We start from the raw sequence: 72089 nt of genomic DNA, 5'->3' as shown, positions 1-72089 counted from the left end.
AAGTCTTTAAGAGCATTTAAATGAAGTGTAGAGAAGCTGCAAGGAGAGTGTTGTGTACTGTTTGTGTTGTTTAAAAAACACACTCAAGTAAAGAGCAAACACGTACTTTAATCGTGTTTGAACGTTGCTGTAACTTTTTTATGGCATTCTAAATATCTAAATTTCTGACTTCAGAAAGCTGTTATATTATAATTCATTATACACAACTAAATCTGTTAAGAACTTCCCATAGAACTTGCCTTAATGTGAAAAGATTTCTTCCTCCCATTAAAGTACTTTGAAGCAACACATACAAATCCAGCTGCAAACCATAAAGGTAACGTAGTGCTGTCGCTCCAAGAGAGTGCATGTTCTAGAGAGAATTAAAAACAAAAACAAAGCCTGTTTAGCAGGCGTCTTAATATTTCTTAACCAGTGCTGAGATGGGAAACACATGGCAAGAGAAGAAAAAAATGCAAAGAAGTTGTGAACAACAAAAACAACAACAACAGACATAGCCACACGGGTGTAATGTGTGAGAAATGGTTCAAGCTCCACGAATGCTTAGCACAATATGACCCTTAACCATACTTGATAACACATGCCCTTTGGTGCCTGATTCTCTCTCAAGTACAATATTTTCCTCATTGCTATAATATGACATTAGGGTTCAAATGTCTCATGTTCTTATATTAAGTTGTCACGGTGAATGACAGAAAGGTTCCACATTGTTGACTTTTCCTTAATCTGGTGGTTCTTGTCCCTGAAGTGTTCATCTTCACCCAGACAAAAACTTAGTAAACGTTTCGTTCTGGATTTAAAATCAAACTACAGCAATATCTGTTTCTGCAATGAAAAACCCTAAAACACAATGCCATCCCTACTGCCATTCTGTGCATGGTCGTAACATTATCACATGACTAGAACACTATCACATGGCTATAAATGCACAAACGTATATTGCTTACCAGAGATAAACAAACCAAAACAAATTTTATTATATAATTTTATATTGTTTGTTTTTGGCTTGGCATTTCGAACTGCAACACCACTTCAGGAAACACTGACTATTAATCAAACTCTCATACTGTAATTAAGATATTCGTGATTTGGAAGAGCATAAAGCAAGAAATAATGAAATGAGAAGCAGGTTTCTCAAGATAATGGAGAGAACACTGAAGTGTTGATCAGTGAGTATCAGCTTGCTAACCATATGGTTTACTAATGATCTTGCTCACTAAGCTATGTATAAACCCAGATTTACATGAAGCAAATCAAATGGCAAATTAGCAGCATTTTGCTAAAAAAAAAAAAAAAAGAAAAAAAAAAAAAAGAAAGAAAAAGAAAAAAAAAGAAAAAGAATAAGACAAACAAAAAAAAGGACATGTTCACTAAATGCAGTTAGCCAGAATGTTGTTTTTGTATCTTTAGCCTTTCAGGAACAAATATGAGACCAGGATCCTTTGGTAATATTCAGTAGTAGGAGAATGAGCTAAAACAGGTATAGCTTAGTGGTTCAATGCTATTTGTGGCTAAAAGAGGCCATGGCCAGTAGCTGTTTTATGAATACTGTGCCAAAAAACAAGACTAGCCATAAGTTTTGTTTAATGGTACAACCACTTATACCAATATAATATATGCTAATAGCAAGTAAGCTATCAGTTAGATAAATAATACCAGCTTGTCTTTCTGCTAGTTATGCTAGTCAGTCAGTGATTAGCAAATAAACCAGTAATGGTTTTTGTATGGTAAATAAATGACCACTTAATACACTAATAAAAGTTTTCAACTGAAACTATTCATACTAGCTGGGAGTAATTAAAATGGTTGTTTTTATTGTATTGTATTTCTTGATGTGTTCTTCACTTCCTTGTCATGATTACTGTAATTAACTTAGAGCACACTGGCTGCCACCAACTACATTTATAATTAACTCTTAAACTAGGTTGTAAATGTGGTCCTTTTATCACTTTAAAGTTCTTTCATTCCCATAACATAATGTAATACAATTAAATTTAACATGCTAGTGTGTTACTAAGCAGTAGATGGCAACATGTCTGGACGTTGTCTGAGCATCAACAAGGTTATATTAAAACTGGACATAGACCAAGTCCAGATCCAAGTCAGGTTCAATGACCTCAACACAAACACTCGTCTTTGTTTACACAGATGTGTGGAGGTGAACTGTGGCGAATAATGACATTTTACGATCTTAAGCCTGTAGAGAATTCAGCAAGTCTGTATGAACTCAACTCACTCTATGTGCCTCCAGATTTCGAGAATATTCTCTGAAAATCTCAGCACAAATTACATGTCAATGCTCGATTTCTCTCCAAGGCCTTGCTCCTAACACCTCCTCAGTCCTTAATGGTGCAGACCAGATGTGTGCTTCCAAGTAAGAGAGGTCAAGTGTGGGTGTGCGAGAGCATAAAAATGACTTACAAAGCCAATGATTTGAAGGCCTACACTTAGAAAGGAAATTAGACTGAAAAAGAGAAGAATGAATTAGATGTACAGTAAAACAGTCAGACTAAAAAATCTAATGTATGTTTCAAAGAAATTTAATTCTGAATGCTTATCTTCACCATACAGGAGCTCTGTGTGAAGATCACAAACATATGCCAACTGACCAGACAAAGAGTAATGTAGCACCTAAAAGGTAAGCTTTTTACCACGACACTGGTGTTCAGTCCACCATCATAATGGTAACTGACTTATCTTGCATTTTCAATCAGTAAAAAGAAATGAATTCATTTATCGCCACAAGTCTGATATAAAATCAGTCAGGACAGTTGGCTTTCAGTGTGAGATGTTTTTACACTGTTGTTTTTACTATTAACACAGTATTTTAGTGGTTTCAAGATAGAAACATCGTGAAGAGTGACAAGTCAAAGAAATTCATTGCTTAACATCAACACGGAAATGGCATTATTTGGACTCTAGCAAAAAAGTTACAAATAGCAATACAAACATAATACCAGCATGGACAATTGTTTTTTTCTTTATCTGTTGGCTTCATCTGTTATGGCAGGTTTCTGGAAGGTTCTCCCAAATACTTGCAACGATATGATCTGGTGGTACAGACACTATTAAATTAAAACAATTTATAATGCAACAGTGCTCATGTCATACATTAGAAACCTCTTTAGAATTTATCAGCTTCATTAAAAATGTTAATACTAGTAACAACTCTGTACTCTAATAGTAAATTCAGTTTAAATAACAAAGAGCAAAGGTCAGAGACTAGGTTGTATTCTGAAATCTTAAGGAGTCAACAAGTATGTAAGTGTTGTGAGTAATCTGTCCAATCACAACAGAAGAATATTTTCGGCTGAGGTCTCATATTGGGATTATGACTTACTACAAGATGTCCTGAGGCAGAGATTTAAGTTCTTTTGACCAGAGAGCAAAAACTGAATTTATTCCTTTTTGGGGTGCCCATGTTCAGCATTGAATTTCTTTGTCATGACACACTCCACAGTAGAGGAAAATTTGTAGTTTTTCATAAGTAAGTTTTTACCTAACCTGCTAGAGGCGATATATTCATAGCAAAGTTCCAAAATAACCCAATACAGAGTTTATGTCTTCAAAGTAAATGATAATAACAAACCCATTTCTGTTTTCTGAGATGCCACAATTTCTTGTTCATAAGCATCTAAAATTTGAAAGCCTTATCTTCAGCCACAAAATTCTGTGCAAGGTTATCATAACAAAGGGGAAAACATCTCAAAATCAAAGCCAACAGTGTAAAGACTGATTTTATAATCAAACCTGTTGCAATAAAATAACTCATTTGTTTTAACTTATTGAAAACAGGTGAAGTAAATGTTGTTGATCAGATGTTCACCGATAGCATAGCTGCCGGTCACATGACATTTTTCCCAAATGACATCAGTGTAATGAGCGCATGACTGCTTGTCAAACACAAGAATCTGTGGCTGCTTCATCACAACCTCTCATGTTGACTTCTTAAGACAACAATGAGATCTTTTATTTGTTGACCTGCACAAACGAGTTTCTGCTCACTGATTTTCATACAAACACAATGATTTATCTTTTTATAAACTGCAGAGATCTACAACTGTGTATTTGGGTTGTGGAGGAAAAAAAGTGATGTTGGTATAGGATGTGATGAAAACTGACCCTGGGTCAGCCTTTTCCTTTCTGATGTCTGATGCACATGACCCCAGCTTTCAATGCAGTGATTTTTTAGATAGCACAACCCTCCACAACAGTCTATGCATATTGCGAACTTTCTTTCTGTGGTGCAATACTCTTCAGTCTATTTCAGCAGAGAACAAAAAGAAAAAAGATCAGAGGTAGAGCAAACAAAGTAGTGCACAAAAATGACAGCTGGACCAACTGGAGGAAAAAAAATCAAGCCTTAACAATGAAAGAACTGTTGCCAGTGGAAAGAGACGCCGCCACAACAATCTAAACATCCAATCCACATCGTACAATCAAATGTAGCTAGGAAGCCAGGAGACATGACTAGTTCTCAGCTTCTATTTATTTCTTCCTTTCCTCTTAGTTTGAACTGTCTTCTGCCTGTAATTACTTTTATTTTCTCCTCACTTTGATTCACAGGTTGCTAACAAGCCTGCATTCTCATATCTAAATATGAGTACATCCATATAGACTGATATTAAATCTAACAAAGAATTCAAAGTCATCGGTATTTACAGTGCTCTAAAATCAATAACTGGACACTGAGTTTCTGCCACAACAACCCAGAAATTATTTTCTATAAGATGTGTTTTTCAAACCAAAATGTGTTCCTCTTACACAACAGCGAGTTGCCAACGATATCAGTTCAGTTTGATAAACATCATGTCACACTTTTTATCAGTTTACAATTACATTTGTGGAACATCCATGAGACAAGTTACTGTATCACTTACACTACAGCAGCTACAGTCCTTCTCTCACCAGGTCCTCATTTTATCTTTCTTCAAGATGACAATACAGTATGCAGCTTCATATGTCACAAAGAACCAGAAGGTTCAAGCTCCTCTGTGCTGAAGATTCTACGGTGCCGGAAACTTACCGACCAGTGCAAACCTCTGACGTCAAAGACTCAGAAAATTTCAAAGCAAGTTATCTGTTTATTAGTAGGATTACTTGGATTATGTGGAAGGTCTCGCATTTACATCCTGGTGCATGAACAGTTATGATGACCCTATCATTTATGTTACAGACAGAATTAATGTCAATATCAAAGCCATACTGTTATGTTAGTGATGCAATTGTGATACTATTATTGTGTTAACTAAATGTGGTAATACTTGTGTTTTATCATCACAGCCATTTCTGTAGCTTTGCAGCCCCAATGTAAAATATTGTTCCCTCTGAATCACAGTGCATAATGTCTCATTTCTTTCCTAAGCCTCCCTTCACATTTCACCTTAATAACAGAGTAAATCCTGTCAGATAGCGGTGCCTCAAGTGTACTGAAGAGTTCCTTTCCATGTTAGTCCACAATTCCACTTACTGAGTAAGGAATTCTGGTTGATTGCGGTCTGTTGATTCTGAATTGTCCTAATGAAGTAGTGAATGTTATAGTGGCAGTACTGTACTGTGCTTGGAAAGAAAGCACAAAAGGCCACCTCATCTCAGACAGGCCAAAAACTGACCTTTGGTTTCTGCTTACAAATATAGGGACCAGGCTCTGGCTTGTGTTCGAGCATGAAGGTGCTGTTCTATCTGGAATATAATAAAAGCTTCAACAGTTATCAGTATGAATTTCCTACAAAATTCATGTTCTGATGCCTGATTTTTTTAACAATCAATATAATCAACATTACTGATATTTAAGGACATATTATTCTGATCACACACACAATAAATATGAACAATATTTATAACACTTAACATTCTAAATTCAGAAACAGAGAAACAAACAGTGCACAGTACTTCATGCTCAACTGTCACTTGTGTGATAAATTTCTCAAGACATTTAAGCTAAAGAAAACACCTGAATACTGATACCTCAGCTCAACACTCCAACTTAGTGTCTTCTGTCCATTCCTTTTTTTATTTCTTCCTGGTCAACTGTTGTACATTTTTAAAATTCATTTGTATTTATCTTCTTTAAACTTAGCTTTTGAGATTTTAAAATGGAATGTTTTTAAAATAGAATGAAGCAGAATTAAAATTAAAAGTCCACTTCTGATGTGTTTCTATCCGGAGTATGATCTAGATGTCCTGTGCTCGGTGCTGATGTAAAAGATCTGCCATCCTCCACCTGTTGCACTGCGGAAGCCTAAATAATCAAAGATAAGACAATGTGGGGAAAGCACCTGCTGCCTGGAACTGTGTGCGTGTGTGTGTGTGTGTGTGTGTGTGTGTGTGTGTGTGTGTGTGTGTGTGTGTGTGTGTGTGTGTGTGTGTGTGTGTGTGGTTTGAAGAGCAATTTTACGTGTCATGTGACAGCCAGAAAATAATGGACTACGCTGTTCCATGTTGTGAGAAAATGACACTTAACACTCCAGCAGAGACTCAGGAGGTAAAGCAGCACCAGGCCACACTGAATTCAACTCGTTAGAGGAGAAAAGCCTGAGACTTTGGCCAGGCGTCAAACAGAAAGAGTGTTGTTGAGAATACACCGTCTCAAACTCACCAAGCATGGGGTCAGCTTCAGTTCAGGGTATGCAACTAATACACAAGATGTACCTAGTTCACCCTCTACCGGGTCATTAGATCCATGCTACAGAGAGATTTTCTTTTAGTAAGCTCCTATAAATTTAAGCATCAGATTCATTGTAGTCTCACAGTCCTGTGATCAGTTGTGTTCAGTTGTGTAAAGTGAGATAAAAATGTAAGTTGCTCTAAGGACATCTGCCAAATGCCATAAATGTAAATTTGATGTACATTGCACATACTTTGCTGTACTGTGTCTGCAAATTTGTTTCATCATCCTGAATTCACTGGGTTTTTTGAATGGGTTTTTTGGTTAAATGACTGAAAACAGGTCTTTAATGCAATATATTTGCGATGTATATAATATTTTATTCTACAATATAATACAGTGATACACCACACTACACCACACAATACACTGTCTTGTAGGTTGTACAGAACAACAACATTTTTTAATTCATTCATATTACTTGTGAGTTTATTTGTGAAGATTATCTTCATTTGTGAAGAATAATACATTTTGTTGCATACAGAACTGATTTTCTGCAATAAATACGAAAGCCAGTGAAAAAAATCCTATTGGCTTTTTGTCAAGTCAACGAGGATGATACTGTACTTACCTCTGGGTTGGCCTTCAAAAATACTTTTTCCCTGAATCACTCTTTACCTTGCTCTGTAAAATTGTGTCACTGTGTTAAAAGGTTTGCTGTCCTTCCCTTAAACCAAAGAACATCAGTGAATATACAAGACAAACAACTTTCAATATTTTAAAACTTAGTGTATCCAGCTGTGTAAGGTGATACAAACAATATACAACAATGGTGCAACTAAAACTTTCACCAATTATCTGATGCCTTCACATGAAACGTGAACTGTAAATGATACCCTTGCTGTCTCACTCTATGCACTTAATATTACATAACAAAAATATATAAATGTATTTTAAGACATCTGCAAAAGAAACAATATTTTAATTATTCCCCAAAAAACATTATGCCTGATGGTTTACCTGCCTCAGTCACCTCAGGTGAGGTTGCTTATTGGGGATGAATACAAACACATTTCATTATTTCTAATAGTAATCTTAAACTTTTGTTTAATATTAATGTTTGTATAATATTAAACTTTTTGTACTATATTTCTTATGTTCTGTAAAGCTGCTTTGAGACAATATTCATTGTTATACAAATAAAATTGAATTGAATTGAATTGAATATATAATTACAGTGTGGATTGTAGCTCGAAGCGCTGATGAGGTAATGGCAGGAAACGATTAGAGTAGTGTTATGGGGTTGGGATTATAGTAGTAGAGTACAGTTAGTGCTGCTGGGATTTTGAAATCCCTCAATGATGATACCACATCCACCCACCTGCAGTCCTGTGCTCAGCAACTGACAACCGATGAAAGATCAATTATAATCACCAGAATTATAAGTGGTGCTATGTTGAGCTGAGAAACATATTTAGCAACAGATGGATTCCAGATCAAGTGAAGCTCACATCTTTTACTGTTACACACAAAAATCTATGTTCAAACATCTTCAGAAAGCCTTTTCTCACAGTGGATCTGGGCTGGGCAACACACCCTAAAGAGGACACCAATCCATCACAGGACACCACACACACACACATACACACACATACACACACACTCACACAAACACTTTCACAAACATTCACATACCTAGGGGCAATGTGAGTATCCAGTCCAACTATCTGTACAATTTGTTGGGAAGACCCCTGAGCTTTGAGGCAGCAATAATTCCTGCTACTCTAATATGTTAACCACAAATGATACAGACATTTTCATATTGCTTTGTGTCATATGCGTACTCTAATAGTAGTATGGACAAAATGATCAAATTGTCATTTCATGATCTGGGTATAATTACAACAAAATCGAGCATCTTCGAGTTTTTCTAAACACTAGACATGCTTTCCCGTTCTACAAACTAACTCACAAATGAGCAGGAGAATAAACAGAGAAGGAATGCGGCAGAAAGGAAATAACACTGCACCGTAAAAACAGAGCAGCAGCAGAATGGTGGTGTCGTATATCTATTCTCCCTTTCTGACAGGCAAACTAGTCATGGGGCCACAGAGACACACACACAAACACACACACACACACACACACACACACACACAAACACACACACAATCAGCTCTGCCACTGTTACTTTGTTGGCTTCCACTGGACCCAGTGACATTTATGAACTAGTGTGCACTTTGGGGCCTTGAGCCTTGGGCCAGTCCCTCACTGAGACTGGAAGTGCTGGAATGCTTGGTAACCCAAGGAGTAATAATCAGTCCAGCATAAATTTTAAAGTTAATATCATGCTTCATTAAGCTATTTTAGAAATTATTCTGAGGTAATATTGGGATAGACCAATAAATTCCACCTGAGTGGCTATGAATCCCTGAAACAGATGTGGTTTTTAACTCTGCGAAAGCATTCACATGTCTATAAAAGGTGGAACAGAGCCAGTGCTCACAGGATGAGACTGATGTTCTTTAAAGAGACACAAAGATCCAAACAACTTTGGCCAACTTTGTTCAAAGAGACAAGCGACTGTCATCAGAGCAATTCACCAGGGCCTAGTTTTCCTCTATGACTTCCTTTATACTGAAATGAGGCATATAGTGAAAACCCTAAGAAAGTCCCAACCACATCAACTCAGTAAAACTCTAGACTCTAGAACTCTAGAAATCCGATATGTGAGTTCAGAAACACAAATATCATATGTATGTGATGGTAGATTGTATAGTATTCCATTAAAAACAAATCATCTATTAATGTCCAATCAAAATCTGTAGTTTTGTTGCAGCTGGTCTGGGAACTGTGTTATGCCTACTGACCCAAGTAGAACCAACCATGGCTGCAATACACACTGTTAGATGACATGTGTCTGGGCTTTATGTATTCTTACAGATGAAAAAACGTTCCTTTTTATCTCTCCCAATGGGTTCCTCTTCTATGAATCAAGGGGCCCTTAGCATTATTAAGTCAATTTTTCTTACCCCATTAAAATGAACCTATTTCTCATCCAGCCTCAGCGTCTGGCAGCTCTGCCTCTCTTCCACTACATAAGCAAAACTGCAAGCACTGAGTGCATGAAGTGTTCAACATTCCCCACTTTATTTTTGGATGAATAAATACATCATCCATACTTGATGTGCAATTCTTCACACTATCTATACTGTAACATTCAGCAGAATAGTGCACAAGTACACGAATGGATGCACCGATATACACATCACAAGTGAAAGTATAACCATTCCATCAGACTGTAAATACATTTCATAGAAGAATTCAAAGACCCTTAATGCTACCAAGACAGAGCATGCTTACTGATGTCTATCGGATACAAAGTGTTATCGTTCTGGTCTGAATAAAAGGTCAGTGAATCCTTCGTGCTGCTCACTAAACCCATGTGAAGTATTCCAGGATTTGACTTGGCACTGTTTGACTTGCTAATCCATTCTCTCTGGCAAAATCTTGGGTTAACTGTTTTGGCTGTGTAAGTACTGAAGCGATGGTCCTTCTTATTATTACAGAAGATTCAAAATGGCTGTAATTTTAGCTGTCTCCAGAAACAAGGTTTTACAGTATATAATGCTTCCTGACCTGACCAGAAATGCATAATAGAGATGATCAGAGAGTTAGCTAGCTGCTAATAACCAAATTGTTCAGGTTGGCTAAAAAAAAGACAACAAACTCCCAAAATACAACACTTAAAGATGAAAGTGTAGGAAGTGGTTCCAGTTTCTAACCACTATGTCACAGCTAAACCGCTAAATGCCAATAATTGCTAACTGCCAGCACAAGAAAGACACTAAAGGCGTAAACTGCAGCTTGAATTCTATTTGATAAGGCTTTGTGGCGTGGCTAATGCTAAAACAGAGCCAGAGTCAAATATTATGTGTCATAAACTGTATGAAAAGCATTTCAATTCAAAATTGAAGGTTTTACATCTTAATTCGGCTCGTTATATGAAGTAAATAAAGTTAAATAATTAGGATCAGAATTAGATCATTCGCATGTACTCTTCTAACTTTGACAATAGTTCCAGCTGCAAGGTTTATATTAATAAGGTGATTTTAATTCCTTAGTATCTATATACTGTATTAGATACTATTAACAAAATAAAGAAGACTTGTAAGGTGGATGATATAAAATGATTTTAAAAAATGTGCGAAATTGCTGATACAGTAAAAAAAAATTTGAGGAGACATTTTTAAAAGAAGTCTCAAGCTTCGGTGCTTTGTAAGAGCCGAAGTAAACCCCTAACTGTAGGTTTTCTGACACAGCACAGAATTCGTTTCGGTTTCTCTGAATCCTGACAAACTGCATTTTTGTTCTCATACTGACTTCAAGAAAGAAAGAAAAAAGAGACGAGTGGGAGAACAATTGTTTATAGCTACGCTAACATAACTGAGAACAGGAACTTTTTCTCAGATACCCTATAAGCTTAAACATAACTATAAACTAATAAAATATACAATATATCATTGTTTAATTAATATAATTTCTATGGATAAAATTGGAATAAAACACCTCATAGGAAAATAATCAACTGTAAGTTAATTCCACTCTCCACATCACGTTCCTTACACGGAGGAATTACAATTCTACTCCTCATTGAATTATTTTCTACTCACTTTTTTTAATGGCTTAGCAACAAAACCCAGCATGCAGTTTGGTCCCACCTCTTGGGCCAAGTCTTCAGAGATTTTGGCACAAAAACCCCTGAGCTTCAACAAACACCCATCCTCCGACTCCTTCTTACCAAACTCTCATCCTCGTTAAAGGTTATGTACACTTATCTACTTTCAATCCCTTAGAAAACTCATATGTATGGTATCTCATATGGCCTGCTATACACTGGAAATGTTGAATGTGTACATCAGTTCTGTGTGATTGAATTGAGTAACATCCAACGTGTTTTCCAACCTCTGAATAAAGAGCTCACACCTGAGCTGAGAATCAATCCCATGATGCCACACTGTATTACCACTGTGCTTTTCCACCATGCTTGCTTTAAGTGACTAAATTTAAATAAGTAATGACAACACATTTTCTTAATGATATTTTTATGTAATCTATACATAATATTTTTGCTTCAATCTGACTGGCCTTATATTCCTATTATTATTTCTACAGTATGTATAAGCCAAAGACTATCTACTGTATAAGCCTTGGTCTGTAATATGCTTCTTCTTAATCTAATAGTTGGCTTAGGATGGACAAGAGACATTAAATACAGTATAGAGATCTGAGTCATCTGTTATATCTGCACTATCAAATGCTCTATTGTCTTCATACTTTAAAGTGTTTTTCACTCTTAAACAGATACACATCTTTGCAAAGTAAAACACACCAGATACAGTACACACTAGATTAAACTGAGGATGAAGTCTAATGGAAAATGAAAGTAAAGCTGAGATCTTCTCACAGAAAGAGAAACATTTCCTTTGTCGTTTATCAACATAAACAGAATGATCAGATAGAGAAACAGGAGTAGTGTATAATCAGGTTTGTGGAAAGGCAATGCTTTATCAGAAGTTTGTAATTAATCAGGAATAACATGTCTGTAGTTCTTTTACTCCATAATGCCAAAGGGTCAACCCAGATCGACAGAAGGTCTTTGCCTCTGCAGAGGTTAACATCTGGACAAGATGCAGCATTGTCAAATAATATCCTCATCAAACATTTTACTAACCAAACTGAGATTAGATGTAATTGTGGTTTAATGTTTAGAAACATCATTATAGTGTCATTTTTGCACAAAACATTTAACATTTCTACTAAAATATGTTGAAGGATGCATATTGCCATCTATAACACTGTCAGAATTGTGTGTCATATATCACTAACCATCTCTGGCTCACCTATATTCAAATACCATGGCTTAGACAATGAGGCATTTAAACATGAAGACTGCATTTAACTGGAAAGAGCTTGAAATGCTGTATAAATATTGATAGGAACAAGTGAAATTTTAGCAGTTCAGGCAGAAGATTCTTGCTTACTGACGAAATGAAATTGGCAGCACTGCAAATAATATTCCCTAGAGACTATGGAACTCAGATTTTTCCAGGAAAAAGGGAAGGAAAACAAGATAGTTCAGAACTTACAAACCTAACAAGTCACCCAAAAATACATCTACAGAAACAATTCTTTGTATAAAGATAAAAGTTGTACCTTTTTGGTAGCCCGTGATTGGGACCTCCTGCTGGGTTTTGGTATCTCATGACTGGTTGGCAGTTTGGACACGGAGTTGTTCTCCCGCTTGCTGGGGGTCGATGGAGGGGAGGAGGAAGAGGCTGATGGATTAACTCGCACAGCCATGTCCTCTGTGCAGGTGAGGCGCAGACTGCGCAGGTACTCATCTGTCTCACGGTCCACCACCAGCAGCCTGGTTTCATACTCCGTTGCCTTGATCCTTTGAACCACCTGAGAAACAATAAACAAAATTGGATGGAGGTAATTGGATGGAGGTCAAAACTGACCTCCATCCAATAAGAAGCTTTGGATTTTCCCCACATTTTGTCACTGCCCAGTTTTAATAGGATGAAATGTGCACACAAATATATACAGTATGAAACTTAATAGTAGCCCTTGATGGACTGGTGTTGTCACCTTTTCCCTTCATGGATAAAGCAGTTACTGAATGAATAAACAAATGAAATTACTTCTACTTCAGATGTCAAAGTGGCTAAAACATGCACAAATACTACATTTTAGCATAATATTTAAATTGAATAAAAAAATTTTCAGCACCAAAAACCAGCCAGCATTTTGCAATAATTGCGCCTCACCTGCATTATTTCTAAAAGAGGCCTCTTAAAAAAGGAACCATCATCAAAGTCCTAGTACTGTAGCCTGCTTCTGAATGCCATTCAAACCCTCAAATTTCATTGTCATATTAAGCCGGTGATGAAGAACAGACACACATGCAGTGCTTTCAAGTGCCAGATTGAGACAACCGGACATCCAGAAACATTTTACTGAACCAGCCGTTAGCGTGATTAACGATGTTGATCTGAGCTAGACATCTTGTGCTTGGAACTAAACATAGTCATTTCGCAAATTTGAAAATTCAGTCCAATATTTTTTTTATAAAACCAGTTGCATGTAATTAGTTTGAAAATATATTTATATAAAAATTCTAATAATGTAACAAAATACAAACAAATAAATAAGTGGATTGTAACCCATACTGCTGAACTCTAAGGGCAGGCATGATGTGCTAGCCTAGTAGTTAAGGAGTTTGACTACTGCTTTGAAGGTCATGAGTTTGAATCCCAAGTCCACCAAGCTGCCGCCGCTGAGCAAGGCCCTTAACCCTTAGTTGGTATAAATAGAAATAAAAAGCATGTCACTCTGGATAAGGGTGTCTGCTAAACGCCATACATGTAAATGCTCGTTTTCAGACCCATTACAAGTCAATGCAGCTACACACAAACCCCCACACAAACAAAGATATGCTTATATATTGACACATTTTAGTAATGGGTGGCATATTGGTGTAGTGCGTTTGTTGCCCCCTTACTCCAACTACAGGGTCTGTGGTTCTTCTCGACCTCAGGTTACTGTCTGTGTGGAGTTTCGGCGCATTATCTCCACATGTCTATGCCTCCAGTTTCCTCTCTCCTCCCAAAACATACTGTCAGATGGATTGGCTATTCTAAATTGTACCTAGAATGTGTGTATGGTGGTGTTCTGAGATATGTGTATGGTGTTCTGAGTTCTGCCTGGTGTCCCATACAGGGTGGAATCCAGCCTTATGCCCAGTGTTCCTAGGATAGGCTTCAGAACCACCATGACCCTGACCAGGTGAACAGAGGAATACTGAAGAAAAATGAATGAATGAATGAATGAATGCCAGTTAAAGTTATTTCATGAAACTACAATTTCTGGCTAAGTTAAGTACATTTTTAATAGCCTTATAAAGAGATCATTTTGAATTAGTCCAAAAATGTGACCTTAGTGGGATTTTGAATTTCAAAACAGTGTGTAAGTAAGTAATTGTGCTGTTATACTGTAAATGAGCGCAGTGACTTTTTTAACGTCTCAAAACAATTACACCATCACTTCACAAGACCAAATTATTATTATTTTTTTTATTTAACTCTACTTTTAAAGTGGCAAATTGAGAACAGGACAGATATTTCTGGAAACTCCCGTTGTTCTGTCCCACCAGGTTTTGTTGTTGTTGTTGTTGTTGTTAGTTTGTTTTTCTCCCAAAACGGTCAAGTCAAATCATGCTTTAGAATCTGAAGTGCGAGTATAGATGGAGGTTTACGGTAATTACCAGGCGCTTGAAGGTCTGTTGTACTTAAATGTAAGACGCTGGAAAGTAAACGCTTCCTTTTTCTAACCTTTTTTTATTGATAGAATATATAAAATAAATAAATAATGTTTAGGCAAAGTGCTCGAATATCTATATGACATCTTATACAGCACATGTGGTGGGAGTTTTACTTTGTTACCCTGATAGAATTAGAAGCTTAATCGGTTATTTAGTGGATTACTTGGTATTTTAAGATGAGTTGGCTCGCGCGGTGTGTGTGTGTGTGTGTGTGTGTGTGTGTGCGCGCGCGCGCGCTGCTGCTTACCTGCTGATGCGTTTCTCTCTCGACATTTTCCCCGTTCACCTCCACCACTCGGTCCCCCGCGCGCAATCCTGATGCCTCGGCTGGAGATGCAGGCTCCACTTTGCGGATGTACTGCCCGCTTTTTCCCTTCTCTCCGTGCAAATGAAAGCCGTATCCATTCTCACTTTTGCTCATGCAGCAAAGCCTCGGTTTCAGCTCGTACGCCATGCTTTTCGCTTCAGCATCCAAAAAGTCCACGCGCAAATGTAGCCTGTTTTTATCCGTAGACTAATCCTGAAGAAAAAAGCCCAAACGCCTCGGGCTACAAAAGCACATTGTCTTGGATCGGATTTTGGTGCTAAGGCTTTACAGAGTGCATGACGCACAAAACGCGTCTAGTCCTTTTCATTAAAGATGCAATGTTCTGGATCCAAACAGTACTTTATTGCGCAAGAACGTGTGTGCACCGTCCATTTGGGTTGTTTTGCGTTTCTCTCCAGAACTGAAGCAAATGCAACGTCTGAAATGCCCGTGATTATCAGTTGTATGTCAGCTTTAGTGATAAGAAGCAGGAGGATCCCTGTGTAACATCCTAACAGCAAGAGCAACAGGCGATATGCCCTGTTAAGCCTCCCATCACTGCGCGCGCGCGCGTGTGTGTGTGAGTGCAGCCCACACACTACACCACTGCTTCAGTGAAAGTAAAGAACCCCAGTGAAAACACTGGACTGGAAAAATGCATGCTTACTGAATTTACATGTTTTTCCTTCTAAAAAAAAGAAAAGAAAAATAAGCTGTTTATTCGTGTTGGTCGGATTATTTAGAAAGCAACAGATGGTCCAGGGGCTTTTTATGTCCAGGCATCAACTTGGAGAGTCTCTTAAAAAGTGCAAATATTTATTCCACATTGACGTGAAAAAAAAAAGAAATAAAAAAAAAAATACAAATGAGATTCATATGACAGAAACTTCACAGGGTATTAAAGGTCTTAATGCGGGCAGTAAAGAATGAAGAGGGGACTATAGTGTAAACACAAGGCGATGCTGCCACCTACTGGTTAACATTGGCTAAAGGAGCCTATAATAATAATATATTACTTTTATCATGTAACATACGAAACATGTTAAGAAAACATATGGGTAATGTTTACATAATGTAAATGTAAATAATGTCCTTTCTACAACAGTTTATAAAGAGAACACCTGAGGAACTAATGGGCCAGTAAAAATTCTGAGTTCACCACAGACCTAACACTAATTTCTTCCTGTCAAAGTCTTTAAATGATTGCTGATAAAGACCAGAAAATTCAGCTGACTGACACAACATTGGTTCAAAGAAGGCATGATAGTCTTTGGGCGGATCAATCTACAACAATCCCATGAGTCACTGGTTGACCATGCAGATTAATCCCGGGCAGAGTGAACACTGGGCGACGAGACTCCAACCAGGGGTTGAACGTCTGGTTTGATGAAGTAGCTCTGTAAGAAGGGTCAATTAGTCTATGAACTCAGAATACTGGGAGCTCGGGAGTGGCATATATAGCTCAACAGAGAGAGAGAGAGAGAGAGAGAGAGAGAGAGAGAGAGAGAGAGAGAGAGAGAGAGAGAGAGAGAGAGAGAGAGGAGAAAATTGTTATCTATGATTGTAATCAGGTGATGGACAATTGTAAATCACAGTGCAGACAGACTAGCTATGACAGCATAACTAAAAGGGAGAGCCAGAAGGTGACACAGACATGAGGGCTTCCTGGAATGTAAAGCCTCCCACCACTCCATAGTCTGCAAACCTGAGTGACTTGCGAGGGTGGTAATTCGACAGCATCCGGACATCCAAGTTCACCAAACACTCTATGTCCATGAACCCTCTATATCTGCTCCATTATCTAAGAAAAGCTATAAATAAAAAGCCAGACCAAACAAATGTGTTTTTAGCCTGGACTTAAATACTGAGACTGCGTCTGAGACCCAAACATTAGTTGGAAGTCTGTTTCATAACTGTGGGGCTCTGTAAGAAAAAGCTCTGCCCTCTGCTGTAACCTTTTATACTTGAGGTACAACAAATAGTCTGCACCTTTTATTGAAGTAGGCATGACAGATCATAAAAATACAAAAGATCTCTCAGGTGCTTGGCGCGAGACCATTAAGTGCTTTATCAATGCCAAACTTGACTGGGAGCCAATGCAATGAGGATAAGTTCGGGGTGATATGTTCATATCTTCTGGTTCTAATTAGGACTCTAGCTGCTGCTGTGGACTAACTGGAGCTTGTTTATGCTTCTACTGGAACATCCAGCATTATATTAATCCAATGTAGAGGTAACATGAACTAGTGTAGCATGAACTAGTGTTTCTGAATCATGTAATGATATCATATTTCTTATTTTAGTTTCTGAGATGAAAGACGGCTACCCTTGTGGTATTATTTATGTGAGCTTCAAATGAGAGACCGGTATCAATAATCACACCAAGGTCTTTTACTGTTGCAAGGATTTAATGAACTAACAAATGTTGCACATTATAGATAGAGGCTGTAGGAAAAGGGCCTCTTTGGGAGACAGCTGCTGAGATCTTTCTGTGAGTCTGTGTTGTTGAGTGCCATGCAGACTGAACAAGATCATTAGAACTACTGACCCAGTCCTGGAGATGAACTTGACACAATGGAGATGATGGAAGAATGGATGGCGCTGGCATAGGTGTCTGTGCTCATAAAGAGCCCCTCATATAAAACTAGAGGAGTACAATGAGTGTCATGCTGTTCTCAGTTACATCATTACAAAATACTTGGAAATAGCTGTAGAGTCATAGCACATACTGTATGATATAATGATTAGGAACGTAAGAGAGAAAGCAACAGTTGCTTAGAAAGAGTCACAAGACAACCTGAAAGCAGAAGGAGCTACAAGTACATAGAGAACAATAAGCAATAAACTGCACCACAATCATCTCCATTCCTACATCCCACACAAAACTCCTCTTCTACAACAGAAATACAGAAATGCATGTATGAAAGCTTTAAGACAAATTAGAACACTTCTGGAACAATATACATTGGTTTTATATATATAAAACTCTAGGAGCTCTACTTCTTCTTCTTCTTGCTCCTATTATTATTATTATTATTATTATTATTATTATTAGTTGCTGTAGTAGTAGTACACTGCCTGCTCTCCTTGCTATTATAATAATTGCTGAAGTTGTTATTTTTGATTATATATTGTGATTTTGACTTTTAACTGCAAATCAGACATTGCTGTATACTGTATCTTATACTTCCTGTTTATCTATAAAGTTTTAACATGTACTTTCTTAACATGTGTCTTCGCATGATTACTGAATCACTACTAGCTAATTATATATAAACAATCTGATGGCTATCTGGTATTAACAGACTCAACAGCAGCAATGTATACACGTCCAATCAACAGCCATGTCCTCATATGTCATATTCAAACATTTTTCACCAGGTCAAATGTGTCTTATAATCTTTATGCATGGTTGGCAGAGATGTCTGTATTCGTGCCTTGTTATGGCACTATGTACATTTTAGGAACTTGTGGTTTTAGAGTTATACATTGTTTTTTGTGTTAGGTGTATTGTGGGACCCAGAGTGAGAAGAGTGTCTGGTAAGAAGCACAATACTGTACAACAAGCCTGAAATAAGGAGACTCTTACTGATGCTTCATGTGAGCTTTAATTCAAGCTTTTTCTGGACTTCTCCTTGCCTTCTCTTGGCCAGATGGAGGGTTTCATACATTTACAGCAGCATTTGGCAGACACCCTTATCCAGAGCAACATACAAAACAGCTTTCTATCATTGAATACATTAACTCTGGTTTACTAGACTACAGACATAAGATACCATGAGCCTAAAACACTGTTCGAAGTTTTTTTATATGTGAGGAAAAGGACAGGTTAGTGTCCACAGTTACCTCAAGGTTGAGAGCTGTGACTGAAGCAGAGATCAGATCCTTATGCAGGAATATTGCAAGATCATGACCTGGGGATTAATCACCTGGGATGATCGGCAGTTCAGTATTGCTAGGATTGAGCTTTTCAACTGATGAGCCGTCATCCATGATAATATGTCTGCCAGGCATGCTGAGATCTGAACAGAAGCTGTGGTATCTGAGGGTGGGAAAGAGAAAATAAGTTGTGGTAGTGGTAAGAGAACCTGTTTGAGAAAATAACTTCACCAAGAAAGTAAGTATACAGGGAGAAAAGATGAGGACCAAGTACTGAGCGCTGTGGGGCACCAGTGAAGTGTCTGCATGGAGCAGATGTCACTCCACTCCATATTACCTGATATGAGCGTCCGTCCCACGCTGACAAGAGAAGCTTGTGGTTGACCGTATCAAACGCTGCTGGAAGGTCAAGGAGGATGAGGACAAATGACAGCTTGGCTGATCTAGCAGCATGTAGTTTCTCAGAGACATCCAAAAGGTTTGTCTCTGTCGAATGTGCTGTTTTAAAGGCAAACTTGTTGGGGTCTTTAAGGTTGTTCTTTGAGAGATAGTCAGACAGTTGATTATAGACGATATTCTTTCTTGAATTTTTTCAAGAATTTTTGAAAGAAAAGAGAGAAGTGTTACCGGTCTGTAGTTACTGATGCCTGATGGCTTCAGAGCAGGTTTCTTCAGGATGGGAATAACCCTTGCTCCTCTTGAAGGTAGTGGGTACATGACCAGATGGATCCATTGATGATAGTGGTAATGAAGGGCAGAAGGTTTTGCGAGATGGTCTGCAGCATAGTAGAAGGGAGTGGATCCAATGGGCAGGTGGTAGGATTGCATACATGTTTCCACCATTTTACTACACCCCAGATGTTGCAGAACAGCTATTTGTACCACTTAAAGGGTTTAATCAGAACTCTATGAAAGAAATGTGTGTTTGACTTGTCATTCCTGAATTGTAACGTTAACCCTGGTTATGAAAGAATAATCCAAAGGTGCTGTAAAAGAAATCCAAAAATCTCTATGCATCAAATAAACAGATAAAATATTGTATACATTCAAATAATGTTCCTGAGGCTCCAAGGACAGTTAAAATGGTCTCTGGTTATAAAAAAAATATTTAAGAAGCACCGATTTATACAAAGTGTGTAATACTACTGATATTATAAGTGTTATTTTAAGTATTTTATATGAACGTTGTATTTTCTGTTCGTGGCCATTAGAGGGCGCGCGTGTCTGTTCCCCACATAAGTCATTTAAACGTCAGGTTTTATGCACAGTACATATTTAATGTTTATGTTTAGCCGTGATGGTTTTTAAGGTTATAAGATTACTAGTATACGTCACAGATATTATACATCATATTACTTGGTATTGTACTTTGATTAAAATAAAAGGCAGCAGTCTTTTCTTTTTTTTAAAAATTTAAATGTCAGATTTGGGTGAACCTGTGCCCATTATAGCTTCAGGTTCCTGGTCAGGTCTGATGGGAATAAAACCTGGATGTGGCCTTCTGTGTTCTAGATGATCCACCCTAAAGGTCGTGAGGTGTCTGAGGTGTGTTGTACATGCTGAGATGCTTTTCAGCTCACCACTGTTGTAAAGACTGCTTCACTTTCACCAAGATGACTTATTGAACGTAATAATGCCTTGAGATCATCATGTCACACTCTCAGTCATTGAGATCACATTTCTCCAACATTCTGATGTGAAAATTATCTGATGTTCTTGACCTGTATCTGCATGATTCTATGAATCGTGCTATTGCCACCTGCACGAACATGCAAGTGTACAGTATGTGTTGTCCTAATAAATCAGCTTGCCTTAAACACTTAATTATTTAATTATCAAATAATCGTTTGATAAGATCTGAGTCTTTGTGTATTTTTCATAACCCTTTAAATTATACTAGTATTAAAGATAAGAAAAAAGAAAACACCAACGCAAAAGTAAATAAACTTTATGGGCACAGAAGACTTCCATTCAACCCCCAATAAATCCACTTCTATAAATTAACTTACAGAACTTAATAAACACAGTGCAACAACACTTTACATTACAAAATAGAGATTTGTACAGTTTCTGTACAGAGCAAATTGTTTTGGCACTTTGTGATCTCAGGACCAAAGTCACTGAGTTACAGGTAACAACTAAATAAGACTAGTAGCATTAATCAATTCTAATTTCCACAAAGCAATTCAACAGCAAGAGTCGATCATTTAAATACCTCACAAAGCTTGAAATACAAACCAGATGTTTATACAGATGACAGTGAACTGCATTTTACAATCAGAAAAAAACATGACCAAACTGCCTGCTCAGTGGAACTTTCTCTTACAAAAAACAACAACAAAAAAGTCACAGATAGATGCTAAGTGTAAAGGTGGTGTGAAAGTCCATTGATTTGCTTTTTGAATTAAATTCCAGAAAAACACTTTTCACTCTGGAGCCCACAATACACCTAACACAAAAAACAATGTATAACTCTAAAACCACAAATTTCTATATACAAGTTCTTTAACACAGAAATATGGCTTAGAACATTTTTCAATGTTAGTGGTTCAATTACAGTTTGTCAACATGCTTAGAGCAAGATTTCCGACATTTACATCAACATTACTATTAAAAATTAAGAGAGAGCATGATTATGAGAGAAAAATATGGTCATCACAAGTGAACTAAAACGCGCAATGGGTTCAGATTGCTTTATTTAATAATAAAAAAAAAAAACAAGACGAGTGCTTGGAGAAGCCACACACAGCTGCAGTCTACCTCAGCACTCTAAGCTCCATTACCATTAATTACAGCCAGAGAACAAAGACAGACAAAGTCTGCACCTGATGGTAAAAGTAAAAGGGGATTAATGCCACACACATCCAAATAACTATGTCTCTTCACACCATTATCACTGAGACATCACTGTGTTTCCTGCTGGATTAGTTGGTGTTGCATTCATCCTTATTGTTTCGCCTCTTCCTCCCTTGCTCTGGTACGAGTAGGTGAAGTCGTCACACGAGTGCACCACAACAGTTGGACTTCTTTTTCTGGGACTCGATGTAATCATGGATCTGGAACTTGGGCTCATGAGGCTGTTGGGCTTCTCTTTGCTTCAGCTCTCTGTGTTTAAGATTGAGGCAGTACAGGTCATTTTAGAGAACCAGTGACCGAATCATTGTAGAATATTAGTTTGACATCGGTATCAGTGAAAAATGAAAGTAATTAAAATAGGAAATATTTCACATTAAAACTACAGGAGCAACAATAACAATAGTAACAACTACAGAAACACTATGACTACTACTAATACAAATTCTAATTTTATTTGTCACATACAAAAACATGGTATTGGCTGTCCACATGATCAAAACAGAATCAATAAGTATAAAAAAAATAATTTAAATAAAACATAGTACAAAAAAATTAACTAACTACTACTCATAATAATAATAATATTAATAACAATGAAAATTCATTTTTGCAACACCATTAAATGGTGAACAGTATTTCTAATTAAACGCCGAGAAGTGGGGAGTGATTTTATATTTAAAAGCCACTATTTGTATTATATAAGAACATCTTTAAAAAAAAATTAAATCACTAAACATATGAACTGTAATTACAAGCAATACAGAACCTGCCTTGCTATGGCGAGGAAAGCAAGCTCCACATTAACACCTGTCTTGGCACTCGTCTCCATGAAAGGAACTCCATACTCCTTGTTCGAAATAAAACAGATGCAAAGTTTAATTTTTAAAAGAAAAAGAACAGGCTGTTGATACATACAGTACACCAGTATCTACCTCCATGGATTTCTCACCACAACAAAAATTTTTTTATAAAACATTGATTGATTGATTTTTTTGTGCTCTATTTGAACTGAATTGTATGTAAAATAACTGATTCAGTTTTATGTATATCAGAGTTGTCTCAGTAATTAAATCCCATTCCATTTCAAACCAAGCAAAAAAAATTAGTATAGCTAGTCCATGACTTACGAAAGAGATGAGTTCTGATGACCCCGTCGTAACTAGAAAATATTCCAAGTCGAACCATGACCTAGCCTACCCAGCAGTCTTAAAGTATGGTGATCAGTATGAAGTTAATGCAATGTAATAGAATGTTTGTTCAGGAAATGATCCTATCTGCTATAAAAACTTGATGGTAACCCTAAAATTAAATCACTAAAGCTACATGTCATAGAAGCATTAAAATATCATATCGTATTGCATTCACAAAGCTTTTGTCCGACATCTGTGTACTTGGACAACATTAGGTTGTTAATGGCTATGCTAATGTTAGCTGTCAGAAGACGAGGGTGGCGATGATTAAAAAAAAAAAACTGCACTCTGTCGATCACTAGCGAGACTGAGGCGAGGCCTTTCACAAGTCAGCAAGGGGGAGCCCAACATATTGTACCACATACGCTGTTACAATTGCCTGCTGGGCGAAATTTTAAATATTTGTAGAATTTTGTTGTATCTCCATCGTACGATTGAAATTTCAATCTTCAAAAAGTCGAACTATCGTAACTCAGAGTATCTGTATTTCTTTTTTCTTAGGATTTGTGTGTTCTGATGCCCATATACAATACATACGATCTTAAAATAATAAAACCACCAGAATTACATAGAAATCACTGGTATCAGACTCCAGGTAAGAGTTTAGTATTGTATTATTTTAAGTAAAGCGTCATTTGATTAGTTGTTTTCAAGATTCGGTCTCTAACATTTAAGTAAATGGCTTGGACATTTGAATAATTTGAAATTTTATTTATTTACTCCTTTTCCTTCTTTTATTTGCCCACTCCCAGTTTCAACCCCATGATACACTTTCAGTCACTTTCCCAAACATGTTTTCTCAGTCACTTAATACATATATAATATACATCAAAGTTAAAAATACTATTAAAAACATTTACAATGTGAGTTTATAATAGTTGATCATGTAATAACATGCAGTAATGCATGAAAGTTTGTGAACCCACAAACTATTAAGCACCACTGTAACTTCAAGGTTATTTGAACAGTATGATTTAAGGCAATAACTGCACCTTTAAAATAACTCACACATTTACTTCAGTAGCTAATGATCAACTTCTTCATGAACTGAATATGGTTTAGAAGAAGAGAAGCACATATCCCTGCAAGTATGTTTTCCGGGACTGTTCCTGGCTTGTCAGTACATGAACATTTCTGCATATTGTGAATAATTCAGCAGCGGGAAGTGAATTTAAATGATCAATTATCACACTGACAACAACATTAACACTGACATAATAACACTAAAGAATAGAATAATGTGGACTTGTACTTCACATTTCTTTCAAAGCACTACCCAGTTCTCACTAACTTCTCCATTTCACCTACGTACTGCCCTCAGACAATCTCACACCCTCGCACTTGTCTGAGCTTCTCTCCTACCAAAACCACCTGCACCTTCTACATATGCCACCATTTCCATGCACTTCATACCTTTAAAACTCATCAACTGTATTCAGCCATTTACACTTAACTCCACTGTTACAAAGTATTTCAGTGGCTCAAACTAAGCACTCGATCTATATCTAGCCAACACAGTGTCTAAATTGTCAGCTCCCTTTTTTGATTTTAACATAAACCATCAAGGTTTCTATAGCAGATTCTCTGTTGCAGCTTGTGCATGCATTAATGTCAGTTTTTCTAGTTGATCGCAAAGTACCGATAAAGCTAAAAATGCATCCCAATTCACCTACTTGTGCACTATTCTACTCCATGTTGTAGTATAAATAGTTTGAGTAGTGTGTTCACACAACAAGATGAAGTGCTCTTTAAGTACCCTGACATTTATTCAACTGAGAAAAAAAATAAGTGTAGAATGTTGGACACTTAACTTCACATAAGCTGAAAACTCACAAGGAGCAGGGCTACTACATGCTGAGACTGGATTGACAAATGTATTTTAAATTAGCCATTAAACCTATTAAAGCTATAGCATAAAAAGCTTTTAGAATTACAACCATAAAATGATGTGTCACCATTCAGTCAGATTAGTTCCTTATTTGAGAATTTGTAATTAAGGAAATTTAAATACCACTGGTTTATCCCCGTCATGATACGTCACTCATTCACTCGCAGAATAAAATTTTAAAGCTTTTTTTTTTAAGGGTTTCTTACCTTGGCCAGCCTCTGTCCCTCCTCAAGCTTAATGACTCGCTCAGCTGCCATGTCTGACTAGAGAAATCACAGTCATAGATGCTCGTTACTCAAATGTTACCACATGGATTTTAATCCACTATCATATCTGTATAAATAAAGACAGAAATCAAACATCTAAATGCATGTTTAAAACAGCAGCTGCTAAATCGGATCACAGAATGCAAGCCAGGTTGTGTGAGTGTTAGAAAACAGATCTTAACCGGCATGCAGTGTTCAAAATAAAACATGACAGCGATTACTGTTACATGGCCTGATCCGAGCGGCGTTTCAGTTTCCAACAAGGAGTGTTTTATTCCTCTTCTACCACACGAATTTGCTAACACTAACATTTACATACTCATTACAAGAACAACATGTCCTCTTTATCAGTCTAATCAAGCAACATTTTAAAGTCCAGTAGCCTCCGAAAACAAGTTAGTCCCTGTTTTCACTCGTACTATAGCCGAGCCAGTCTTTCAGGCTCACAAATTTCATAAGAATCAATAATGCAATTGCTACTGGATTTTAGCAAGAAAACTGTCTTCCTGTGTGTAACAACTTAAAGGAACAATGTGTTACAAAGTGCTCTTTGCACATGCTGTCTCACATTTCAATTGACTGCTGTTTTGCACAATACCTCATGTAAATGCTGCTATAATACTGTGTTCATTCCAGTACTTCTGCACATGCAATATTGATTAAACATACCGTTTTTACACTGGTCAGCACTGTTTCAATGCACTTTATGCATCTAGGACTAACTTAATCCTTAGCCCTGTCTTTGCTTTATGTAGCACCAGAATCCTGGAGAAACGTTGTCTTATTTCACTGTGTACTGCAACAGCTATATGACAATAAAAGCTTCCTGCCTTGCCTTGACTTGCTCTTCTGAATAATCCTTTAGCCAAAAAGCGTCATGAACATATTTCCTGAATTGAATTTTACAGAATAGTTCCCCACATCAACTATTACACAATGTGTTTATCTTTTTATGTAGAGCTTCAGCCATACAAGAACCTGTGCACGTTGTTAATATAGAAAGGTTTTAGAATATGAGCATTAATTTACTGAAAACCAGTGATTTGTCTATAAACTTATTTACGCACTAAAACAAACAGATGCACTTTATTCATATCAACATATTCATATCAGTCATTGTATTGTATTCACATGCTCTATTTTTTATATTTTGTCTATTTATTTTTCCCTCTGTTCATTTCGATGCATGTCGTACTGTGTATGGTTGCGTCTGACAAATAAAATTAGAATCTTGAGTTTGTCTTGCCGGCTACCGTGTTCGAAAAATAGTCAACACTTTGGAAGTTTTTCCGAGACAATTTCCGAAGAAACTCAGATTGTGTTATATCATTTTTGGATGTATGAACTGCGACTGAATACGGTTGAAAAATCACGGTTGCATTTCCGTTTACATGCATGTTTGAATTTCTGTCGGCATTTTCATTTACGGGAATGTACGACGTCAACATGGCTGCCTCAATGTGGAGCTCTCAGGACTGCACAAACCCTTTATACCCTAACTTTTCTATGTATGTTCACTTTTCTGGTTTTTTTTTTATATTTTATATATGTTGCTCTGTAATGTTTTGTGTACACATTTTTCCATTAAAATGGTACAGTAGCTGTCAGTAAGAATGTCAGAAGTCACCTCAACACTTAGAAACATACAATAATTCAAATGCAACTAGTCTTATACGAGTTGTTTTTATATACAGTATGTACTGGTTCAGTGATTATAAATCAGTTCTAACATCATCCTCAGCTGTGCAGTAGATGCAGGTTGGATACCATCAGTTACATAGGCTCAGCCTCAGAAGTCTCATCCATGAATCAGTGAACCTGAATGCCTGATGCACATGGCCCACAAAAATGGAAAGAGTTAAGGAGTTTCAAATTCGTCATCTGATAGGTTGGATTGTACCGAATTTCCAGGAGACAAGTATGTCACGTTTTTAACAGTCCTCCTGGAAGCAAAACCATTGTGTCGCTCTTGGATGCTCTATGATAGTGACAGCAAAAAAGCTTTAAATGTATGTTTTTAAACACATGTCCATGGTGTTGCACTTTATACTATCAGATGTCCATATTACACAGATGCAAAAATTTACTGTATTAGCAAGTTATTCGTTTCGGAATGAGAAGAAGGTCAACGATCTGAAACGTGGATATCGAGATTTGCTTATATTTCAAATAAATTTCCTTTCTGGGCAAATCTTATTATGACTACAGGTCAATCACATTTCTTATGCATCACATTAAAAAACAAAACTAAACAAGTGAGTATTATTCATGTTTAGTTTCAGAGGAGCCCTTTAGCTCCTCCCCAGGAAGTTCCACATACCTTGTTGCCAAGCAACATGATGACCACATCCTTCTGTGCGTACTCATGAATTTCAGTCAGCCAGGCCTGCGTGGTGATACAGATGGAAGAAAATAATTGAGATGACGTGAGAAGACAGACCTTGCGTCAAGAAAAAAAAAGAAAGAAAAAAAAAGCGTTGCCATTTGAAACGGAGTGCAAATGCTGCTTCAGAAGAGAAAATGACTTCTCGCTCAAATTGTGCTGGATAATTCTACACTTACCCTGATATTGTCAAAAGATGATTTTCTTGTAATGTCATACAGGAGAAGGAGAGCTGAACAAGGAGAGGTGACAAAGAGAGAAAGACAAACTGAGCACAAGCATCTTTACAGGAAGATACAAGAAAAATTAATTATGCTCAAACATTTCCATTGCTGCCTTTGTAAAAATAACGAGTTTATTATACAAAAGGTGCTGTTACCCTGTGCGTCTCGATAGTAGGCATGAGTGACACTGCGGAACCTTTCCTGTCCTGCCGTGTCCCAAATCTGCAACACAGGGAAATGAATAAATAAGATGATTTATTATTATTATTAATAATAATAATAATAATAATAATAATAATAATAATAATAATAAGTCCATATGTAACCCAGCCTCTTCAAAATTATTATAATTATTATTCATGCTCAAAAATAAAAAAAAACAAACAGGAATCCAAGTTGATATGAAACCTGTGCTGTGAGCTCGGCTAATTTTGGATAAATCCCATCTCTGAACAGGAAAAAAAGAAAAGGTTGACAAAGTGTGAACCCAGCCTTAGCAGAAATAGCAGATGTTATATAACAGCCAATTCACACTAATAACCTGAAGGTAGTCTTGCAGGAAGTAGCAGGGTTTTTTTTTCCCCCATAAAGTATATTTTTGCCACTTATCTGTTCTATAAGAAGACATATATACAGCTCTAGGATACTGTCTTCTCACACAGGCAGGCTTCTCAAAAATAACTAAGGTAAATGTTGTGAAAACGGTGTACAGTAACTGCAGAGTTCTTCATTTATTGTTTTACAATACACTGTACAAAAAAATAAAAAATAAATAAAAATAGGACTCGCTTACTGTGATGCACATAAGACTTAATTTTGCTAATACTATTACATTTTCTTAATTATGATTAATCTCATGATATCGAATAAAAGGGCTATAAAATTCTACTACACATCAGCAGAATTATTATTAAACCATTAAGAACCTAATTACACAGGGTCTCGTCATACACCTAAACCGATTACACATATTACACACATTACACACAGCAACACACTGCAACACACTGCAAAAAACTAAACAGAAATACCACCATTTATGATCCCTACCACACCCCACCCCACCCCCCAAACGAAAGTCTACAATCATGACGTGCGTACTTTGTACTTTGATGGATTGATGTTTGCTTGGTCTATTTACTTTATTTAAAGACATTTTGAAATATCAGTGATTCATGTTTATTGTGTGTATTCTCCGTCACTGCTGATGACATGGATGTGTTATGGATGTGTGTGAGAGAAGCAGGATTACAGAAATAGATGCAAAGTCTGGGGACAAAATCTAGGGATCGTTTAAAGTATAACTGGTGACACAACGATCAAGGCTAGGCCGAGTACATCTATTGTCTGGGCCAGAATGCAGTCCAGCAATAATAGTCTGCATCTCATGACATTTATTTAAACCGTGTGGTGCTTTAGTTTTTGGTTTCACAAAAGCAAAAATAATCCACTTTACAGCATTCAAGTTTGAAGGCCTTGAACGGTCTGTGTTTCTGTTCGTCTGGAGTTTTTCGACTCTAACCTTGGCAAACCGTGTTTTTCTAAAGTCTGATTTGTGCACATGTTCTAACAGTTTATAAGGGAAACTCTAATGCTACATAAGTTATTCTAGACAAGTTTGTGCTTCCAGATTTGTGGAAAGAGTTTGAGGAAGAACCACATTCAGGTGTCCACAAACCTTAAGGCATATACTGTGGCATAAAACAATGTTCCTGGTGAAAAACTGCCTCATAATTATAGATTTTATTTACTTGAGACCAGCCAGACCTCACAACAAATCAAAAGACACCATAAACCCAATAGAAGTTTATTACCCTGTTCTTTACATTTGTACTAATTCCAGGTATGAACTTTTCTATAGGTTATTCATCTATTAATCATTTTTCTTCTAGTAATAAATGTAAAATTATTATAATGAACTTTAAGCTTGAAATGAGTACAAATCACTCGATAGGATTAATTACCACATTTTGGTAGATAATAGATCAATTCTACTAGATACAAGACATGTTCACAGCGTATTATTACAAATGCTCATTGTTAAAAGATGATACACAGAATATCGTTATTTTATATGTCAGTACATAACGTTTATCTTTGAGGAACAAATGCTGCACAATCACTACAAATAACTAGGCAGATGCCTTCTATGTGAGATTCTTGATCAGGATTATGACCTTGGATTGTAGACAACAGACGTCATGAGATAGACATGTGGTAGAATAATGCGAATGATAGACAACTCGCTTACCTGCAGCTTGACTTTCATGTTATCCACCGTTACCACCTTGTTCTGAGGAAGAAAAAAAGAGAAACGATAAAGAAGTTTTAAAAGATTTATAAAATAAAATAAATACCCCCCCCCCCCCCCCAAAAAGATTAATTCACAATATAATGTTTTGTTACAAGGAAATATATAAGCACATGCAACACACACAGAATTAAATTCAAGGCAACGCGTAGGCCCCTCAAAGGTACTGTACAGCTCTCCGCTTAGACTTAATTACCCAGGAGAGAAGAAAGATAGCAATCAAAAATAACAGGCAGCCTGCCTGTTCCTTTCCTGACGACGTGTCTGGTCAGCATGTGCTGAGAGAAATGTTTCGAAATTACACCTCCCGCCCTGAAAACTTGACGCTTATTAAAACAATTTCACACGTCACTGCCAAATGGCTCAATGAACTTGACAAAAACACAGAAATGCTTCACGCTGATAGGCGTTAGAAGTGACAGATTCTAGCTGAGACACACTGTTAGCGGTGAGGATCAAAAACAGGCAAAACCACGGGTGGCTTGTTAACATGGAGATTTGCCAAAGGAGAAGACGCTTCATTAATCCTCACGGTATAAACCAACATCTTTGATTTGTCTTAGGTAAGAAAACACAATCTGTTATATGACGTGAAAATGCAGACCGTGGAGAATAAATACATGTTAAAAAAAAGGAAAAAAATACATCTGTGCCTCATGTGTTTCCACTAGACAGCGAGGTACAGCTTTGTATGTGAACAATAATCTATGTTCTGCGATGAACAAATGACCCAAGTACCACAGTATCTGACTCGGATGGTGTTTTAATGGATTCAATTCTGGTGCCTGGTCATGGAACCAGCTTCAAATCAATTTGTGAGATTGTGTGTTACCATGCAGCACTTAAAACCCACGGTTATGGTTATTTTAAACAGTTCTTGTAACCCAGGTAGAGGAACGTTTCCCACTTATCATTTAGAAATGGAGTTTGCACTTCTTTATACTCGGGGTTATGAAACCCTGCTCCGAATCAGCATCATCGCTTCTTACCACAGTGAAACAATGTGTTAGAATGTTAGGGCTATATGCTTATCAACAGAAACTTATTTGTGGAAAACGGACACCTGAACAACTACAAAATTAAATGGGCCAAAAAAGATTACAAAGCTGTGAAAGACAAAAATACTTGCTCGGGTGCAGAATGGCAAGAGCTGTCCTTTTGTTCGTACTTAATATAAACCTGTTGTACAGTATGCTGTATTTATCCACACATGGTTGTTAAAACCATGTGTAAATGTGCAAATAATTACATTAACCCAGGGTTTAGGAATGTAGATTGTATAATGTCAGGATTACTTGTTAACCCTAAGTAATGAGCAGTGTGAAATGTGAGACATTTATAACCCGGAATTCTATTTCACCGAAGTTTGGAAGTGAAAATCCCTAATGTAATTTGTATGTAATCAGCAACAATACTCAACAACACTGGGGCATCCAAACAATGCTTAACTGGCATGAGGCCCAGTGTGCGCTAATTTAAAAACATTCTCCACATCATTACACCACCACTACCAGCCTGACACAAGGGAGGTTGGATGAAATTATCCCGTTGTTGCAGAATTCTGACCAAGCCACATGGATTTTGCAATAGAAACGAAGCCTGTAGTCTTCAAGCTTTGACATGTTCAATCCATGTTCAATCAATGCTGTCAGCTCATCCAAGTCCAGTAATACTCCTTTCAATCGCCTCATCAACAACATGGTTCCACCCACAGAACTGGATTTTCACACTATTCTGTGTAAGATCTACAGATGGTTGGCATGAATACAATAAACTTATAACACTTTTTCCCCCCAAACAATTTGCCATTGCCAAATGACCCAAGTACTACAGTATTTGTGTTTACTGTGTTAGCTTATAGAGAAAGAGAGAGAGACAGAGAGACAGAGACAGAGAGAGAGACAGAGACAGAGAGAGAGAGAGAGAGAGACAGAGACAGAGAGAGAGTCTGACATAGGGAGCTAGGAATAAAGTTAGAAATTGTACATGACTCATTGGGCAGAATTGTCTCCATGTCCTCCCGGTATACTACCATATTAACGAGCACATTAAAGTTAGCTGAGTAACTTAGAGACGATATAAATAAAGTTTTCTGTGTGCACCTGCAGTGTGACATACAGCAGAAAACCTCTGGGCATTGAGTCACAGGCACACTAAGGTCTAATAATGTTTCCCAGGAAAAAGCAAGCGCCAACAATCACTTCATGTCAAGATGACTAACAGTTCAGGCAATTAAACACCAAACTTTCAACCAAACTTAGTGATGTACTGTATGTGATGAGTCCTAGCCAAACTTGTTCAATTCAAACAAGTAGTCGTAGCTTGTTTGTTGGCTGTTGTTTGGTGGTAGTTCATTGTGTAAACTGATCTCACAAGCACACATCTGCTGCTGAAACAGCTATAACCTATTGAATTCGTTGAAATTTGACTTAATACAAAGAGTAAATTTCCAGTCGATAATGTTATCCCAGTCCAATTAATTTGTAAGACTGTACATTAATCCTTCACCCTAAACCCTAAAGCTGCCGTGCAATTCTTCTTTAAAAGAAAATCATAATATTTCTATATGTGGATTAATATAGCTTGCTTGACCGGATGTTACGGCATGACAACATTCAATAGTAATGTGTGTAAACATTCCCATGAGCTACAATGGAAAACATGAAGGTTTTTGGAAACTCAGAAATCAAGTACAGAATTAAATGTAAATCAGACCTTGTAGACATAATATTGGGAACATCTAGATTTAGGAATTCAGCGAGATTATGGACGATTCCCTAAAATTTGGATTAAAAACATAGCATGCCTTACAGCACTGTGTGGCAGAAATGTTCAGAGAAAAAATGTTTAGCGTTCTCCTCAAGTTTTGAGTCATTTAAGAGTACTTGAGTTACTGCACGCTGACCAACATGAAGTCATGTGATAAAATAAATCCTTGTTAGAGCTACTCTGGCAGATGGTCATGGATGATCTAAATTTTAAATGATATAGAAAGAAATAGTATGACATGATACGAATCATGCCTACAGGCAGCCAGAATTAAGGGGGATAATTAGAGAAATCTAAACTGAAAACTGTCAATCATTTTGTGTAAGAGCTTTTTACATTTTAACATCGTTGTAAAGTGTTACAAGTTACTAAACAAATAACAAAAACTATTTCTTTATTTCCTCCAACAAAAACATAAGATAAACCAGTCAACACTAATTTGGAATTATTAATAAGGTTTTTTTAACGCTCCAATATTAACTGACAGGAAATGCCATCTCTTCCCCATCACACATTAGTAATCTTTTAGAAAAAGTAAAAGGTAAATAAAGAATGTTTTGAATTTGTTTATGTGAAATAAAACTGATCAACATAGAGTATAATGAGCACGAATTATCTTTTGGATCTGGTTCCTCTCAAGGGTTCTTCCTTATGTTGTCTCAGGGAGTTTTCCTTGCCAGCCTTCTGTAATTGTACTATAATGATATAAGGAGTTTTTCATTACAACTGTTGCCTCTGGCTTGTTCATTGGTGATAAATATAAATTTCAAATAAAAAACTTTTAATTGTTTTTATTCTGAAATTTTATATTCCTGCAAAGCTGATTTGCTATAGAAATGAATCTGAATTGAATTGAACTCTTTTCATGGACCTTACTTTGTAATGTATATAAAGCATATAAAGACATCTGATATACACAAAATCTGTACACAAACGACTGTAGCAACAGTACATATGGGTTTGACAACCAGGTGTCCAAATTGTGCATGTTTGACTTAGCTAACATTAGACAAATACATAGCTGACAGTAATTAACTATCACTAATTAACTTACACATTTAGAGATATACCGAAACGTTGCTTTCTCAGACATGGTTTTGTCGCACTAACCACACTGGCCAATCTCTGATAAACAGCTGCTTCACTTACAGTACATACATGCGTAATACATATTATTATTCTAAAAATAGAAAATAGTCAGTCATGCATCCTGACAAACTTCTGAGATAAACAGTTTCGTTGTGCGTGTGTGTGTGTGTGTGTGTTAGTGTATGTGTAATAAGTGTAGCTCAAAATGAAAAAAGCCTAGTGCAAAGATTCTCAGCTTCAAACTGTAGCAAACTATAGCGATCTCAAATATTATAGCCATCAGATTTCCTACCTGCAGCCATACAGTCACCTCTGTAATAGTCAGGGTCCTTCTAAATCATTAGCGTCTCTTTCTGACATGCAGTGGTCATTTTGCTCTGCATTACATCTATCCACCCACAGTCCTCAGAAAAACACACACCTTCCAGAGCTAATTTAATAGATTGATTTCATGACATGCCAAGTGAGCCTGAGCCAAAACCTTTTACAATATAAACAAAGTACTTACTTTTAATCATACACACAGGTTATACTTGGGATCTGTATGTATGTGTTATACTATATAAAACCTACATTTTCCAATGCAACCTTTGGCACATTATCAGCATTTATCACATTATCACATTATCAGCTTCAGAGACATGTGATCCATGCAATATCAAAATTACCAAATTACTTTCAGAATATTATCTATATGGTGACAGCTAGGTGTGTACTAGACGAGAGAGATGAAATCTTTATCTACAAAATCTTTAGCTCTGCAACCAAACTATTACAGTTGAGAAATGCATCACATTGTAAGGTATCATTTACGGCATAATAAGAATGATGTGAATGATGACACACACACACACACACACACACACACACACAAACCTAAAAACAATTTTTTAGCGGAAATAAAAAAGGTGGAACATTTGCTTTCAGATATATAAACAAAAAAAGACAAAATAAACATGCAGATATTATGATCTGTAGTTTTGCAATAAATTAATTTGTTAATACTTTCTTTGGACAATGCATGCTTATTCTATCTACCTTTAATAAAAGGAGGCTAGAATAAATAATCCACCTCGTTTGCCTTACATCAGTGACTGGAGTTAATTGTTAACTGCTGATGATGTGAAAGATTCAATCTGTCCCTCTTATTAAACACTTGTCAGGGCTGTCAATGATTGGCTGCATAGCAGTATTCCCTGATTATGGTTGAATTCCTCCTTCATATCAGTTTGAATTAATAAAAAAAAAAAGGATCTATAAGTTGCTCCTGGTTACACATCTCCACTTAACTAAAGACACAACATTATATATAATCACACTCTCCGTGTGTCACCCAGATGTGGATGAGCTCCCTTTTGAGTCTGGTTCCTTTTAAGGTTTCTTCCTCATATCCGCTTGCTGTTGCCTCAGACTTGCTCATTAGGCATACATATAAAATTCCTTTTAAACTTTAAATCAGATTTTTTTCTATTTCTTTAAAGTTGCTTCGAGACAATATCCTTTGTTGTTAAGTGATATACAAATAAAAACTGAATTTAATTAAATTATGATTACACCCATACTGAAATCAACCCCAAAGTAGGATCATGACCATATAAGTTAAGTGAAATGCTGGACAACAACTAAGTTGGCAAAGTACATAAGTTGTAACACACTTAATGCAAGATCTCATGACGCATGATGCAATTGGCTGAAATGTACGTGGTTATTTGCAACTCACCATTAAACCATAGAAGAGAAGCAGATGCAGAAGACACATGAGGAGGAGGAGGAGAGCTCAGTGACAGTCTTAGTGAGTGGCAGTATTTATGAATGTATCTGGCAGGCCACAGTTGCAGCTTGACCCCCAAACTCACCAGTTCAGGCAACATCATCTATTTTTATTTTAGTTTATTCACCGTTTATATTAATCTAGTTTTTTCAGCCGAAACTATATTTATGTATCTTTTGACTGGCTATATATAAAACAGTACGTGTTGAGAACTGCTCATTATATCCACATCCAATTAATGAAATTATTAAAACAGCCAATCATATGTCAGCAATGCAATTAAAGCGCTTCAAGAGCTTCAGTTAATATTGACAGCAAGCATCAAACCAAAAGCGATCTCAGTAACTTTGACCGTGGCTTGGTTGTTGATAACAGATGGTATGGTTTGAATATTTCAGAAACGTGATTTTCATGCACAGCAGTTTCTAGTGTTTACTCAGAGTGGCGCAAAGAACATTTGTTGAGCTTTGGGTCTGTACTCGAACACACCTTGTTGAGAGAGCTCAGGCGAGGAGGACACACTTTCCAGGTGTTGCGAGCTTAAAAGCACACCATATCAGAATGTAACACATTTCAGGTGGATGGCTACAGGACTTGAAGACCAAGTTCCATGCTTGTCAGGAGGCAGAGGCTACAATGGGCAAAATCTCACTCAAACCAGAGATATGAAGATTGTAACCAATTTCATAGGCATTTATTCAATAGCAGTGAGCAAATGTTTTTTTTTTTATGTTTGCACCATTTCAATTTTTTATGTGAACATTAACTGAAGCTCTTGACCTCTTGCTGCCATGTGATTGGCTGATTGGAAAATCATGTTCCTAATAAAGTGGACAGGGAGTATATTTTATGTTACTGCTTCTCAGTCAAGCTTGTCATGGCACTAAAAGACTGAATAATTTCACACCTCAGCGAGCCTTCATTTTATCTAAGGTTTTTCTATGGATGATAAAACAAAATTCTGCTGCACTGTTACAAAGAATCTTTTTTTTTTAAACCTTAAACACCATAGACATGCTCCAGCCCTCCCAATTAGTTATAATGGTTTCCTGTTTTTCTCCACCAACGTTGGCCTTTAGATGGCCCTACTCTCTCTTACTCAGCATGTGGGAGTGCGGGAGCAACAGCTACAAGGATGAGGAAGTGTTCCCAAAATAAATCTGCCATGTTCCAATGCGCCAGTGTTGCCATTCAACAACTAGCGGCAGAAGAAAAAAAAAACTCACTGCCTTATTTATAGGAAGCAAGTACAGTGTTAAACTGTACTAAAATGTTATAGGCTCTTGGAATTAGAATACTACAAATTAATCTTTGTAATCGGAGCAGTGTGGTTTGTAAAGTGCTCAGGATGGCACAATTATTAAAATAAACAGTATTGTGTTCAGTGGGTCTGGTCTGACTGGTTCAGCATCATTCCACCTCAAATTACTGAGTACTGAAATTTAAGTTCTTAATTAGATGTTATGTGATTATAATCTGTTTAATGATTAGTCTGTACATGCTCACCAAGCCTTGCTGAATAAAATGTAAACATAAAGAAAAAAAGAAATATATATAGACACAAAGTAAAAGCAAGGTAGAGAAATTTTTTTTAGCTTTAAAAAAAAAAAAAAAAGTAAAGTTTTTTTGACATTTTTTTTTATAGGTTAATAATTCTTTACATTCATCTTCAGCGCTTTATCTTGGGCAGGCTCACGGTGGATCTAGAGCCTGAGACTGAGGCAAAAATGCATTCTGAATGACACACACACATATACTCTTATTCACACCAAGGGCAGTTCAGTATATCAGCATGATTTCAAGATATAAGGAAAACCAGGAAGGAAGGAAACCAAAGACCAAAGAATGCTAAGCAAAAAAAAAAAAAAATCACACAGACAAAAGAAAACTCTGCACTGAACAAAATACTAAGCTCTGACAGTTTCGATGTTCCCATCAAACATCGGAATGGAGGGAAATTGTCATTATTATGACTGTAACCATTAAGTGGTTGGTGCCAGATGAGCTGGCATTTATTTTTCTCCTGGGATTTTTACACAAAAACACTGTGGGTGGAAACACCTTTTTGTTATGAGAGGTCATATGAGAAGCCAGGAAAGACACAGTAGCTCAAATGATTACTCTTATTAATGTTAACGAATAATTACAATTTTTGTGGGCAGAAAAGCATCTCAACATGCACAAAACATTGGACCTTGAGGTGGATGAGCTAAAACAGCAAAAAACCACACTGGGTCACACTCCTTTCAGTCATCAACAAGAATCTGAAGCTATCATGGTCACAGACTCACCAAAACTGAACAGTTTAAAATTATTAGAAAAAATACATCACCTGGTCCTTTTCCAGTATTCAAGTATTCAATGAGAAGACTAACATCTATCTGAAGGTTTGATGTGTATTTTTTTTTGTTTTTTTTTGCATTTTGTACAATTCTGTGAAACTCTGAAGGCTTTTCTGTGTGAAAAGCCCAAAAGAACAATACCATGTTTAAAATCACAGATATCCCACTTTTCTCACATTCAGATGTTTCATATGAACTTTCTCCTAAGCACTTGATGCATGATTTTTGCCTCATGCTGCTGCCATATGTTTGGCTGATTAGACAATTGCATAAATAAGCAGTATTCCTATTAAAGTGGACAGTGCGTGTATGTGTAATGTTAAAATGCATATGCAAATGTCTGATGCAACAATTATTAAAGCATTTTTTATTGCGAGTCTATGCTGAAATGTATTATTTATTATATCTCTTCAAACAGGAAAGCCCACACGTTGTGACCATTTTCTGCAGTAATGCATCAGAAGGCTGCAGCCACACACTTAAATAGCCCACTCTTGTTAAACTTGAGAACATCAGGTCTCTAAAGCACACTGGTAATCATTTAGTCTGACTGAAACGTGAATGGGCATCAGGCACTCCTTTTATTGAGTGAAGCCTGAAGTGGTTTGTCTATCCAATACATTTGTAAGACAGTTGGTGGACATAATGTGTTCTCTGTTCCTGCTGATTCTTCTTCAAGCTACCATGTATCACAATAAAAAATAAAGGCAAGACGAGAAGAATCTAAAAATCAATGAGACCACTTCAAGAGCACCAAATCAGCAAGTGGACCAAAGCTAGAGAAGTGTGATTGTGTAGAGAGCATGTGTTTGATAGAGCATTGGCTTTGACCAGTTCTTGCTCACCCTAAAGTCTATCCCGACGGTGGCAATGAAGTTCCCTCCCAGAAAGGCACCATCTTTAAAACGGACCAGAACGCAGGTCTTCCCCACTGCCGAGTCTCCAAGCAGCATCACCTACAGGTGTTTTGGTCATAAAGAAACATTAGAACTACATTCATTTTTCATTCACTTACAGTACGAGTCCATTACAGATCAATATACACCTTTACATATTACATCTGTTTGTTTGTAAAGGTCATGGAATTTAAACCTACTTGAAGCTCAGTGCATCTCAGAATCTTTATGTTATTTTTGCATACTGAGACTGGATGCTAGTTCTCATTCTCATTCAGATTATTTTCCTGGTTCAGGTTTTTCCTCATACGCTTGTTTGAATATGATGCAAATGTTACGAGAACTAAACTCACCCTTGGAAAGTCTACAAAACAACAAGTAGCTTACTCGATCTTCAGAGATCATTTCACTACAACTATACAATGCAGCACGTTATGCATCATTACGACTTAATACAAGTTCACTGGTTCAAAGTGGATCTTAGGAAATCCCACCTTAAATAAACATTTACCAACTGCTGAGAGGAAAAAAGTTGAAGTGAGCTACAGTTCAACAAGACCAAACAAGAAACAGACTACTGAAACTCCTTGTTTTTTTTTTAATCAGCCAATAAACTTATTTAACACAAAGCAAAAATGCTAATGAAAAAAAAGAAAGAAAGAAAGAAAGAAAGAAAGAAAGGATAAAATATATGATCTTGCTTAATAAATATCTGTAATTAATGTCACAGAAAAGTGTAAGATCGTCTAATTAACACCTAAGAACACAGAGTGCTCCTTTAAAATCAGCACAACAACGACAATGAAAATAATAGTAGTAAAAATAGTAATAATACGAAGAAGATTAATACACACCTTAAAGGAAATGTCAAAATATTCATTAACAGAAGCGCATCGTTCCAACATGCTTCTCGACGTTCCGTTTTTAACCTCATTATCCGACATGGACGCCTTTTTAGTAGACATAATGAAAGAGAACCAGCTAAGCAAGAATGCAGACGTGTCTTCAGTTCAGTTTTCTTTCCCAAGACCCCAGTGACTGATTTGCAGGTGCCACATGCAGTGCGTCCATCAGCGCTCACATGCCATCGCCAGAACGCCACTGATCGGTCGCCATTAAGAGGAGAACATGAGAACAGAAGAACACTAGAATGCCAAACTCCCAAACGCTCCCTTGAGACTGAAAGGCTGCGTTAACGCAAACGCACAACAAGCACTTCTCCTCCGGTCCGCCGCGCCGCGCCGCGCCGCCCATCATCACCATCATCACCACCAGTACGCGTAAAGGCAGGAAGCGGCGTGTTCATCATCTGCATGCACAGATCATTATCAACGACAGGACACACACACACACACACACACACACACACACACACACACACCAGCCAGAGCCAAAAAGCAGCGCGAGCAACAGGCGCAATTCAGACTCTCCAGGTGGGCATGGCAGAAGGAAGGGATTTATATATATGTATAAAAAAATATCCATAAATCACCTTCTACTACTTAAGAGTGTGCCTTAATAGGATATACTGTCTCGTCACATGCATATAGTGCGCAAGGTTCTTGCGCAAGACCGCAAGTTTACTTCCGCTTTGTGCTTTCTTTTTATAGATCTGCTGAAAACAGTGTTTAAAGAAAGCAGCTCAACAGGTTACTTTAAGTGGTTCGGGGCTTCCGTGTGTGTGTGTGTGTGTGTATGGTTTCTCTGCTCTGACACATCTGAAGCAATGCAGTGCAGGTGCAGCTTGGGCTTTGAACCCAGCTGAATGTGTTGTGACACTGGCAAGTAAAAGGAGAAAAATATGATAAAATCCCTCACCAATGAGCATTGTGCACTTTAACTGCACAAGAGTGAAGTCAGAGTGGCACACAAACGCTAACGTCTCACATAGTCCTTGCTAAAACACATCACCAATACTTCAACATAAGCATATTTCATGTAGTGCAGGGTGCTGGTTTCATTTAATAGCTAATTGAAGAAAAATTAGTGGAAGAAAGGTACTAAAGCTTGGCTGTTGGTGTAAGTGGAATGTGCAGGTCATTCGTCATTTACAAGGGGTTTGTCTCCACCCTCTGACCGAGAGTTTGAACAGTGCATGCTGATAGACCCATTAATCCAACATTAAACATGGGATGTGTCTCAGTTAGCTCCCCAGGTTGTGAAGCAGTATGTTGTATACACAAGTTTGGGCACTGGCTCAAAAGAACCTGGCTCACTACACCCTGGGGCACCAATGACTCAATTTCTGCCAGCATGACCATCTACTCCCTCTGTAAACAGTCACCAATGGCATTTATTTATCAACAACAGACAGGATTCTGATATGATTTTTATGCTATTTAAAGTACTTTATAAAAAATACTTGCAAACCTTCTGGCTTATTGAAATGTAATGTTAAGTAATCATCTGAGAGCTACAACAATGATTACAAGCTACTGAAGTTTGTAGGTGATGTCAATTGAGTTTGTTTGCTTTTTTTTTTTTTTAGCTGAAAGTCTTCAGAAAATCATTATACGTAAGGTGACAGTGAGCATCGATGCTCCCTGGTTTTTGTGATAAATTATGGGATTCATAAGGGAGCGAACTTTTCAGTAAACTGGAAGATTTTGCAATTAACACTGCATTTAATATGGCCAAACTCCCTGATCAGTGCCTGATTACTGAGCTAGGGTGATGACTGAATGATCAACACCATACTGAGCCTCATTCAGTCCGACAGTGCAGTTGTTTAATTTATTTGTGATTTCTTGCAACAAGACTTCAGTCAAATCAACAATCACAGCTACAATTAGTGTAAGAACCTTTTCGGGTTAACATTTAACATCATAAATTTATGGATTCATATAAAGGGGTATATGAAGAACTCTTACAGTTTCTAGATTTAGGACACTTCTGTTCCCAGTATTCTAGCTTTGTTAATACTTCCGTCTGTATGCCTTATTTTTTTCTTCCTGCCCACTGCTTGTGAACTGAGTGGGCAGATCTTGTTACAATGGCTCAGGCTTTTTATTTTTTTTATTTTAAATGCATTTTTTTCACACAGCTCCGTCTCACCAGTCATTTCCTAGACCTGTTACCAGAGCACTCTACTGTCCACCCACAGACATGCAAGTTTTTATGGGGGATATATTTAAAGGTTGTACTTCTCCTTCTCCCAATTTCCTTTCAAATTTAACCAAAGAGACCTGATCGTTTCGAGTGACGTTTATCATCGTATCTCTTGTTCTTATTTATAATCATTCTGGTATTACTTTTTCTATACTTTAGATTATAAAATTACACAATGTACAGATTATGATTAGTACTATTCATTGGCATTCTGGGAATTCTGCTCTTTTTTATGATCATTGGTTTAACTCCAGCACCAACGCCATATGAATTTGAAACAATATGTATGTGATCCTTTCAAGCTCAGATGGAATCCTGTACAATTACAGGATTCTAGCAAGTAGTAGCATTCTCATGATCTTATTAGTGAAAAAGGACACCTTAATGATGAACCTCTCCTGGAATAACCATACCAGTGTTATAAAAATATCTGATTGGTACAATCACAGCCCATGAAGAAGTCATCGGTGAATGTTTCCTGCTGTATATCAGTATCATAACCAAGTGCCTATAAAGCAATTTGTCGTAATTGACCACTGACAGCAATCATTATAAATGATCGTCTGTTATGTGCAAGAGCTCAGCTTTATACACGGTGATTACACACAACCGTCAGACCAGGTGCCAGATCTCATGGCATTTCTTATCCATTTCAGACATGATGCTGAAGAAACCCAATAGCTTTACTGGTATGGAGCTTGTTATTGAGCTCTTCCCAAGGTGTGAAGTTATGACATCTAGTGGTGTTTGGCTTTGACAGCCAGTAGCAGCCCACACAGTTCTGTGCTGTCAGGATGCATACTCACTGTGAAGCCAAGGATGACAGTAGCAAAGAAAGAACCGGAGGTGAATTTGCCCTGGTCAAACTGCACCACGAGAATTATCTTTCCAATTCAACTGTATTCAGTCATCATTTACAGAAGGAAAAATAAGCTTTGATGTTTATACTGAACTGAGAGAGACTGGCATGTACATGTTCCATCCATCCATCAATTTTCTAAACTGGAGGGGACACTGATGGGGACACAAGGTGAGGGACACCATGGTTCAACCATGCACTACAGAAAGTTTAAAAATTGATTACACTGCATGTCTTTGGACTGGGGAAGGAACCCCCAAAGCTCAATAATGAGACACAGAGCAAAGGCGTAAATTGAACCACTCACCCTGGAGGTGTAAATCAAACGTGCAAACCACTAAGTCATAAGATCCCTGTCCCACCCACCCCTCTCCATATGCATGTTATTAGTACATAATATAATGTGCGATTTATGAATAAAAAAACATGCTTTCTGATTATGTGAACAGCTAGTTTGCCTGATTTTGGAGAAAATGGCAAGTAGGTTCCTCCCACCACCGTCATAGTTGTGACATAAATAGACTTGGCAAATTGGATGTTAATGTTTGCCATGCTCCACAGCCTACATTTTCTCTTTCTCTCTCTCTCTGTCTGAGAACGAGCGAGGTTCTCGGTGATAAGCATCTCACAGCAGGTCATGGCTCGGCTCAATCAAGAGCAGGAGCCCAATGTGGGCGTGATTTGGCACATGTTGCCATGGTTATGCCAGCCACATGCAGCCCCAGCGACTGGCCTAAAGGCTAAAGACACACTTGGTATTCTTTCATCACCTGTGGCCAGTCATCTGTAGTCTTTTTTGCTTAATCTGCCAATGCCAAGACACCTTCCGCTTCCACAATTCTAACCTAGAATCTTCTTCAATCCTTGCCTAACGTAGGAGTTTCATTTCTTTGGGCATCTAGTGTAAGGAAGATATGCTGTTTTTAGCAACACTTCTGTTTTTTGTTGAGAATATTTGTGTAGAATTTATGTATAAACTGTAAACTGGTATACAATTGGGTATAGCTCATGAATAAACATTGACAGGGAGGGGTGTGATTAAAGGCTGGAAGCAGAAGAATGCAGATGCAGAACCAACACAACTGATTGTATCTGAAGAGAGAAAGTTTTTCAAAAAGCACCTTAAAAGTCATAAGCTGGTTGTAATCACAACAGGCATCCAAGTGCTATTTATTTTTATATGAAATGCATTTTAACACTAACAGAATGTAAAGCCCTTATCATGCACCTTGCAGGAGAACATATGATGGGGGGAAGGGGGAGACCAAGTGGATGGTTACCATAGCAGCACATCAGTCTCCAGGCAAGACCTCCAGCACAGAGATTTCTTAATTTCAGCACTCCATCACACAAACATGACAAACAGGCTGCTTGAGCAGCAGATAACACAACCCATCGCCCTCTTGGCGGACTTCTATAAAAATTCCATTTTTGGCCTTAATGAACATCTGTCTTCTGTGTTATCCTCATAGATCTACCTAATGACTCATTATGCAGCACAATATTCACAAGCCACATGGAAGCTAAACGGTAAAACGTTCAAACGAAAGGCAGCACCGCGGACATTAAGCTTCACCGTATGTTGTGACTTCATCAAAGTAGTTCGGAATTCTAAAAACAATCGCCGCTGTAAGAATCAGAATAAATGAGGTCCCTAATAACATCCTAGCATAAATGACCAGAAAATAAGATATCCTTTTGTTTCAACTAGGAGAGAATTAGCTGAACATACAAAAAAATTAAAATAAATAAAAACCCTTTGCTTTAATTAAAGACCTTATTTTCTAGTTATATTATGAGTCATAACCAATGAAGTGTGTGCAATTTACAAAACGCCTTTGTGTCTTTCTAGACATCTAGATTTCAGACCATCTTTGCCCTTGTGCATCGTATTGTGCTGATTTTACAGGACATTGCGCATGCAGTTCTGCATATTTATTAGCCATTACTCTGATGAAGAAAACAAGAGTGAAAGCTCAGGCCCTCGAGTTCATCTTTATGTATTTATTCGATACGTATATATGTATATACATATAACTTGTAAATGCTGACTGACATCAAAACGAATATTGCACATGCATATTTATGAAATCAGTCCAAAGCTGAAGGACACATTAGAATTTGTTTTGTATTATGTCAGCAGATGGCACTGCAGTCTCTCGAGGGTAATAGAGAAGAACAGTAGTACTGAATAGCTTGGAAATGTGTTGTTTCTGAAGCTTATTTACTCTGCATACTTTTCATTAATAGTATGACATATTGGCATAAAGTATGCTTTATGAATGTCATCATGTATGAATATCACCTCCACTACATTTCCAAAGGATCGATGACGTGCGACGAGCTATAGTGGCGAAATCAGCTGCAGTATCTCTCAATACGTTACATTAGTTTGCTTTCGGTTATTTTTGGATCTTAGTGATTGTGACAAGGGCAGAATTGTCGTGGCTAGACAGTCAGTGTATCTCAAACATCAGCTAGCCTTGTGAAGTGTTCCTGGTATGCAGTGTTTAAATATCTACAAAGAAAAATGGTCCAAAGAAGGGCAACCAGAGAACAGTGACAGGGTCATGGTCATCCAAGCCTCCTTGATGTGCATGGGGAGAGAAGGCAAGGCGGTCTGCTCCAGTCCGAAAGAAGAGCGACTGTAGCTCAAATTGTTGACAAACTTAACGCTGGGTATGAGAGAAAGGTGTGAGAACTGTAGCTGTAGCCCGGTCCGAGTGCCCATGCTGAACCTTGTCCACTGCCTAAGGGACTGACACTGTGCATGTGAGCATCAGAACTGGACCTTGGAGCAATGGAAAAAGTGGCCTGGTCTGGGAATTTTCTTTTACATCATGTGGATATTCAAGTGCGCATGTGTCACATACGTGCGGCAGAGATGGCACCAAGATGCACCGTGGGAAGATGATGAGACTGCAGAGGCAGTATGATGCTCTGGACCAAGTTCAGGCCTTGGGTCCTGGTATATATGTGGATGTTACTTTGACACATAATACCTTACCTAGACAGAACAAGTGTATCTCTTCATGGTAACAGTATACTTTAATGGCAGTGTCATCTTTCAGCAGGATAATTCTACCTGCTACACAGCAAATATTATTCAGGTACGGTTTGAGGAACATGACCAGATCTCAATCACCTCACAGCGTATAGGACATATATAGTTACCACAGCACACCTTTAGAGGATGTGTGGAGTCCATGTCTGGATGGGTCAGAGCTGTTCTGGGGGCACAAGGAGAACCTACACAATATTAATGAGTTAGTTTTAATATTATGGCCGATTGATCAATATGTTATTACACTTTTATCCAGAGTCGATAATCTGCACATCTAAAGGCTGGTCTTCCGATACCAAGAAGTTTCTGCCATTTGGCAAAAATACTACCTTTTATCTATGTTTTATCTTTTACCACCACCTTTTATGTGTTACACAATGATTTAGTCAGAGAACCTGATACATTACCAGTAAACCTCAAGAGACTTTGAATGGAAAACAAAACAAACTTGGATTTATCAGATTAGAATAGTGTGAAAGACCAGAGTGTCTCTGCGTAACCATACTGTACTCGCAGTTATTGTAATTCTGGACATGTTTCTGTGCCAGAAATTGAACATAGCTGTAGTTGCATATCCAGGAAAGACATTTCCATCTTCGATTCGAGCTGTAAATCTTTAAATTTCAACTCCTCCCCCATCATTCAGACTCATACACTGCCATCTGGAAAGAGGGCTTGTTGAAGCAATAACAGCACACAATCACAGTGTACCACTGATTTCATATTTATTGTGCCTGGAACAGAAACATGTCTGCTCTACAACTTCACCACATTTCTTCAAATTGCTCACCTCCTTTGCTGCTTTTACGTGACGTGTTTTTTTTTTTTTAAAGTCTAGAAACAACTTCTGTTGAGGTACCATTTCATGAGACGTAGACAATGCACAACAAGTTTCATGAAACAGACTAGACTGAAGCAGCGATCCGGACATGTCTAACATAAAAAATATGACCTCCCTCTCCAGGAGGAATTATAAATACAAAAATAATCCACTGATTCTCACAATGCACCACTTTATACAGATATGTATGTGTACACACACATACACACACGCACATATTGTCCTAAAATGACAGGCTTCTCTGAAGCAAGTGTGAAAAGACAAAGTCGTTTATATATATATATATATATATATATATATATATATATATATATATATATATATATACATATACACACACACACACACACACATACATACATACATACATACATATACACACACACAAAAAAAAAACAGCATGAAAGAATGAAACTTAATTGGCTTTGCAAAAGAAGCCAATTTGACCCATTACTGATGAATCTTAGCATTAGACAATTCACTATTGCTGTGCTCCCAGAAGATGAACTCTCCTGTTCAGAACACACAGTCGAAAGAGAACAAAGAAGCTAGCCAGATCCAAACTTTATCGATTATCTGTGACACGAAGAGAAAACACTCCACCTCATGGCTAACCAACGTTTTGCTAAGAGCGCAAATATGATGTGCGATTTCAGACACTTGCTTAGAAAAAGATACGGATAATCACTATAGAGGAGTTTGAGTTTACAGTTTTTAGTCTTTCAACCAATTTAAAAAAACAAAAAAAACAACAACACAGGACTAGTTAGGATTCCGTCAACACTTGTGCAAAGCTTGATGAAAATGAAATTACCACATGAAGCAATGTGACGATGAATAATACTGTACTTCATTGCTGACGAAACGTTTTGCTATCCGCGATGAGGACGTACCGTAGTGCAGTAGCAGGCTGAAACAGAATCCTATATGCACAGAAGATTCAAAAACAGTAATAAATTTTATCACTAGGGAGTTGCTTATGAGAAATCTGCAGTAAACTGGGTGAGTACTGTGGTCCATGTCGACGACAGCTTGACCTTTAGGTTTTACACATGAGATGGCCAAAGATCATGAATTAGTGGCAGATCCAAGCGTTCATGGAATTTACATTTGAAGGGCAGTACAATGAGAAAGCTGTCTTTCCACTGCTTTGTCTGAAGGGTCAGCTCATTCACCTTGTCCATGTGCTTGCCCAGCACATTTAGCAATTCATTTATGCAGTAATAAACATCCACCTGGCATCGCTTCCAAAGAAGCCATTCACCAACACACAGAAGTCAAACACACACATACACACACAGAGTTTTCTTTTCTGATGGCCGGTGATTTCGCTTGTAAGTTTTTGCTCTTTTCCAAAACTGTACCCAATCCAAGTGATGGTGAAAATGTAACTCTATAAGCAGCACTTGAAAAATCTTCAAATGGAGCCACTGATCGTTTGACATCCCGATTGACTTCATCAGCTCCTCCTCTTCGTCTGGAGTTCAGACATTTATCTTACAGTAAAGTGCACTTAATCAAACGGCTTCTGAAGTTTAAAAAACAAACAAACAAACAAAAAAAAAACAAGCTAAAATTTTCTTGCAGTCAGACACTTTAACTGAAAAATATATCCCACAGAACCCCAAACAGGTTTCAACAATTCTAAACCAGTTGTGTTTACAAAAATCTTTTGGTATCGGTTTTAAAGTAATTTCTTCCGGAACTTTCCCCCCGTCACAACACGACTTTCCTGACAGGATTTATATGCCTACTTTGTTTTTGAGCTCTTCAAAATGAATAAAAAAAAAATCATTAACTATAAGAACACAATTATAATGTACCGTATAGAACAGCTTTCATAATGCTAGGTTGTGATTTCCAACACAGAATAAAATGAAATAACACAAAAAAATGGTGGACCCCTGGCTTCGCTTCACACACCTCAGTTTGACACCCAATTTGATGCAAAACTCCAACCACTGAACAGGGAACAGGTAGTAAAGCTTAAATAATAACAATAATTTTAAAAAGAAATTGGCTACAATTAATGTATCCAAATGTGCACTTGATTTTGATTTGTTCTGAAAAGAGAAAAAAAAAAAACAAAACGTTGAGGCTTTGCATCAAAACTGCATATGGACACAAACTACACCCCCCCACCAAAAAAAAGACTTTTTTTTTATGAACAATTAGAAAATGTTTTCATGTGCAAATGTCAGTTCATTCTTCTCTTAGATTGTCCCTAACACAAAGTGCCTCGACCAGAAATCATTTGGATGATCTGAGAGACTTGTATCCCGTAAACATCTCTCACAGGGGCTCCTCCTCTCCCCTTGTAGTTTGCTTTAGTGTTCTCACCCTCTGTCGCTACAAATCTTTTGGGCTACCTGATCCGGCCGTTGCTTTTGACTGCGCCAAGTTCGGATTTGGGATCTGGGGACAAGGAGCTCCAACTGGTCTTTGCACACAGCTGTACGCTGGGACAGAGGGATGTCTGAGTGGAACACAGGTCTCCTGTTCCCCAGAAGGCACCCACTAAGCTGTCCAACCAACCCTCCAGAGCCTTGCCCACCAGAGATGCCTTCTTCTGAGATTCCTCCAGTGCAGGCTCCATGGGAGGCAGCTTCAGAACCTGAGCGAGCTGCTGGAAGCCCTGCTCCAGGTAAACGTTTCCTGCAGGGCCTGCGTGCAGCCAGGTATGCTCTTCTATAACACAACAAACAGGAGAAGAGGTTATTTATTCAGTTGTGAGAGTAAACATTTGAACACTCAACTGAAAGGTGCACATCTTGAAAGACACTCAACAACCAAATTATTAGGAACCCCAATTCACAAGTGGCTTTTCACACCGTGCTTAAAACTGGGTTTGATATTTGTATTAACTAACCCTCTTGATTAAGGGACGTGACGTGAGGGTACGTATGGTAACCTATACTCAGAATTTGTTCTCCGCATTTAACCCAACCAAAGTGCACACACACACCATGAACACACACCTGGAGCAGTGGGCAGCCATTTATGCTAATGTACAGGGGATTCTTAATAAACTGGTCAGTGTATGTAGCTAGCAGCATCAGGTGCTGATCTGGAAAAGCCTTCACAAAACTACAAGGTTTCCTGAACTAAAGTATGTTTCACAAATGCAAGTAAAATCGCATTTAAAGATTACCACTAGTTTCACTGCTGTAAAATACATTTAAAGAATAACAAGGTCCAAGGCATTTCCAGCATTTAGACCTGAGCGTCACTGTTGTTTCTGTCGAATATCTGTTTACAACCTGAACTAATTAGGCCTCAGACTGTTTCACACCTCTTTCCAACAAGGAAAATTTTAGCATACTGGCTTCTCAGCCATTATGATATTCACGGCCAGAAATTCAAGGTTATAAAGTGGCCTCAAGCCTGAAAGTAACTATGTTCTCTATGTCATGTTCTCTGACAGCAGACCTCAAAGCATATCAGACCACGTTCGGATCTGTCTACCTCGATGGTACACATTTGTACCTCTCCGTTGTAATGTGGATGTAATGTACCGGTCCTCGCATGCATCACGAACAGTAGACGATTATAAGACACTCCATCTTAGCAACAACAAAGCAAATCACGAATGCGTTAGTAGCCCGAGTTTGCATGTAATTTGCTTTGGAGGTGGGCAAACAGCTCCTCAGTCACACTTGATCAAGTCGAGAAGGCGGAAAACATGGCAGGTTTTTCCATTTTTGCAGCTATGTGTTGGCACTGCTGCACTGAGTGATGTGTGGGTACAGGAGAAGGGCTGGTAATGGAAGGACTGCTGTGTAGAGAAATTCACTATTTACATCTAAGAATATTTTGTTGGTATTGTAACCATGTTAGTTTTTGGATATGCTTTGTACCTGTACTTGTTGTTTTGCTGCACTTCTGAGTATTTAGGTATAAAGGTATTAAACCTGATATACAATTTTTTAATATGGACTCATGTTTGTGCAGTCAAGCAGAGTAACATCAAGAACAGTGTCCTTGGTGATGGCAGCACTCGCAGCAAACAGCAATGTCAACTAATATGTTTACTTAAACATTACTTAAATATATATTTGGCATTTAAGCTCTTTGATTGTACTGCCTCTCATTCCGGAGCTCTCTCACCTTTGCGAAATGGTTCCTTTCCTTTAAAAGCGAGAGGCATGACCAGAAAGCGAGCTTCAGCCATACGCTCCCATAACCTCAGCACACGGACTCTCCATACTCCAGGCCTGAGGGGACGCTGCAGCGGTGGCTTGTATTGAGTAAACTCCGCCTCCACATCCACGCTGATGTCATAAGATGCTGCGACCACCTGAGCAGGATCGATCCACACGATGGTGGCTGTGAGGTTGGGGCCACGAGCCCATTTCTGCACCGCCACGGGCTCGTCCAAAGGCCCCATCACTCCACCAAAGTTCCGGAAAATTCTCTCTTTGGGGTCCCATTCTGTTCCCACCTGAGGGAAGACAAGGTAGAAACCAGGCTTAACTTCCAATCTACTATATCCTAAAAAATATCTGCATACCTTTTCAAAAGGATTTTATACAAGTAGAACTTAAACACTGTACAAAATTCAATATTATTGCAAATTTGGATTTCAAAAAAAGAAACATTCAACTAACTTGTTGAGAACATTTTAAGCTAAAAGAAACCTTATTACATTTCATGCACTCTTTGTCGGTGGTGGGGGGTGGGGGGCACTCACAATATCATCACTATTCAATATCCCAGATAGTGATTTTGAATCTGTGCCCATGTTAATTAATGGCTTTGTACAAAAGGCCAGAAATATTTACATGAATTTCAAAACATCTTAGTATTTGGTTTATGACTTCAATGGACGAGATATGACTTGCCTTCCATTTTAACCCTGGAAAATCTGGCCTTTTGTACAAAGCCATTAACATGGGCACAGATCTGTTACAATTTAAATAGTGATGTTGAAACTGTGCAACATCTGGGATATTGAATAGTCAATCTGACTAAATCTGACTGTACAGCTACCAAGATAGTTAATCTGTCTATATGGTCTTGAGAAAAAGAATGACGCACAAATATGGCAACAGTTGAAACAAAAAATAAACAAACAAACAAACAAACTAAGGATCTTTTAAAATGTTATACAAATCACCAGAAGACATTTGAAAATGTACTCCAGGGTCTGAGCTGTCAAAGTGATAGTGTTGCTATGGCGTCTCTCAAATGGTGGTGGAAAATTTCTCATTGAGTGAACAGATTTATGGGATTGCTGTGGCTCTGGTTTAGGATCTAATCCAATCCTACCTGGCCAAAATAAAATTTAGACTCATTAGTGCTCAAATTATTTCGACCCAGACTGCTGCCCTCCAAATGCAAGTCATGGGTCATAGTAATGATATGTTAAAAAAAAAAAAAAAAATCACTTCAGACCATTAGTAAATGCTGATCATGCATATTTATGGCATCTGGCAGAAACATGTAAATTTATGGTATTTAGGTCATGCCCTTATCCAGAGCGACTTATGTTTATCTCATTTATACAACTGAGCAGTTGTGTTATAATATGTTGTGAATGGATACTGTGTAGAAAAGCAATTAATACACAAATGCACTTGTTTATTTAGCTTTTTGAGAATATCTTCATTGCCAGTCCCATGTGAAGCTGTTCTTGTACATAAACTTGAAGAATTTTGATACATCAGGGTATGAAGATACACCAGGATATGAATTGTTCCGGATTTGGGAAAAGTAATAGCACCACAATATTTGGGGGAAAGGTACTAGAAGCGGTAGAAAGGATACTGCCACACGGGTATATAAACCACTGCCTTGCTCTCACCTCAAGGTTCTTCAGCCTCTCAAACTCATTTAGGTTGCTCTCTAGCTGTAATGTTGCCTGAGGAACAACCCACACCTCCAGCATTTCCTTCTTCTCAGATGCCGTGGTCTTCACCTCCTGGCGTAACAGGTAGCCCTGGAAACGGTCGTCATAGAAATAGAGATGGACGGATATGGGGTAGCCGACAGGCACAAACCTGTTCGGAATACAGTTAATGTTAGATTATGTCATTTTGGGTAACTAAAGGAAACTCATGAATTATCGAGGCTGGTTTGAAACAGTTGCACCTGCTGTAGGAGGTGTGTACGTTCGCCTTACTGAACCGCACCACAACCTCTACAACATGCACAGTGTTGTTATGATTGAGTCAGCAGGAGCCGGTTATGATGCGTCAGAGAGCGCAGTATGTCTTGGTCAGAGACAATATTGCTTTCTTGTGACTCATCCTGACTCTACAGCCTCAACAACAACAAAACATGGCATGAAGTTATGAAAGATACTTAAATGAAACTTGAGCCAGAACAACGTTCAGCCACGTAGGCCACTGAAGTACTGAAACCCAAACGTTTTGGGGTATCAATTGCTAAATGCTAAGGCCTTGAAAGATGAGGAAGTGCAGCTGACACTTTGAATGCCTAGGAAATAACCTGTTCAAGTTCAAAAAGCTTGAAATGCATTTTTGAAGTGATTTTCTTCAGCCTAATAAATTCTAAAGTACTTAAATTATCTATGCATAAGCCTATTTGAAGCCAAGTATGAATCCTTGCTGTGCCACTGCTGCTTTTCTACACAACTGACTCACAAGGCACAGCTGGGTTGCAGAAGATGCCAAGACCTCAATCTTAGGTCAAATATACAGTGTGTTTAACTGCTTAATAGTCTTCCCTGACATTAGAGCATTCATGTGGATTAATAAATAAAACAAAGCTGAAACACTCAAATGTATAATCATTTACATTCTGTGTCAGGACTTGTTGACAGTTGCACTATTCTACACCATGATGTAGCATAAACAGTGTGAGCAGTATGAAAATTCCTACAAGACGACGTGCGCTACACAGATGATGCCGTAATTTAACCAAATGAATGGAATGTTGGACACCTCATGCACTAACTGGTCCCAGCTTCTTTTACATAGCGCTATTAATGCCATTTTTCCACCAAGGCAGTTGGAGTGCTGGTTCGGAGCCAGAGCCTAATTTAAAATTAGTTCTTTCTGTTTCTAAACCCAAAGCACCGGCTCTGAACCAGGAAAAGTGGTTCTTAAGTAGCACAAAAACGTTGCTGGTCTAGACTTAAGAACCACTTGTGTCAGGGGCTGGGGGTGGGGTTACCGTGACCAACAAGACAAAAGAGAACGTCGTTAGCACCATTTTTAAATCATTTTAAATCAGGATTTGCTGCGTTTGAATGCTAGTGATGGTTCGCAAAGCCATGAGCATTAACAGTAAAGCAACATCCGCCATTGTTGATGTTGTGTTTGCCGCTGCTGCGTTAACGTTGCTGTATAATGTTGTATACACTGACGTAAGACTTGGCACTGTGATGGCTCTCTAGCCCATGGAAAGGCAAACACCTTCTTAGAAGGCTCGCCAGTGGAACCAACTTCGAACCAGCACCAGCCCTAGCTCTGAACCAGTACCCGGTTCTTTCTGGTGGAAAGGGGGCATAAGCGGTTCAAGAGCATTTATTTAGATGTTCATGCCTATATATAACTTGTAGATATAAAACAATAAAGACAATAAAATAAACATTCCAAAGCTATTTTTTTGTTGTTTTTACTGTCATCAAGTTGGATTTTAGGGACATTTTAAGTGACTCGGAGTTCACTGTCTGGGAGACTAACCTGCAGGCCTCATGCATGGTTTTCTGACTATGGAGAGCAAGTCTGAAGAAGGACATGTAGGCTGTGAGTGCCACATCGCTGAGAGTTCCCACACCATCCTCTCGCTCAAACAGGCTTTCCCAGTAGGCTTTAAGTGCCGCAGTGCCTGGTGGGTGTTGCCCATACAGGTGGGTATCAAGAATATCAATGGCCTCCTGGTTGACAGTGGATTCAAATTTACGGGCGAAGAACGTGGGTCGCGTCAGCTGCTGTTAGGGGGGAAAAAGACTGAGTGTTATTAACATTTCACTACTAAATGGAATCTTAGCTTGCAAACAAAAACTACCAGTCATGACACTGGCTTCATGCTTTGATTCAATTTGTTCCTCATAATATTTTGAACAACAAGGAAGAAAAGGTTTTGTGTATTTTTTGGTTGCATAAAATAAAATGTGGTGACTGAGCATGTGAAATAGTCACTGATCATGAAACTGAAATGTAACATTGTAAACTACAGTACAGATCCACCTTATATCAAAAATAAATAAATAAACGTATGTATAAATTCTCTCAAAACTTTAATCAAGCAAAGTTTCAGACCTGGGGAAAAATAATTGATTGACATAATGAACTTCATAGCAGTATCTGTGGCATCATTCAGCTCAAGTCAGCTGCAATGAGTTCTGTGACCTCATCCTTTGGCTCCATAGATCACATCTGTGTCATTTAAAGGTCATGTAGGAGCTACTTTTTTAACTGTTATTATATGGTCACGTAATTATATAACGCATAATGTGCATCAATCATTGTGTTTTGGAGCCAACAGGCCCAGTGTATGCTGAACTCCCCCTGGCTTTCAAAGTGTGCAATTGCATTACATACATAATTAATAAAAGGCTCATTACTATGATGTGATTTTTTTTCAGGGTGTCAATATTTTTTACCATATTAAATAATTCAGTCTACTTTAGTGTGTCTTAACGGTGTAGTTTCTCTGTGCTTTTCCACCAGAACGTCCAAACTGTGTCTGCAAATTAACTGTGATTATCTACACTGGCATTCGTGCTATGTGTTAATTAAATACCTGTAGTGAATTTGGTGACCTTTCTTGCCCACGTGCAATGTGAGCCAAGTCAGGACAAAAATAGGGGCAAAGAAGTTCAGAACATGGATTTCTCAAGCACAATCATCATAGAATCGTCCAGATTAAAGTATCTAGTAATTTTGTTAGTGATACAGATTGGCAGTTTTTTCCCTCTTATAACTTCTAACAGCTTCCATCCATCCATCCATCCATCCATCCATCCATCCATCCATCCATCCGTCTTCTACCGCTTATCCGGGGCGGGTCGCGGGGGCAGCACTCTAAGCAGGGACTCCCAGACTTCCGGAGGAATACCATGGCGTTCCCAGGCCAGCTGAGAGACATAGGACACGCTGGAGGGACTAGGTCTTCCCCGGGGCCTCCTCCCGGTTGGACATGCCCGGAACACCTCCCCAGGGAGGCGTCCAGGAGGCATCCGGAACGGATGCCCGAGCCACCTCAGCTGACTCAACTCGATGTGGAGTAGCAGTGGCTCTACTCTGAGCTCCTCCCGAGTGACTGAGCTTCTCACCCTATCTCTAAGGGAGCGCCCAGCCACCGCATTTCGGCAGCCTGTATCCGGAATCTTGTCCTTTCGGTCATGACCCAAAGCTCTAACAGCTTCCTATTCACTGTTTTTACATTGCACTGGATAAGGACTTTTACTAAGTGCTGTAAACTGAAACGCTCCCCACACAGTGTATAATCTAACAGAAATGTACTCCATACTCGCCTACGGTTAGCCACAAAGAAAAATACAACTATTTCTGTTCCAGTTTAATGTCATCTGATAGGAGTTTGCACACATTCTGTTTTCACTAAGCTCAAATTACTGGCAGACTTGGCTTCCTTGGGGCACTCGCTGCCAGTAAAACTGTCACATCTTCAATAGTGCATGCTGTGAGAGAGACACATGGTGATTACCGGATGCATGAGCGTAAGAGAAAGAGGAGGAGTGCAGGAGTCTGATGGAGAGCTTTGCTTGGCTGGTATAAAGATAATCACGTCCAGCTTGTCAGTTAGATGTCAGACGAAAGCTGATGGTGAATTTCAAAAATGTTTGAACCCGTTTCCTTTTATAGAACAGATCTGGTGTGCGTGTACATGACGGTTCTCACAACAATCAGAAGAACTCCTTTATCTGTTCCACCATGTCACATTAGCTGTTCTTCATAGCTTCCTACAGGAAGGGTATACGTAACTGAAAAAATAAATGTGGCGGCATGGCAGGGCATAGAAAGGCAAAAGTTGCTGATGGATTTAACTTAATTCTCGCTCATGTTGCTCGACTAAACGGTTCACTGGAGCAGCTCAGAAGCACTATTCAGCTATCGGTTTCTATTCTGCAGCAGTTTCTATTATTCATTAGACTTTTACTACACTGACCTGAATTCGGATGAGATCGGCAGGTTTGAAGTCATTGGGAGAGCATCCGCACCAGTCCACTATATGCTTGTACTGGCACTTGCAGCCCAGCTTGCGATTCCAGTTAGTAACTCGCAGGTTGTTGTCCACTAGGGTGTCACACATGTGGCTGTTGCCCAACACTGTGTGAAAGAAAGACTGAAAAACAAAGAGGAAAAGAGTGGAAAGGGTTAATGTTGGATCATTTCTCTTATTCCTAATGAATTTAAATGGTAAATAAACTGCGATCGCATATGGCATTGCTGTCAGGATGCACGGGAATAGATTTTCTGCACAATTGTGATTTCTTCTAATACAAGCTAGAAAATGACTGTAAACATGTTGTACTTTAATCTGCGTTTTGTCGTGGCTTTTAACTTTAAGCTGCATGTTACTGTCATATGTCACTGTTACTGTGCACTGTGGATGATGCCACAAACCCATCAAACACTACACCCTCCTGCCATCTGGAAACATGTACCGAAGCATTCAGGCGCTCACAACCAGACTGTGTAACATTTTTTGACCCTCAAGCCGTCAGACTTCTGTACACCCAGAACTGAACCAAGCTCTCACACACACACACACACACACACACACACACACACACACACACACACACACACACACACACACACACACACACACACTCAATAAATCTATGCTTACAACACCACACACACTCAATAAATCTATGCTTACAACACCACACACACAGTTAATATGCTGTTTATGCAGACACTTTAATGCACAAAAAAATTCATGCTGCTATTGGAAGTGTACATATATTTACAACCCTCCTACTGTTTACTAATCTGTATTTGCACAATTCCAATACAACCTGTGTTCTGGTCTGTGCTTTGTTTTATGTAGCTCTCTCTTGTAGCACATTATGTTGTTTGCACCAGGTTGCATACTATGCACTTTACTTTTTAGTCCTCATCTCTGTGTTGTCTTATATAGCTCTCTGTTGTTCTCTGTAGCACCATGGTCCTTGGTTGAAATGACAATAAAGGCGTCTGGACTTGACTTCCCAATTTCAAGACAATACAGAAGAGCCACACTGCTTTATCTTGTACAAACATAGCTATTGTGCAACAGGAAAGACATGTTCCACTTGTATGGTCCATTCTAGTTTTCTCGACTAACCAGTTCTACAGTGTGCGATTTAATACTAAAAGAATTTATTTACAGCCTTCAGTGTTTCAGATTTAGAGCCAACTAATTTGACATAGCACCTCTGCAGGGAGCAGGGCGTAGGTGTAGAACTGCTTCAGCCCGGTCACCAGCTCGTCCTTGGAGTTGACCACATACTCCACAAAGCGACGTGTGAGTGAAAACCAGTCGGAGCCACCAGACACGTCCAGGCCCTCTGGAATGGTGCGCTCCCCTAGCCGCCACATGTGATTATCACACTCGTGGAAAAGTCTGTCCAGCCCCTGTTTCTTAATGAACCTTGTAAAGAGCAGAGATGATGCAGAAAAACAGTGAGATGATCGTTCCAAACAAAGACGGCGAAAGTTCGAGTCTTTTTCATGCAAATTTCCATCCGTTCTGGTTTAAGAAAAGAGTGTAAAAAACTGTACACTCTCATGCCACTTTAGTACAAAGACCTTTACCCCTGCTTATTTATGCCATTCAGTCAATCACATGGCAGCAATGCAATGCATAAAATCTTGCAGGTCAGTCTGTTCCACTTTAGCCTCAGCTTTCTGCTCCTGAATGCCAGCAGAGAAATCTGACATGGTCTCTTAATGTTTTTAGCCCTTGCCTCATGGTTGGACATGTTGAGCATTTGGAGATGCTTCTCTGCTCATCACGGCCATTCAGAGTGATTACTGGAGTTACTGTAGACTTCCTGACAGCTCTGTCAATTCTCCTCAGGTCTCTAATCAACAAGGTGTTGCTGCCCACAGAATTAGCACTCACTGGATGTTTTTTTTTGCCCCATCCTGTGTAAATTCGAGACCCTCAGAGATTCTAATAAACTCGATCCCAGCCTGTCGGTCACCAACAAGCAAAAATCTATATTTCTGATTGTTTGATGAAAACTAACTGAAGCTCTCGACCTGAATCTGTAAGATTTTTGCATTGCACTTCTGCTATGGAATTGTCTGGTGAGCAGTAGTTTATCTGAACATCCAAGCAGTGGAACATTAAAAGGTCATTTGGATATTAATGCTGTACAATACTGTACCTTTATCGTATCCCATCTTCAAACCAACACAACATTGTCTATAGAAATTACACCAACATAGAGAAAGCACTTGTAGATTTGGCATTAAAGTATTTTAGAACCTACGTTGTGTTACTTTGTTATCTTGATATAGTTACAATAATATTTTTATAATAATAATAATAATAATAATAATAATAATAATAATAATAATAATAATAATTTTAGGCTCAGCCTAAAATGCACCAAATTTGCAAACTTTATACAAGAAAAAATAATTAATAAAAATCCCTTCAGAGAGAATAAGAGCTTGCATATAAATTTAGTACATTAAGGCTATTAAAGAAATAAGCAGGTACTATATAGTAAACTATATGCAAGAGAAATAAACACAAAAAAGAATGTGCTATACAAATTTCAGGTATAATAACACAGAATGAATAGTTCACGTGTTCATCTGAGAATCGTTTAAATGTATTGATTCAGCTATTATGATGCCGTGTTACACTGTTGCGTTAGCAGCAGTTCGAAAAGATGTGTTTAGCTGGCTTTACAAGCCATTGCATCGGTCAGATGCATGTGACACTTTCTTCCCCGTTTGTTGCACACATGTTTATAAAGACACAAAATTAAAAAAAAAAAAAAAACAAACAAAAAAAAAACAAAGTTTTAGAACTTTGAACAACATTTTAGACTCATGGCATCTTACGTATGTAACCTAGTAAACCAGAGTTAATTAACCCAATGATAGAGACTTAAGCACTTCTGTACGTCGCTCTGGATAAGGGCATCTGCCAAATGCTGTAAATGTAAATGATAAAGCAGTGCTGCCTAATGGGTGCGAATTGGCTTTGACTAAATTCGGGGATTTTCGGAGAAATGTGACAGCTCTGGGATTCTACCTTCGAAATGAATCTAGGAACCATCCTTATACACAAACTATCTGCACATCAGTAAATCTGAGAGGAAAAAACATAAAGCAGCAGTAGCTACCTGGCATTCTCTCTGCCATGAGACTTCAAGAAGTTCTTGTCACGGTTCTGAGAGAGGAAAGCCACCAGCTCGTCATTGGTCCTGTTTCAGAGAGATATGGGACAAGAGAGAGATATGAAATGATGTAACAGAGCTGACTTGAAGGTGGCAAAGATAAATCTGATGGCTTCAACTAAATGGAATTATCCTCTGCTGACAGGATTTGGTGGTCATCAATGTCTCAGTGTGCTATCATGCAGGAGTTGTCTTTTTTTTTACTTGAATGGCATTCGGCTGAAGGGATTATACCGCGCTCCGGAAAGCCTCTGATGTGTCTGGTGGGGAAAACTAAACTGAAAGAAATAGGGAGAGACCTGCCAGCTTCACTGCACAACAGCACAAAGAGAGCTTTCACACCAATATATCTCATGGCCAAGAGCACCAGCCATAATACACCCGTGTGCTTCCTGCTCACAGATAGGCCTTACCTGTCTACAACAAGATGTCCTCTTATTATTAATTCATTATAGAGGAGTCAGAAAGAACCAGCAACACTGCAGAAATCTTTTAAATCCTCTCTAAACCTTGTAAAATTCTTAAACTTAATATTATTTTAAGGAACAAGGAAGCTTAAACTCACATTAGACCTGCAAGTGCCATTGAGTCACAAAATAAAACAAATCATGGTATGCAAATGAAGATAATATAATAATGCTAAAAGTTATTGAAAATGCGCTCTCTCTCTCTCTCATATATATATAAATAATATATATATATAAATAAATAAAACATTCAATTTAACTGAATAGAATATATGGGTTGGGGTCTCAATCTCCCATTTTATTCGAAAGAAATAGATTTATATTTTTTATTTTATTTGTTCGCTTTAACTGCAATTTTCCAATTAAAGTGTTTTTTGTTGAGTTTTTGAGTGTTAATGATCTAATCATCTATGCAATATTTTGATGCCAATAAGTAGCTTAGCAACATGCTAATGAGCTAACTTACGTTATACTGGTTACAGCGTGAGTGGCCATGTTGATGGGATATATCAGAGAAGGAACTGGTCTGCATTTCGAAACTACAATATTCGTTTAATATGAGAAAAACTTCATTCCTTCCTACTGACAGGGGAAAAAGCGGTTTGCATCACCCTCTGAGCTGAAGCTATAATTCATGATGGGTTGTCTGGGGCCTTTCTGACAGCCGCAGCTTTTCTGACTAAACTCTTAACATGCCGTGTGTGAAAGGAAACGTTACACTCTAGAATGAATTGCACATGTCGAGGGAACATGTGGAACAAGAGAGAATACAAGCATATGCTAATGCTTGCTAACTTTGTAAATGAGATAAAAAAAAAATCTTGTTTCATTTCTGGTCCCAAAATACATGAAAGGCATGAGCTTGACATGCAGGTGGTGTCACCTACCTCTTGTCTGGAGGTTGGTAGTCGCTATATGTTTAAGTGAAGATTTGAAGAACATTTGTGCAGTGTGTGTGCTTGGTGATTGACCTGGTGGGGAAGTCTGTGGCACTGAGGTTGATGAAGAAGTCCCATTTCCAGTCGAGCATGGACATCAAATCCTGCATGCTGTGCAGGTATGCCTTCAGCAGACTGGCCCCGCCCCAGATAGTGACCATGCGCCAGGGTGTGACCCTCACGTTGGAGTACAGCTCGGCCATGTGCACAATTTCCCGGTGCAGGTAGGTGGAGCGCTACAGGAGACATGGAGGTCAGCTGCGTTCACTTTTTCTGCTGTCTCAGAACATGCGGTTCACATTGACGCTGCTTATTGTGGTCAGATAACACTTCCAGCCTTGTTTAAAAATTCATTCAAGCAGAAGCCAGTGATATTCAGAGTGAAAAACATATAGTTAAATATCCTATCTACATGATACTACTTTTCATCCTTGCTGCAAAGAACGCAGCTCTTAATACGGCCTTTTAACGAGCTACATGCTAATAGTGTAGGAAGAGGAGCCTCTTATGAAGCAGGATATAAGCGGATTTATTCAGAAATCAGAAATCCTTCATACGAAGAAATCTGGGATTCATTAAAATCCTTATTTTTATTACATTTACACCATTTCAGTAGCACTTTTCAGTCTCTGTCAAAATCACATCATCCTGCTAGATCACTAAGAGAGGAACGAGGAGTATTAGAAAAAACTAGAAGATTTTTGAAACGTTTGCTGTTTTAAAATTCAATTGAGGCCCTACACAGTATTTCCAATAAAATGCTCAGTAAATGGATAATTATCACATACTATTAAACAGTCTTATTGGCATACGAGTGAGTCAAAATAACTACTTCTGTTTTTTAGGCTTTATCAAAGTACAAACAAACAGATGCCTCTGGAGCATGTAAGGCAGCATCTCCTACCCCTGAAACTGCTACACATCTGTTGCTCTCGCTTCGAACCTCTGATTTCCTTTGACACTAACTTGTCAACTGGAAAGTGCTTTGAAAACCACTTACATCCATTCAGGGACATGTAAACAGTCCCTAACCTATAATTCACTGTTGCATTGCCTTGACTTCTAGAGAGGCATGTCAGAGTAGCAAAAGTGAAGACATCTGTTATGAGTGCGAGCCGGATGTGTATTACGGTGGATTCGCCAAAATAGAAAATGGAGAAGAGAAACTGACAACTTACCTTATCCACATGGATGTAGTAGAAATGGTCTTTGTGATAAATGGCTTTGAGGAGTCGCTTGAGCTGCCGCACGGCTCGACCGTGGACCATCAGTACGAACGCCACCCTGACTGGGTTCTCCACTTTGGACAAATCGTTGTCTAGAATTTCAGCTTGCTGGCCAGCACTGGACAAGACTATAGGACACCAAATACAACAGAGATCCATAACAAGGACAATATTATGGCTTTAATATCAACATGTTTTTTTGTTGTTGTTTTTTTTATAAAAATTGGTTAAACTTTTAAAAAGCAATGCCTGTTGTTAGTAAGCATGTGTACCATGCTGTGTGCAGTACTGAGGTAAAGCCTGAGGCATCAGCTCTCCAGCCTGGTGTTTGCAGACAATATTGGCAATCTCCTGCCGGCACTGGCGTGATCCAGCACGGTGCAGAGCAGACAGAGCATCCTTGCCAACGATCTCACAGCTGGGTACAAAGTCGTTGCTTGGGACCTGAGGTGCGCCGTCGACGCTTCCCGGTTCTCCTTGAGCGCCTGGTGGGAATTTGCCTCCTTCCTGCGCCTTCATGTCAGTAAAGTTACGGCTGCTGGATGGATCGTACGGTGCAACGACATCTCCGGCTCCAATGCCCTGCACCACTCCGGCTCCTTCCCTCATGGAGGGCTTCATTCTTCGTTTTCCCCCTTTCTTGGTGGGACGAGTGACGACCGGCCGCTCCATGTCGTGCTTCACCTGGCGGTGATACCCCCCGGACAGGGAATTCTGCCCCTTGGCTTCCGAGTCTCTCCTCACATCCTGGTTGTTGTGATCAGGCAGCTTAGACTGCCGTTCTCTGCGCTGGAAGCAAAGACAGAACAATGTGAAAAGTGAACCAATTTATCTAGAACTCTTAAAGAACCTAAATGATCACCCACATCCTTCATGTCCACCCATGTTCTGGAAAAAAAGAATTCTGCTGTGCCTGTGCTGACATACATGGCCTCACGAGGACAGAGGCACCAGCCACTTACACAAATGAAAGAAAAGAAAACAATAATAGAACGAGAGAAACAGCGAGCTCGGTAAACGTGGTCAAGGTTGTAAACAGATGAGATGAGCTGGACGGCGGTCACAATCTTAAGCTGCCTTGTCAGCACCCTTTCCAGTAGTTTCAGTAACACTGCCCAGTTAATTAGATCCTCAGTGTCTCAGGCTCGGTCTCGCTGGATTCTGCCATTACAAGGTCACCAATACGGTAATACCGGAACGTGGGCACTGGTGCTGACAGGAATTCAAATCTTCCACTGTTGGCTTCTTGAGCAACAATCTGAACCCTCGACTACAAAACTGGATGTGGGGAATCAATCACATTCAAGTTAATGTGAAAAAACATGAAAAGATGTTCAAGATCTTTCTTAAAGCACTCTCATTGCCATATAATCGAGAACATAGACATTTCCAGTGCGCATAAACCATCAGACTTGTGTATACATAAATCACTGAGTCACGTCACATCCAACACTTTTCATGCATTTCATTACACTAATAAGAACGAACAGGCAAGTGGCGAAAAAAATAAACAACCCACATGTTGCCTCTTGCCCATGAACCGATTGCCCTTACGGTTTGTTCTGAAGCACACCTTCATCCTTTATGATTGATGGAGGAATATTCTGTTTCTCATAATGGCAGACAAGTACATTTCTGGCGTCGATCTCCACTTTGGCAAATGTTTTTAGAAGAACTTTCAGGAAGCTAAACATGATGAAAATGCCAAGGGGTTTCTGAACACTTCTGAATACTACCAGCTCCCGAACACTGAATTAGTTAGAAATGATGGAGGGAACAACTGGTATGTTGCCATCATGTTGCCATTGCCTAGATCGATCAGAGACCTACAGAAACACTCAGAGGACTCAGGAGAAGTTTTAAAAATTCCCGGTTTCTGCTGTTACTCATTTTACAGCCTACCGATAATCCTCCCACTTCTACCTGACCTCTCAAAGTGTGCATTTAGAAAGCCTGAGAGGTCACCCTTAACTCGCTGGTGTCAGGAAAACGTGGCTTCCCCCGGTGCAGGCAGGCAGCACATTCTTTGACTCGTAAACCAAGAGGTGCGTCCCAGCTTGCATACTTCTGCGCTATTCTACACCCTTCTGTAGTGAGCGTTGCAAATTCCAACAAGAAGAAGTGCACTAACTCTACCACGAAAAAAAGTGGAATGTTGGATATTTCATGCACTAATAGAATAAAAAAAAAAAGGATTCCTGATGGTTGATCTTACAGATGTGTTTTAATTTAGCCCACATTGTACGGTACATTTTTCTATGTTCTCGATGTCACATTACATGGATTTGATGCCGGGAAATGGGTTATACTTTGTTATTTTAAAAAAAAACCCATTTCAGATGATTTCTACCCTTTGAAAATTCATACAACAGAAAGAATACAAAGTGCCTAGTGTAAATGTTTAGTACATCATTTAGGACACAATGAAGCTGAGCTTATTAGTTTAATCGTGTGGAAAATACCCGCTGTAAACACTCGGTCCGCACAAAAGGTTTGTGGCGCATTTCTAGGGAAAAACAAATGTACGAATATTAATGAATTCATTCAATTAAATTACAACTTAATGATCATTCATAATAAATGTATTATTGCTGCAACAAACCAAAAGCATCTGCAAAATGAGTGTGCGAGATAAACCGGCATGAACATGCCACAACATCAGCCTCCAGTCTTAGAAGCTGTGACTCATGTGTCCATGTGGAGGGAAAAAAAAAAACAAGGCTTGCAAACATAGTTTAGCATTGTTTGGTCAAAGAAGTCTTACTGACAGTTAAAAGCACTGAATGCTGCAAACCCGTGTTCAAAAGCACTGCTGTGTACATCACACAAGTGTATTTTCACTGGCTTTCACTCTCCACAGAGTTTAGAGTCTCTCCTGATGGTACATCATCTGCGGGGGCGGAACGGTGCCCCTGCCCGGGGCAGACGGTGCATGCAGAATGTAAATGCGAACCAGAAGAGAAAAAAAACACTCAAACCATAACAGAAAACTGACTTTCTGAAACACATCTCAGTGAAAAAGGCTTCCCACAAAAGGACTGCTGATGTTGGCCTGCAAGTATGTAGGGAGAGAGCATAGAATAACACAGTTAGAGCCCACCACTTCCTGCCACAAAGCAAAGTCAAGTCTGGACCACTGGCACGAGCAAACACGAGGGCACACGCTCCGGATCGGCGTTAAAGTACCACACGAGTCCTGATGAAAATCATTATGCGGCTGCTTCGTTTGCGTTAAAGTGGAAAACTTAAAAGTGGAATTCACATAAAAGTGAATCAATTTAGACTGAATTAATCGAGATTAAAGCTCTCGCCGTTAAGAAACTAAAGAACAACAAAACTGAAATGATTATTTATACCCACAGAAACACTCACAAATCTTCACACCCCATGAGTCCAAACAATATCAGCAAAAGTAAGTGGAAAACTGACAGTTGTTCCCCCCATTCCAGATGTGTTCCCCTTTTTACTGTTAAAATAACCTCCACTCTTCAGGGAAGGCTTTCCTCTAGATTCTGGAGTGCGGCTGGAAGGATTTGAGATCATTCAGCGTTACGTGAGCGTGAGAGAGATCAAGCACTGATCTGGAGACCTGGGCTGCAGTCAGTGTTCCAGTTCATCCAAAAGGTGTTAAGTGGGAATGAGGTCAGGGCTCTGTGAAGGACAGGAGATCCGCAAACTTTTGGACGTATAGTGTAGATGGATGATAGGGTAAGGATTTCACCCTGACCTGTGGGTGCATCCAAATGACTGCTTGACAGTTAAACTATCGGGAAATTGTCAAGGGTCCCACTGAGGTTCTGTCGTTCTTTGTAATGAGTTTCCGTGAGTTTGCAGCTGCCCAGTTAGTGGAGTTCATCCATTTCAATGCTTTTCATAGATGGTGTTTGGAGAAACCTTGCTTCCTGGATGTCCAACTTCATCCCACTTACTACCGATTAATTTCTCCATCTCTAAAAAAAAATGCCAAAGTTTATTCTGGCTTTACTACTATTATGATTCATTTTTCCAGAAGCACACCGTGTTGCTCACAGTCGGAGTTCTTAAGGAGCGAACACACATCATTGTTCATGTACTTTTACTAAAGGAATAAAAGGGACATCTACTAGATGACACGTCAGAACGAAAGCATCTCAGTCTGTCTGGTTTCCCCAGTCTAGCTGTAACGTTTAGCCATTTCCCGCACAGCTCCATTTCAACTAAAAAACTTTCAGCCGTGGTTGCCATGATCTGTATCTCAAATCACAAAACTTCGCTATAGAGTCTATTTACTAGTCTAGACATTTCTGAAGACTGGTAATGAGAACTGACCTTTTGTACGTTTAAGAGTCTGTTAAAGAGTTAAAACACTAACTGTAGCAAGAAAAGTGTTAGCGTTAGCATTAGCATCAGGACTCGAGAACAAACTAAAAATAACAATCTAGAACAGGACAGATGCTTGCAATCTGAGACACAAGCTTTGATTGTTTATGCAGTTTTCTTGGTGTCACGCTGCCGCCAGTCTTTATTCTGGCAGTGAACCCCCAAATCTCAGCATTAACTGGATTCTGCAGCATTTTCCACTTCGAAATAGAAATGATGCCGTATTTCCTGAAGCCCCTCAGCTGGAGAAAAAAACAAAAAAACAAATCGCTTCTACAAGTTGCAGCTTGTTTTTTTAGCGATTTTGTACTTTATTCGAACGCTCTATGTACATTTAATTTTTTTCAACTAACTTGTGTTTAATAAGTTAAAACAATCTGAAAACATAAAAAACATATAAAACTTAAATTTTAAATATAGTTCTTTACAGTGACTGATGAGGAAATTAAGGCATCAGTGTCTTAGTATACCGATTCATCACCTAGGAAGCTGCCTGAGACGCACCCAGGGAGTGTCTATACAAACCCTACGTAAGCAGAGAGGCATTCAGTTTGCTCAGGATCACAAACGGTTTTCACAGCTACATCATACGTTTACAGGTTATATGCAAAAATGAACTATTGCACCTTTAGGGTGATGCTGACTTCTTTGTAGGCTCCATATATTTGCCACATGCATCTTTATGCACATAGGTGATAAAGGTCTCTATGGTGATGTGCAGTATTTCATCCCTTTGGTGTACTCAAGCTGTGAATCAATAGCCTCTTTCATCACCTCACCATCAAGCTGGGTGTATTGCCCGGTGAACGGCTGAACTCGTAACCTACACTCCGGTGAGAAAGTCCTGGCTCTTTGACATGCAGAGAAAATGACAGAATATGAAAAACAGCCCCCTAGACAGAGCATTATTTTCTGTAGCATCCTACCAGCTTGGTGGAGGGCAACAGCCCACAGCTGTCACGCTGTTCCCCCACAGCTACATCTCATTGTGGATGACATCATATTTTACTGCACGTTACACCAAGGCTCACACCAAGCCACTGCTGCAGCTCAGCCACTTCGACTTGCTTAAAACAGCAGAAATCTTCCCGGTAGGGAGAGGACCATGTCGCGGACCAGGCCTTCATCCTTCTAGCACAGAATACGTTGTAACAGCTTGTGTGTGAGTGTACAGGCACGATGTACGAGAGCTTTTCCCTCAGGGTGTCCAATATGATCAAGCCCTTACCTCCTTGAGTAGCTACTGCTATTTGAAGAGATGGAGAGACAGAGAGAGAGACAGATGCGACAAGCTTGCACACCCATGGGGGCTAATTACGAGAAAAGCTGTGGAAAAAAGTCTGAAGACAGACTGCTAGCTGTGGATTTTATATCCAATAAGCTGGGGTTTACATCGTACGGATTTAGGTCGGTTTTGCTGTCATGCACAAACCTTGAGCATCATAGAAAGATTTTTTTGCCCTGGTATCATAAAACAGCCAATGACACATCTGACAGGATCAGAAATTGGACAGGATTTGGATTAAGATCTCAGCTGCTATGACACTCACCTGGAAGCCAATTACAAGAAGATTCCATAGAATAAGAAGAAACTCACAGAACAGCTCCAAACGCTGCAGTAGCAACTATGATGAACATGCTAAAGGACAGAAAAATATTCTCTTTCTTTCTATTAACAAACGTTTCTGTTGACATGATCCTAATTTTTGCACAAGCCCATGATCTTGTTGATTAATGCCATATACAGGACATAATCTAAACCGTGTAATCGAACAGTGAGAACATCTTCAAGTAAAGACTTATTCAGATTCTCTCATGAACTGTAATCGTCGTAAAAGTTGCACATCAAAAAAAAGTTATTGTACAAAGCTCCTGTGACCACCCGTCGTCGTCAGCACAAACCATTTATCTTTTCCCAAAATCTACACCGACAGCTGGCACTTCATTTTGGAAAGCTGTGTCTCATATATCAGGTGTCAGTGTGCAGACTTTAGGCATCTCGCTTTTAGCTACACATTCCAATGTCAACTCAGCAGATCTGTACCTGTAAACGTAAATGATGATCATACAGATACAGGCTTGGGCTTGGTTACAGAATCACAAACATAGCAAACATAGTATATAGTAAGCAAGACACGAATGCTCATCGTTACATCGTGCATTTCGGCGCAGTCAGTTTCTCTCGAGCAATATTTGCATCCGAACCTTTCCATAGCCGATGATCGACACCATTAGAGGACAACTGCAGATTTCAAACATGTGTTAAGTTTTGATGAGCTGCATAACAGACAAGGCAGACGGTTAACAGCTTTCACAGCACTTATAGTCTCCAAATGTCTGTAATATATACATAGGGAAAACAAAGACGTTTTATGAAAACGTCCTCCGAAACGTCTCGTATTTCTCTAGATTATTTTCCAGACAGCCTTTAAGAACGGCCTTTGACAAAAGAAGAACAAAGTGAAATCATTCTCATGGCACACACACGACACAGCCGGCAAATTTACTGACAGATACAAAAGTCTGTGGGAAGAAAAGTGTCAAATCACAAAGTGGGATGTCCACGAAAGTCCACCGATGAAGTTGTGGTGCTGGTGTATGACAGTACGTTAGGAATAGAAACTGTCAGGACATTCTGTAATTTCATGTATACCTCAATCAAAATATTTCCAAAATAAAGTTAGACAGTTATTTATAACTGTTTACCCTTTAAATTTCTTACTTGAACCAGTTCCTTTCACCATCTGCTCTTGTTCCTGTTATGACCCACTCTTACTTCCCCAAAATGGTTAGTGATAGTGATTAAGAAAATACAAAAATTCATAATGTTAAGCATTTTTTCCATACACCTTTTTCCAGGGAATGATGTCAAACCGTTTAACTACAGCTGTACATAGTAGTGTTTATCCAGAATAAGCAGAATAAACCTAACGAAAGGGTGAATTAGTATTAGTATTATTTTTCAATTGTTATACTTATGTGCCAGGGCTCATATTTCGGCATTTAAAATCTGTCCCCAGTTACATACACAAGTGTGTGTGAGTGTGTGTGAGTGTGTGTGAGTGTGTGTATAGACAGTTAGACAGTTAGCCAGTTAGCATACCACCACTTTGCCACTCGTTGTAAATTAGCAGTTGTCAATAAACATTAGCGTTAGCTTGCTATAGCCACAACCGGCAAAACAGATGAAGTCAATCCTTAAGGCTCTATAGGTGCTAACTTTAGCTTACTAGCTAACTACGGATCAGAGTCTCAGCCCCCGTTAGCTTCCACACAACAGCACCGTGTCTGATTGAGCTAATAACATAATAGAATATAATAATCTCACCTCGGCTTCTCCTTCCTCCAGACTCCGGAGACTCCATACCACCAATCCCTGGATTAGGAGAATTGTTAAAGCAGCGGCGATAGCAAGTTTGTACCGACGGAGCAGTTTCTGTACACGAATGCTCGCCACCATTTTCCTCCCAGTGGTTTACATTTAGCAGTGAATCATGTTGTCCGGATGAATCGGTACAAAGAATCGCTAACTGAATCGAGCACGATTCTGAATCATTTGATTCAGGGGACGGCCGCTTTGATTTGACAGACATGCAATCCCTAAATCCCCAGCAATAACAGTGCAATAAAATCGAGTTTAGCAATAAACAGGTATTTCTGGAGCTTTCGATTTGTGCTACATTGCTATGGTTTCATTATATGAATGGTTTCTCTAATGATGAAGTAAACTGCTTCTCAAATGGGCATTGCAGACCCTTGTGATCAATGATATACTTTTTTGCTGTTTTCATCGTTCATTCATTCATTCAATCATCCAACCATTCTAAGGTAAATGCTTTATACTGCTCAGAGATTCATAGTGGGCTTAATCCTAGTAACACTGAGCACAAGGTGGGAGATGTCATGCCCCTGTTCATTGTAGGACATCTTAACCTTAAACACACACACACACACACACACACACACACACACACACACACACACACACACACACACACACACACACACACACTGGAGCTATGAAGTGGCAACACCAACCAGCTGTGCTGCCAGTGATGGATTTGCAATGCCAATGTCTCCAAATGTCAGCCCATCTGAAAACTGCAGTTTAGAGATAAATTTTAGAGAAAATCACCATCGGAATTAATTCTAATTGCTGTAAATTCACATCCAACAATGTTACTCTCGAGATTTGGGAATTTTAACATCTCAACTTGAGATGAATCCTTAATTAATCATTAATCATTAATTAATCTCACTATCAATAAATCTAAGTGACTGCTTTATTTATTAAATTTAAAAAGTTTTAATCTGAGGCTCAGTAAAAAAAAACACAAGGATGAATCCATCCATTTTCTGTACCATTTACCCTGCATAGGATCAGAGGCAGCCTGGAGCCTATCCCAGGAGACACCATGGACAGGGTGCCAACCCTCACACACTACGGACAATTTATAGATGCCAATCAGCATCTTTGGATTCTTTGGAATCTTTGGATTGAATGAGAAAACCCTAAATCACTGTGAGAACACCTAAACTTGCATAGATAGGAATCAAACCTCCAACCGCAAAGTGAGACAAACATGCTACTAAACCCCGGTGCTCCTCACAACCTTAACTAATGTGAACAAATGTTAACAGAGTGTAAAGGTAATGTGCTGCTGATGGAATTTTAGAATGGAAGAAAATAAAAGTAAAGAAGTAATGAAATAAAGTTTTTGAAA

General features: G+C 38.6%; 3 protein-coding genes across 5 annotated transcripts in view; all 3 read right to left on the bottom strand.

Annotated features, from left to right (window-relative positions):
* Nucleotides 1–15871, bottom strand: part of LOC113639556 (Na(+)/H(+) exchange regulatory cofactor NHE-RF2) — a 37745-nt gene extending 21874 nt beyond the window's left edge. Inside the window, exons 1-2 of one of the 2 annotated variants that reach the window (XM_047800811.1) lie at nt 15241–15871; nt 12824–13075 (exon numbers count right to left, since the gene is read on the bottom strand). In XM_047800811.1, the coding sequence (XP_047656767.1) occupies nt 12824–13075; nt 15241–15447 (459 nt within the window). In that variant the 5' untranslated portion in view covers nt 15448–15871. The remainder of the gene's footprint in view (nt 1–12823; nt 13076–15240) is intronic. The other variant, XM_027141470.2, reaches the window with a different exon arrangement.
* A 5240-nt stretch (nt 15872–21111) lies between these two features.
* zgc:112183 (uncharacterized protein LOC550410 homolog) lies at nt 21112–40503 on the bottom strand. 2 transcript variants are annotated; one of them, XM_027141621.2, is made up of 9 exons: nt 40019–40491; nt 39114–39224; nt 30238–30279; nt 28142–28208; nt 27942–27994; nt 27700–27765; nt 25320–25376; nt 22806–22882; nt 21112–22284 (listed from the first exon to the last, which is right to left on the bottom strand). In XM_027141621.2, exons 1-9 carry the CDS (start codon nt 40127–40129, stop codon nt 22176–22178), a joined length of 693 nt encoding a protein of 230 aa, XP_026997422.1. In that variant the 5' UTR covers nt 40130–40491; the 3' UTR covers nt 21112–22175. The 2 variants fall into 2 exon arrangements, with proteins under 2 accessions (XP_026997422.1, XP_026997423.1); XM_027141622.2 differs by having other exon boundaries at nt 22005–22284; nt 22802–22882; nt 40019–40503.
* A 7043-nt stretch (nt 40504–47546) lies between these two features.
* xylt2 (xylosyltransferase II) lies at nt 47547–70866 on the bottom strand. The gene is made up of 11 exons (XM_027141590.2): nt 70694–70866; nt 63279–63795; nt 62959–63134; nt 61814–62016; nt 60322–60402; nt 58391–58607; nt 57135–57311; nt 54686–54933; nt 52840–53035; nt 51144–51477; nt 47547–49724 (listed from the first exon to the last, which is right to left on the bottom strand). Exons 1-11 carry the CDS (start codon nt 70823–70825, stop codon nt 49402–49404), a joined length of 2604 nt encoding a protein of 867 aa, XP_026997391.2. The 5' UTR covers nt 70826–70866; the 3' UTR covers nt 47547–49401.
* Nucleotides 70867–72089: the final 1223 nt, after the last annotated feature.

This window comes from Tachysurus fulvidraco, chromosome 15 (genome assembly GCF_022655615.1).
Source record: "Tachysurus fulvidraco isolate hzauxx_2018 chromosome 15, HZAU_PFXX_2.0, whole genome shotgun sequence".
Lineage (NCBI taxonomy): Eukaryota > Metazoa > Chordata > Actinopteri > Siluriformes > Bagridae > Tachysurus > Tachysurus fulvidraco.
This window is presented reverse-complemented; position numbering and strand designations above follow the sequence as displayed.

Coding starts and splice junctions, on each gene's coding strand:
- zgc:112183 (XM_027141621.2), bottom strand. CDS start 40,129: ATGTCTACTAAAAAGGCGTCCATGTCGGATAATGAGGTTAAAAACGGA. Junction 30,280..39,113: donor CCGTCGGGATAGACTTTAGG/GTGAGCAAGAAC, acceptor TTTCTTCCTCAG/AACAAGGTGGTAACGGTGGA. Junction 22,285..22,805: donor GCTTTCCTCGCCATAGCAAG/GCAGGTTCTGTA, acceptor TCTTAAACACAG/AGAGCTGAAGCAAAGAGAAG.
- xylt2 (XM_027141590.2), bottom strand. CDS start 70,825: ATGGTGGCGAGCATTCGTGTACAGAAACTGCTCCGTCGGTACAAACTT. Junction 63,796..70,693: donor TGGAGGAAGGAGAAGCCGAG/GTGAGATTATTA, acceptor CTTTGCTTCCAG/CGCAGAGAACGGCAGTCTAA. Junction 51,478..52,839: donor AGAGGCTGAAGAACCTTGAG/GTGAGAGCAAGG, acceptor GTCTTCCCTCAG/GTGGGAACAGAATGGGACCC.